Raw genomic sequence first — 72089 nt, forward strand, 5'->3', positions numbered from 1 at the left:
TTATTCGGTTACAAATCATCCGATCATTATGTTTTACAACATTGCAATAAGTGAGCAAATACGTTTTTAAAGTTTAAAAGACATACTCATAAATACATAATCAAGACACAACAGTGATTCACTATAGCAAAAATATATGCATAATTTATTTATAGAGCTTGAATTATACAAAAACAATACATATTACAAAAGGCTGTCACATACAAGTAATGCTCGAGGAGTGGGCTTTGTCACAGATATTGGCTATACAAGTTCAAAGTGGTTGGCATATGAAACATGTGTAAGGACTTTTTATCATCAAAATACAATAAAGCTACCTTTACAATTCAGTAGAAACGAAAGTTTGTATGAATATTGCACAACACTTCATGGAGAAATAACTCATTAAAAAATCATTGAACTTACAATATTTGCTTACATGTACATGTATTTCTTGATACTTTAGTTCCAATTCGGTATTAGCAACTTTATTTTCGTTTTAGTTCGCACATATTTTTAAACACTGCGTACCCACCTATTTTAATTGTATGTATACATGTATTTAACTCACGTTCATACAGTATCCTTTTATGTTTGATATATGTGGCATAAAAAATCATCGATCTGTGAACACACTCCTTTAAATGTCATTAACAAATTTCAGACCCTCACTGCAACAACTAACTAACTCTACCACAATTTTCTAAAAATATTCATTCACAGTTCTTAAATTAATTTGAAATTAACACAAGAAAAGGCCAATAACCATACAAAACACCATTAACAAACAGTAATAGAAAACACATATGCAGGACTGCGGTAGAAACAAACACAATTTCAGATTTGTATTGTATTGTATTGCCATGAAGAGGAAACACCTTCACACAGGCATCTTCTCCTTAATGCTAGTTCCTGTACAAAGAAAGAAGCAACAAGGGCTGTTTGTAAAACATGCATGCCCCCCTATATGGGCTATAAGTTGTAGTAGCAGCCATTGTGTGAATACTTTTTTGTCACTGTGAACAATGGTGGTGGTGGTGGTTGTGGTGGTGGTTGTAGTGGTGGTGTTGGTGGCGGTGGTGGTTGTCGTGGTGGTGACGGTGGTGGCGGTGGTGGTGGTGGCGGTGGTGGTGGTCGTGGTGGTGTTTGTGGTGGATACAATGCATTACAAAAATGCAGTTAGGCTTACATTTGGTAAAATTTAAATATATTACAAGGGAGGCAAATGCTGTAACAAAAAAGAACATGCATAAACGGTAGTTGTTTCCCTTTTTTGAACAATGCTAAATCCTTAAAATGCCTATTTCCAGTAACTGTGACCTTCACCTGTGACCTTTGACCTAGTGACCTCAAAATCAATAGGGGTCATATGCGAGTCATGATCAATGTACCTATGAAGTTTCATGATCCTAGGCCCAAGCGTTCTTGAGTTATCGTCTGACAACCACCTGGTGGACGGGCCGACCGACAGACAGACAGACAGACCGACATGAGCAAAGCAATATACCCCCTCTTTTTCGAAGGGGGGCATAAAAATACTATGATAACTACACAGAATGTTTACACATTTAACGTTTTAGAACATTTTTATTGTAAAAGAATATATTCTGTCATCATTGTTATTTGGTAAATTTGATGTTGATGTGTCTCATTAACTGTGAATTCGAGAATTGGTATGCTTCTGTTTTTTAATTTTATTAGTATTCTGCTTTAACAATGTTGGGTCAGGCTCTTAATTTCTGTCAGCGGAATGAAATATCAGCATCTTCCTGCATCATGTACACTCAGTGACCCTGTGATAATCCTCCTTGCATCCTCCTAGAATCCTCCTCATATGATTATCCGCCTTGCATCCTCCTACTGTGATTATCCTCGTTGCATCCTCCTACTATAATTATCCTCCTTGCATCCTCCTGTGATTATCCTCCTTGCATTCTCATTCTCTGATTATACTCCTTGCATCCCCCTCCTGTGATTATCCTCCTTGCATCCCCCTCCTGTGATTATCCTCCTTGCATCCTCCTCCGGAGATTATCCTCCTTGAATTCCCCTCCTGTGATTATCCTCCTTGCATCCCCCTCCTGCAATTATCCTCATTGCATCCCCCTCCTGTGATTATCCTCTTCCTGTGATTATCCTCTTCCTGTGATTATCCTCCTTGCATCCTCCTCCTGAGATTATCCTCTTCCTGTGATTATCCTCTTCCTGCAATTATCCTCCTTGCATCCTCCTCCTGAGATTATCCTCTTCCTGCAATTATCCTCCTTGCATCCTCCTCCTGAGATTATCCTCCTCCTGAGATTATCCTCTTCATGTGATTATCCTCTTCCTGTGATTATCCTCCTTGCATCCTCCTCCTGTGATTATCCTCTTCCTGTGATTATCCTCTTCCTGTGATTATCCTCCATGCATCCTCCTCCTGTGATTATCCTCTTCCTGTGATTATCCTCTTCCTGTGATTATCCTCCTTGCATCCTCCTCCTGTGATTATCCTCCTTGCATCCTCCTCCTGTTATTATCCTCCTTGCATTTTAACACACAATACATGTATGATTACAATATGATGATTACAACAGACTTGCATTTACATAACAGCAGCCACAATTACCTTAGGCTGGTTGTAATGAATTGCAAATCTGCTTATTACTCACTTCCACATTCACTGAAATTCAATCTGAACACACACAGAAGTGTTGTTTTCAATGCCGAGTGTGGTACATCATTTTAACAACTTCAGTATTATTAAAAGAAACATTGTAAATGTCTACTGTACAATGTTTTATACAAAATATACATGCTTTAGGCCTTAGGCTATGGGGAACGGTTTCCCATTCAGCCACTGGACCCTTTTGTTGTTGTCAATATTTGAGCCTGATTCAATAACAAACAAGAACATATAAATAAATTGATTATGTTTCTACTATAACCATATGTTTGCTACATAACAAGCTATTACATGCACCTACTTAATGAAAAGGTTTGTTTATGTCTATAACTGATGTTCTAGTTAAGAGTAAGGGTGTCACATTTACAGATTTTTCTAAACGTTTAAACGACATGAAATAAACGAAACGTTACCGTTTAAACGGTATCCCTACGTCCGTTTTAAAATCATCACGCATCAGTGCCATCACTTCTTCAAACTGAAAGTAGTACTTATTTCCGGATATTATATTTAATGCTTATCCCATTCGCACATGATGTCATACTAAAACCAACTGTTCTCATAGTTGTCTAACCCAGTGCTCCAGTTAGGATTTGAAAAGGGAAGGGGGGCTTTTTTGTGAAAAGGGCACTTTCGACGTGCAGTATATTGTCAAAAGGGCACTTTCGACGCACAGTATCTTGTTCGAGCGCGCGGATGTTTCTGGAATGCCTCCTATTGCATGTTAATTTATATGTTATAAATAATTGTATTATTCCCATTATTACTAAACCATTCAAATATAATGTCTACAATGAGGATTTAAATAATTACAATGAAATTAGAGATTTCTGAATTATCATATGTACAAAAAAAAAAAAAAAAAATATTATTATTTATTTTTTTTTTGAGAGGGGGGAGGGGCAGGGCGGGGGTTCGGGGGGGGGGCAGGGCGGAGGTTCGGGAGGGCAGGGCGCGGCGCCCTTCGATTTAGGCCTAGCTGGAGCACTGGTCTAACCAATGGGTTACAATTTGTCTACTTACATGCCGTAATATTTTGACACGAATGTGAATTATCTACCAACATTCCTTTAACAAGAGTAAACCAGTTTTAAATTTTTAACGTTCTACTTATAACACGATGCATATCAAAAGACGCATACTTAAATTTTAGTAAAATTTTCCTATACGGAGATTGTTCGCCATATCTCGAGAAATGAATGGCGATGAATAAACGTCGTGAATATTTCCTCGGGCCGACGCGCGTTGAATGCTCAAGAGGATTCTGGGCATTCTCATGCAACAAAAGCCAGGAATTTCATGATGATGCGCGTTAAATATTCAAGAGGTCTAGTCCATACATGGTGTATTGCTATGCTTACGGTATTGTGAATAAGGGCCATCTGGCGCACAGGATACAAATAGTTTTTAATACGAGTCTTTTTCAGCAGCAAGGGCCCTCTCTACACTTTGGGGGATTGGGGCCGGGGCCCTTAGAGGGGCGAATTTTGCATCGTTTTGGGCGAAAATGGGAATTTTAGAAGATCTTTTCACCAACCATTGAGCACTTAAAATTGCGATATTTTAATATGAGTTATATAAATAAACAATTTATCAAAGTTAGTAGCACCATATCAGCAGGCAACATAGGTATAACATTTAAAAAAAAATGGAGGGGGGATTTAAAGCTGAAATAGGGGAAAAAAGTATACTTCTTTCATGGGGGAAGCCACAGAATATTCGGCAGTAAAGAATGCCAAACGAGGGCCCTGGCAGCTGCTAAAAAGTTTTGAAACGTCACAACGTAATGAACTAAAACGAATTTTATTGATATAGACTGGCGTTTAAAGGTTAACTGTTTTTGTAAAGGTTTTTGAGCAAACCACGAAACGCGGCCGTTCAAACGTTTAAAGGTGACACCCTTAGTTAAGAGTAGTAATGTTTTGATTAAATAAATAAGTGGCGATAACAAAAAAAATAAACGATATATATGTTTCTCCTAACTCGTGTCATTTTTAATATGAATATATAAAGCATATTAAAGGCTGGTGACCTATAATACAAATAAAGCATGTGTTTTTTCTTACTCTTGTCATTTTGAATGCGAATAAATTAAGTATATTGACTTTCCCCAGACCCAACCTGCCACCCCCATTTATCCCAGGGGTTCCAGATTGTTAAATGTACAAATATTGGGAATGGTTTGACTTTTCAACAAGAAATATTGACGAAAATACACAGTTTGAAAAGAACCGGTGTTAATGTATTATATAAACACAAAGTATAAAACGCACTATGTGCCTATTGATGAAAGATTGAGGAACACTGGACAAGACCGTTTTCATCGAGAACACTCGAGTTGCCATGCCTGTTTATAATACCTATACGAGATTTTTTAACTGCATATTTTTGTCATTATTTGTTGTTGAAAAGTCAAACCAAACACAAAAGGTGTACATTTAACAATCTGGAAACCAAGGGGTAAGCTGAGGTGGGGGGTAGGGTCCTGGGGAAGGTTGGGTGGGGGAATTAATTATACTGCTGCTTTATCTGTGAATTATGCAATATTCTATCTTAATATCCGCAGTATTTTGATAAATTATTAATATTAATAGGATTTCGGTTATCTACACACCGATTTAAACACACTTAACGCTCATGGTTAAACAAACCCTAGTCATTTTTCATATTAATAATGTATTTTGACTGCTGGTGACCTACCAGTACTTCTTTTGCCAAAGCCTTTGCTGCTGTAGCCAACAGCATACCTCGTATTTGTTTGTATTTCGTGGTCACGAAGGCTTTTTAAGCATTCTTCAAGTGATCCAAAAAGCACGGTCACATCCTCTGTCATTTTGTAGTGGAACAGTTTTCGGTAACTCGCAAGACAGAGAACGATTTGTGGTACACACATAACTCTTGTCATCTATCGTTCTAACTCTTTACAAATAGGGTCTACGACAATGGACGCGAAAACGAAGGTAAAGAAAGCGAATTGGTCCAAAAACGAGTTTGAGACGCTCGTTTGCGAGTACGAGAATAAATATGACGTGCTCGAGGGTGTTCTGTCTATTTCACTCACTGGAATGGACAAACGGAAAGCATGGGAAAGCGTTATGGACGCGTAAGTGGTTTAAAGTCCCAGATTAATCATATCGTCACAAACATTCAAGAAACAAAACAAAATTTAGAAAATAAATTAGATATAAACTATTTAGTAACTGGTGATTGATCAATTTATTTGAAGCCCCTGTTTTGACATTAAACTGATACAACGTACAATTTAAGCATGTAGTGTCATTGCTAAATTAAAGATACTGTACAGTATTAAATCTGAATAGATGTATGAATTCTTCATTTTTAGAGCTTATAACTGGTGCTGGTGGTAAAAGTATAACATGTTACGAATTTTTGCTAGACTGAAATTGCATTTTTAGTGTCAACAGCACCAGCTTAATAAGCCGAACTGTGGATGAATGCAAGAAGAAGGTTAGCGACCTGAAGGTGAAGGCCCGTAAAAAAGAAAGAGCAGTATGAGCGGGGCACGGGTGGAGGACCCCCTTCAGAGGAATTGAGTCCTCTAGAAAAAAAGGTAATTTCCAAAGCGCTTATATATTCAGATTTATTTTTGTTATTTACTGAGTGTTAAATATAATTATTCTTTGTATGATAACCAGAAAATTACCTTTAAATTGTAGATGCTGGAACTCTTTCCTTTGGAATCGGTACATGGCCATGAAGATGGTTTTGATACCTTCAAGCCCAGTTCTTCAGGTATTCCATAATTCCATGAAATACCACAAGCACTGGCTGAGATTAAAGTTGTTTTGTATGCAATTGTATACATATAAAGATTAATGTTAATTGTTTAAAAGTGACATTTATATGTTATGCAATACAAATACATGGAAGTTGTTATTTATAATTGTGTTCGGTTTATGATCAATATATTGATTTATTTGCATGAGCACTGCATTTATGAAACTTAATTTATGAAATTTATATTATAGCATCAATGCATGGTCTGGGTAACTCATCCAAGTCTGCAGTAATTGGTAAGTCATATGATATATATTAATATTAATTTTTATTAACTTATTAACCAATATGTTGATGACACTATTCGGTATTTCATATATTGTCTTGTTTTGCATATACAACAGCCTACGAATAAATTTCAATAATTTATTTAAGTATATTTAATTTGCTGTCCAATACAAACTCTAATAATAAAAAGTATTGCATTATTATCATTTAATGCATACGCAAAATAGAAAAAGACATGAACACTTTAAAGCATGTCTTTCTGTTTTTATTTCCAGAATACAAGGTTGATGACAGCACGCCTGAGCTCAGTGGTAATTATTGTAGCTGTATATAAATAAGAAAAATCAAACTGGCAATATCAAAATAATCAAAAGCAAATTCGTTGAATTGATATCCCCCGCCTATATACTTCTGGACACCAAAGTGTTATATTTGACACTAAAAAAGCATTTTTTCAAGATACAAAGGGCCATAACTCTGTTTTTAACATATGGTATACAATGCCATTTGGCGTGCATAATCCTCTTATGCATATATATACTCATACCAAGTTTCAATGAAATCCGCCAAAGCACTTCCAAGATATGGCTCCGGACACAAAAGTGCCTATAGTAAAAAGCATTTTTTCAAGATACAAAGGGCCATAACTCTCTTTTTAACAGATGGTGTACAATGCCATTTGGCTTGCATCATCCTCTTATGCATATATATACTCATACCAAGTTTCAATGAAATCCGCCAAAGCACTTCCAAGATATGGCTCCAGACACAAAAGTGCCGGACAGACGGACAGCCGGACGGACGGACAACGCCAAAACAATATCCCTCCGCCTCTGGCGGGGGATAAAAAGGGTTTATTAGTTTAGTACAGTCTCATCATCATATATACAATCAAACATAAGCACAATAATAAAATGCTGCCACTCGGAAGTATCGAGTTATAACTTAAAAGAGACTTGAAAATTAAATCAACATATAAGTCATCATAATACCTCTCTTCCAAATACCATAAAGTTATATAGTCTCCACTAAAGTCTGGAAATCAGTTAACACAGCTTTGCACAATCTTAGAGTTATGAGACTTATTCGCATATATCACAGTACAGTGAAAGACTATATTACATATTACAAGTTTGATTGCCCCCACTGATCTCACTATATAATTTGCCATAAGAAATTAACCATAAAATACTGAAAGCGAACTTTAAGCACTATTGCGCAATGTTTAAAAAAAATGACATACAAAATCATATATCGCCTATGGTCAGACCATCTACGAACTGGTCAGTGGTGACACTCAAACACAGGGATATAACATGATTTATCAACTTTAAAAGATAATGTTAATTCATTTAAACAATAAAATTCTTAAGTATAAAAACAGTTTTCATTTTTGGTCGGAAATGACAAACACACCAATTTATTAATACTACATGAATGATGGTTTAGTACATAAGTATAATAGATAGTATAACAAACATTTAAACAGGAAATTGGTGAATACACTTAAAACTTTGAATTTAAGAGTGACTGAGTCAACTTGAAAGGTGTGTACTCATCTCCCACCTAGAACATTAGTTTACATTATAGCATTATATCCTTTCACAGTATTTCATTTTGATACAACATGAAAGCTGTCAACACTTGCAGATATTCAGTGTCAGCAAAGTCAGAAAGCTGCCAGTGTGAGTTCCACACCAAGTAAGTGTAATACAACATAAGTTTACAAAATTGAAATAAATAATATCCAATATGCTTATATGCCTTCCAGTGAACATTAAAAAAAAGTTTCACATCACTTTACAGGCAAAAAAGAGAAGACGCCACAGAAAAGGAAAATAGGTAATTTGAAAAATTGTTATTTAACAATATTTGTTATGCATGAGATTTCTGATAACAAAGGCACATGCGTCTACCTCTTTCAATCAATTACAGAAAGCTTGAGATTATTCCCTCCTCACTACCGTACTATACAATACAGTACTTTATAATAATTATTGAGGAAAAGTTTCGCAAAAAATGCAATATGGGTGTACTATTCAAGAAAGTGGGAATGAGAAAAGGTAGACAGATGCATGAATAGTCTGATTACTAAATTTCAATATAACAGGGTATATCTATAAAGTCCCTAAATATTTCTTACATGTACTATAATGCAGGGTTATACACTTAACATTTTTACCCATTAGCCCAACAAATTTTAGGAGCCTTGGCTACTGGACTCTTGTCAATTTATGTCGCTGTTATTGTTTGAATCGGTTATTCAGGTGATGTTACAGTTTACCAGGAAAGGCTGATGAACTTACAAGAGCAGCAGCTCGAACTAAAGCGAATGAAGATAGAGGAAATGCAGAAGATGCGAAAGGTTGAAGAGCAGAAGTTGGAAGAATTGAAGAAGATCCATACTTCTGTGGATGCCCTTTTGTCATTTGTTATGCTAAATCAGTGTTAAGTAGAGTATAAATCGTCAGGACTCCAGTACTTGTAATTAATGACTTGAAACCATTTCAACCTTGCACCACTCAAAATGTGCAGTTCCATGAGTTACAAATGCATGCCAAATATCAAGTTGCTATGATCAATACTGCAAAAATTATGACAAAACTTTAACTTAGGTTAAAGTTTGGGACAGTCACACACAATGACAGACAGACAGACAGGCCAAAAACATTATACCCCCTTTTTTTTAAAGGGGGCATACAATTATAATTACAAGTACATACTTAATTTTCCTTAATCAATAGTGAAACATGTAAATTTTCACTTGCTGAACATAATCACCAACATCAACCAAATAATTACAATTCCATGTGGGAATTAAAAGCCAGTCGAATGATACGCCCTAGTCAATCAGAACACAATGCAGGCGTATCATTCGACTGACTTTGAATTTTCAATGAAGCAGGTAATAAGAACATATCCTTTAAAACATTGCAATTATTCTCTGCCTGCATTGCTGATTGTTGCCCTCAGGATACAGAATCTGTGGATCTTCATCAATGTCCACTTCTTCTTCTTCATTGTCAAAAGGTATCATGAGGTCAAGGCACAAATTGTGGAGTTTGGCACATACCACAACCACCTCCATACACTTGCCAGGACGGAATGGAAGGACACCACCACTTCTATGCAGACACCTGAAATTGTTTTTTCATGGAACCACTAACATGGCAGACCATAATTTTTTCTAACTGACCCAACCGGTTTTTTTACTCTTCCGAGTAGAGATTAGAATGGAATAATTTACTGGTTTTTCAACATGTTTTTTAAACTTGACAGTTTTCTCATAATTAGAATTGTGCTAATTTGGAAATACACAGAAATATTCAATGCTTCAAAGACATTTGGAAGATTTTGTTATTGAAATATATAAATATATAGTTCTATGGTAATCAAATAAAGCAATACAATCCTGCAATTTTGACCGGCTACTCAAGCTAAAGATTTAAATACAGTCCTTACAATATTTCTTATTTGATAACAATAGTTATTGGCATGCATTACACGTACCCGTTTTATTATAAATTGCTTTAAAAAAAAAGAGTTAACAAATAGTGATACATGTACATAAATCAACATGAAAAAAACTGACATTAATTCTGCCAAGCTACACAATTTTAAGAAAAACATAATACTTATTTATAATATACTAAGTATGCAATTTGAACAAACACTCAAATTTACCTAAATCTAGCCTTCAAAAGTCCAAATGCTCTTTCAACACAAATTCGAGTTCGGCTGTGAGCCCCGTTGAATCCCAATTCTTGTGCTGTTTGTGGGTTGTTCTAAAACAAATGGAAAATTCATTTCAACCATTACAAATTGCAAAGTAGTTCATAAACAATCTGAATTAATCAATAAAAGGTACAACTCCGAAAAGACATAATCATCCTGAATACACTTAGGATGATAACACACATTTAGTTTGAATTTCATTAAATTCCATACTACAGCCGAGACAGACAAAATGCTCAATTTCAGTCATTTAAAGGTCCATAACTCTAGAAATGAACACCAAAAATCTATATTTAGCACCATAATATGCCACTAAACTGAAGATTTATTTTAAATTTCATGATCTTTCGTACAATAGTTATTTACAAATAGCTCATGGCAGAAAAAAATACTGAATTTCAATCAATTAAGAGGACAATACTCTTAAAATACGAAGTCGAGCCTACTGTAATGAACCACCGCATTATGATGATTCACATTAATTTTAGTTTAATTACATTCCATGCAATAATTGCTGAGAAAATAGCTCTGTACTGACAAAATTCCATTTATTTCAATTACTGATCAAAAGGTTATTTTATTGTCGATTATATTGTAGAGCATAAGCCGTCAGTATGCCCCTTTAATACAACAAGAAGATAACAAAAACCTACAATCCAGGAAAATACCTTGGGTGTTATCAGGTATTCTCTCAATGGTTAACCAGAATCTCCCAATAGCCATCCTGGCTTGTTGATAGCAAGGTGGTCCTTCAGTGAAGAGTTATCAAATACTGTGGCATCGTGTGTTGAACCAGGCCACTTTGCATTGACATTGGTAAACCTGTGCATATTTATGACAATGTATCAAATGCTTAAAAGTGCATTTCAATCCGCATGCTAACAGACTAAAATGGACTTTTAACAATACTTCAGTGTACAAAATATTCATTGAAAATTAGAAGTTTTGTTGAGCTAGAGTTCGAATCGTGTTGGGAATAATATTTTTAGGTGTTTTAAGTTATTGTAATAATTATTTCATCAATACAGTAGTGTTCCTCATTTTCTTATATTAGTAAAATTGGACTTTGTGCTATACTTAATGTTAGCATTTATATAGGTTAATACTGTCAATATGCCCCTTAAGTTAATAATGTACTTTATTGTTGATTATTTAAAAAACAAAAGAAAGACATAATTATTATAACTATATGAAAAAGGTTTATACAATTAGTAATGTAATTTTATTTAAATACAAACATCTATGTCGTTATTGAAACTGGTTCTAAGGGAACAAAACCAAACTAGAGCTTTGTCATAGACGTGATGAATACCTCCACATGACACATTGAAACAGAATATTTTGCATGTTGTCTTCACAAAAAAAGAGAAGATAATTAATGACATTTCTAAGGAATTAGTACAAAGTGTGACCTCCACCATGGAGATATCGATGTAATTCTTTCCCATGACAGAGTGACTGCCATATTTGTGGCGTTCTGAGAAAACTGGGCATAATGCATGTGCGTGAAGTGTCAGCCCAGATAAGCCTGTGCAGTCCCCACAGGCTAATCAGGGACGACACATTTCGCCTAAACTAGATTTTCGATAAGATTATATGTCTCTTACATCATTTAAACAATAAATTCATTTAAAGCGTAAATTGTTGTCCGTGATTAGGGATGACAATTTACGCACAAGCATTATGCTTAGAAAACAACACATATAGCCCCCCCTCTCCCTACCAATGGGGTACAACAAAATAAACAAACCTTAAGCTGCTATCCACAACAGCTTGAATGTTTACAGCATGGTATCCTTTTCGGCACACATACGTCTGAGGATTTTCAGATGGAGCTTGAATTGGGATCAGTGTTCCATCCACAGCGCCTATAACATTCGGGATTCCTGCTACACGATGGAACTTCTGTTTTGTTGCAGCAAGGTCATGCAAAGATGTTGGGAAGGTGATGTTGTTCAGGTTTCGGTTAATGGCACTTATAACCTGAAAGTTATAGAATGTCTCATATTATAATCTTTATTACAATCGACTGGTTTTTATTTTTTGATGAAGAAGATGGCCTCCACAAAGAATGTGCTTATGTTATTCATATATGCAAATAATTCCTTTTTTTCAATTAATTCAATGAATTCATTAGAACATATATCAGTTTACACAATAGTAAATAGCAGTAATAAATAGTCGCTTCATGAATGTTAGGGCATCTAATTTATTAATAAAGCTTTGGAGTTTATGCAAATAAGATGCTGGAAACGGACATAATTTGTGCATTTTTTGCCTTAAGGGTACAAACGCCATAAAACCATTTTTATCAGCAAAACGTTCATTAACCATTATATCGCTGTAGGTTGGAATATGTCAGTCTGGTTAGTGGCATACTTAAGCTAAGTTCGTTTTAGCAATGATGCGTTTCAACCGCAGAAGAATTAAACAGCTTTTAATTGAAAATTGTTTAATTAATTTAGGAGAATGTTTTCACAATAAAGTTTTCTTAACCCTTTGAGCGCTGGAACCGGGATTTGAAGGCCTTTGCAAACAGTTTGGATCCAGATGAGACGCCACAAAACGTGGCGTCTCATCAAGATCCAAACTGTTTGCTATTCTGAAAGTATTCTTTGAAAAAAAAATCGAAGAAAATGCTTATTTTAGAAATTTAGCAGACAACATTTTAGCAGACAACAAATTTCCCAGCATGCAAAGGGTTAAGACACACCTGTTAAATACACCGGCACACAGAGCTCCTGCTGACTCCATGCAGATGTCCAACCTCGCTATAAAAATCTCCTTGGGCAAGGTAGCGTAGTGTAACAAGGAGCTGAAAAAGAGACCCATGCAATCCAATAAAAAATATTAATAAAATTTGTCTCTCAAAATGACTAATGTGATATATAACCTTTATTAAATTTCCTGAACAATAGTTTACCCACGTTTGTTCAGAAATAAGTATTAAATGGGACTACACAAACACAAGTTTGTTTGTAAATAATATTAATAAATAGCACACACACACAAATGTCACTGTCAAAATCAGTTACTCTTAAAAAAAATTCAACTGAAGTTCTATAAACTCGTACCATAAGAAGCAGATGAATCAATGCATTTCGCGCATGTCCTACGGTATATTATGTTAAGACTTATATTTTTTAGATAGAGAAACAAACAAGAATAAAATTCCAAACTAAATTGTGGAGATGCCACATCAGCTTTTCGTTCACAACAATATGGCGTCCGTGTATTCAAGGGAAATAACAACGAAAACAGGTGTCGGTTATGTGGTACTAAATTGCACAAAAAGGATTATAATATATAATTATTATGGTATTCATGTTCGAAAAGACAAACAAACAACGTACACCGACCTTTGTTCTGACGTTCAGTGAGTGACTCCTGTCACTCATAGGCTCGCAATCGGCACGAATTAACTCCTCGAGGTAAATTATACCCTCCGTCGACAGACGATACCTCTCAACGATTTGCTTTTCGCTCAGATAGCTTAAGGTGTCGATTCGTGCTCGGAATATTCGAGGACGAATCTCGCGTAATGCGAACGCTTCAGCAACGGCAGCCATGACACTTCCGGATTTACGCCAATTTTTCTGATTTACGCGAAGTTCATATGTGACGTAAATGTACGCCAGAATTTACGCACAGCGTTAATTTACGCTGTTTAGTGAAACGCGTTTTTGAGAACAACATTTTCGTACGCAAATATTTACGGAAACTATTTGCGTACGCATCTTAGTGAAACGCACTCCTATTTTTTACTAAATACCTGCTAACAACATGAATATTTGTCAAGCCGATGTGTCTGTCATCGTGCAGTTATAACCCCACTTAGATTTGAGAGCGTCTCTCGACCATAAGAGTACAGCAAACGTTTCAAATATAGCCATTGTAGATGCAGTCATTTACCATACTATAAATGATGTAGAACCGCGAGGAAACGTCACAGGCGACAACAATGATTACTATTACACAACGACTAAGGTAGTAAAAACTGAGACGGATCCGGACAAAGTTTATAACAAGCTCAAACTCGAACGTCGTGGTGATTATAACCATGAACAAGGTCATTGTCAGATGCTTGACCTACCAACAAGCAATCACTATGACACGGCTTCGGTAAGCGGCAAAGAAAATACAACACTAGCAAGCGTAAATGATGATTACGAGCATGTTGGAGGTAAGGAACGTATTCTTGTCGCATCAACAAGCAACGACTACGACATGACTGACTCTGCAACGGCAGTCAGATCTAGATCTGCATCAGCAAACGTTCACGAAGGTGAATACACATACATTTCAAATAGGCCATGACGAACATAAGAAGTTTCCACTTCAAAATGCAGTGGCTATGACAATGAAGGTGCACAGTAGGTAATATATTCTTAATACGCATTTCCCATGTTTTTTAGGTTAGTATGTAATCACCCTACTCTGACATTGAGCATTTCCTTTAACTGTGTTATATATTAAGCTGGGTTGCTATTTTGAGCGAAATTGCATGACTCTCATCCGAATATATTCTTTATTATTTTTATATCTATGACAATTAAAATCAACGGCACGATGAAGTTGATATTTGTTTTAATTTCATTCACTTATTCGAGCCGTAAACAGTAATAATTATATCGTTATTGTTATCAACCAATCATGAGGTAGTTCAACGGCTATAACATTAACATGCATTGTCTTTTATTGCTATTTTAATTAAATTGTGATGCGTTTAGGTTGGGTGGTATTGTCATTAAAAGTTTTACCAGCAACTCAGTGGAACATTTTATGTTTAGAGTTTTTATAACTGGTTTAAACAACCATTGCTTTGCATCGACCCTTCCAATGCGGTGTTCCCAGTTTGATTCATGTATTCTTGTTTGTTTGTGTATTTGACTATATGTGAATCATATCGAGTATGTTTGGTTTGTGTCAGACATTATTTGCAGTTGGTCAATTGCTATAAATAAAGGATCATATGCTCTTATATGGTTTCTCTTCTAATGATGCAGCTCAATTGTAAGTATTCTTATTAAGATGAGTCCGTATTAAAGGAATATATATATGTCAGTCGTAGTCCTTTTTTCAGTCTGTTGCCTTGTAATGATGTCCGCAAATTATAATTGTATATAGTATCACACTATCTTATGCATTATATCCTTTTATCTACATTTATTTAAATTATCAATACTTGTCAATATATTGTATGTTAATAAATATACTAACTCCATTACTAACAACACGGTTTTTCAAACACGATTACCATGGTTTACGTTTCTTTTATCAGTCATTACACACTTACCTAACGACGCAATACTTAATATCGTATTATCGTAACTGAGCACCAATTACACATGTTAACACGATGATAAAAACACAACTGTTTTCGCCACAAGTAATTACGTGTTGTTCATCAACGGTCGCTCGAAATATGATTAAGTTCAAAATGATGGTTTAACGTCTTTATTTGAAAAAGGTGAACACACAATATTGTTGTCACATGAGGACAACAATTTGACTTTGTTATTGCCAGACGCACTTTGAACTTATCAAACCCGATACCTTAAAATCTCCACATCCATATATGTTATTTCTTTATAAAGGCATGGTGTAGTGTGTGCTCAAGAACCTACCAATATCATTTATGGCCGTTGAGTAAGAGATATATAATTTAAAAAAATACTTCAAACATTAATTGTATGTTTATCAAACTATTTCATGAGAGACAATACACATTTAACATCCAACAGCCTTTTTTTATCAATGTGGAATGTATAAATATACGTTAAACTATATATAAACATTTTAAAACGCGAAAACGACGTGACATTTCAAAACAGTAATTCAATTCGATAATACAACGATACGTACGGGATTTATCGACCGCGTCTGAAGTTATTGATCAGCCAAGAAAATCAATAAGGGTTTCATAAACCGACTGGAGCTGGTTTTTGTAAGCACTCTGTCAAAGAGAATTAAACTTAAATGTTTAAAATGTATCATTGACCCTTGACCTGTTTACCTAGATACGAGTCTCCTTTCACTCCTAACAACCAATGCGATGATTGTAGAACACATAAATTTATCTTGTTTCTTGGGAGGGGTGTTGAATTATTTACTAAACTTGGCATATGTTTTGTTATAAACTTAATGATTATTTATAGTTTACAAATAAATTGTTTACGCCATACCCGAGAAACTAGTTTACAGACAAATGAGACTAAAATATGTATTTAATATTACAATAGGTAACACTTTTACAATAATGTAACTTCTGTACAATGTTGAACAATGTAAATCTAATTCTAAAAAAGGGAAATTAATTAAAAAATATCATAATATAGAAGAGATTATCCCCTACACTGCGGGCGCTTGAAATATTTGAAGTCCAAAACAAGATGTTTACGTACTTGACAATTGAACTCGATGATAACTGTTCGACAAATAGTGCATCCTGATTAAGATTTTATGTGTGAAGTGTAGCTGACAAGATATGAATGTGTTGAATCATTTTGGAGTTCTTGCACTTTTTTTCGCACTGTGAAAAGTACGGTGTATTGCGTTTTATAAGTAAATGTTTTGTGTGATTCGTAAACCTGCATATTACTGATAAACTGCTTAGTTTGCGTCGTTCTTTGAAGCTATCAGCTTCGCTGTGAAGAAAATGTTCGACGCGTGGTAATAACACTCATTTACATTGATGATCATGCTTATCATCAAACGTTATTAATTGTTTCATTAACCACTTTGTTTTTTAATTTATAATTTAGCATGACCCCTTAATCACACGATTATTAGAGCAATTGTTTCGAAAAAAGTTATTTTAACATGAATTTAGAATAAACATCTTAGGTCTTCGTAAATCTGAAGCCATTTATATTGCCTATAAATCTGGCTTGCCAAAATGTATGTTTTTTACATTTCGATAGTATTCCGATTGATATCGATGAAAGCCGGAATGATGAGAGATTTCCGTGTGTCTACGTCTACGCAATATTTCTAAAGCACGTAATAACATTGTAAAAACACGATAGCAATAATTTAATCATTTTTTTCCTTCAAAGGTACGTGTTTGTTTTCTTAAAAACTCTCAATATTTCAAAACTGAATTATTCGTTATTTGTGAATGTAAAAAACACTGCCGAAATAATTTTGAAAGATATCAAGTGATTTATGGAAACAAGCTGACTCAGCATCATTAACCCATTGTTATAGTCTTCTATAAACGAATTCTTAGTCACCTTTGTTCGCGAAAGTATCAGTTTTGTTTGGTTAGTCGTTAATTTGTTTGATTCCATATAAGTATTGATATGCACCTCTGTTTGAATTAATTGTGTTCTCATCATATTTTTTGTTTTGAAGACAAGAGTCTTCATATTTTTGTTTCGTGTTAAATTAACTCATCCTGATATAGGCAACCCATGTTAAAGTTTACATACTCTTTTAGCAGCAAAGCAAACAAAATGTACACAAGAGTTGCCAGACGTTTGCGGACACTATATTTATTGTGCTAGATTTATTCATACGTATGAGTTCAACGGAACGAATTCGTATACGTTTAATGTTTATTATAGGCAACATTTTTATTAAAAATTACCTAGGAACGAATGCGAAAAAACACGTAGGAACGATGTTCGTGGTATCTGAACAATGTATCTCAGAAAAGTTAACTAAAGTAGGGACCAATGCCCTGAATCTCAAAATAGCGTGGGAACAAATGTTAGCCAGTGCCGAACATAGCATATTAACAAATATCCGCGAGGACCGATACCCGGGATTCTATTTTATTCATGGAAACCACAATACGCTACTGTAAGAGTCCACTGTCTTCTTTTGGGATAAACAAGTACAATATCTGATAAAATACTACTTGCATACAACGTATACGAACATAAACGAAACATTAATAATGGCTGAAAATCAAGGTGTACGTGACATTAGGTAACACAAAAATAAGTTTGGCTAAACATAATGTGTCCGAAACTTTTATATCAGGAAATAGTAATGACGTTAGTTTACTTAACGTCAGTTGCATTTATGTTTAATATCTATACATTCACTCTTAATTTTTTGTAGAAAAATTAACGACTTCATTTTGCATAACCCGTAAGCAGGCGATACCGCCTTCGAAGGCGGAGCTTCTAAAATCAGACCAATGTTTACAAGACGCTGACGCGTAGTAATACAGTGACCAGTACCTTGGCCGCACTACATTCGTAAATATAGTAACAAACATGAATACACATAACCCGTTTGTTTATTTTTGTTTCTTTGATGTTTCATTTGAAACAAAAGCAAAACTGAAGAAAAAGTAAATTGATAAACAACGACTTTTAATAAAACCTATAAATATATATAAAAAAAAACGCCAATTATATATTATATAATATATATACATAGCTGTATAAAAATATGTCATTTTCAAAACCGAAAGTAAATCGTTCGTTTGCGTCAAAATTGGTAGGCATAAGAATGGCGGAATTTAATGCAAACTACGGAAACGTCGATTAAGGATCGTTGTATGATTCTTTATCCGATTCAGATAATGAATATTTTGCAAAAAATGATCTTGGCGATTTATTAATAAACTCGCTTGAAAATAACATTGTAAAATTTGAAGAAACCAGCAAATCAGAGACAGTGGTACATGTACATGAACAGGACAATGAGTGAGTCAAAAATGAGACTGAATCTAATTATGACCTCAGCAAAAAAGGTTCAAGTGGCTGGCAGAGGTGGGTATTGATAGCTTAGAGACAAAGCACCAGGCTACAGCTACTAAGAAAAACACACAATGGGGCATTAAATTGTTTCAAGAAATAATATACCAAGTTGTAATAACTCTAAAATAAAAATCACACTAACCTGAATGCGTCCGTTTATTATCAATCGGTTTCACAAAGGAATTTGGTGATTATAATTATGCATCAATATAATAATCAAAATGTCTTCTCAATAGTTATACAAGACGACAAGTCAACATCATACAAGCGCATACAGTAGTACCTTTTAAAGTCTTTTTTTTTCATTAGCAGCTATTCAAACTAATATTTTACAGAATTTTCATAAAAAACGAGTTTTTTTATTAGAACTCATCTAATAAGTTGTTTACATTATTTAAATGTGTTCCTAAAAATAAAATGCCGTTCTACAGATAACAAAAATGTGCCCCTTTAATCTGACAGTAAAAAAATAACCCAAATTAAAGATAAAAATAACTTTTAAGACCTGTTGGGAATGCAACAACAGTGTGTGTTTACAATTAATAATTTTATATTTTTTTCTTTATATAAAATCACTATTAATTAAGTGTCTATTTTTCAGACTTGCATCAGGAGGTATATGGCGAGAACATAGATCTAGAGACAGTGGGAAAGGAAAATTTGCCTGAAAAACTGCGCAAGTTTTATTGCGAGGATACGCCTCAACCCAACGAAAAAAGAGAGCAGTCACTGCCAAAGAACCACAGCAATGAATACCACAGGACCACAGGAACACATTGGTCAATATCAGTAGCGCCATTAACAGGTATCTTTAGGATATCTGCAGAAACATTGATATAGTTCGAGATATTGTGTTTGTACGGAGCAACCGCACGCTTGATGGGTTTCTTAAAAGCAGGACAGAAGCTGGGCTGTCAAGTCCTACACAGCATAAAGAAATCCTGACAAAAGAAGACCAGAAGTATGAAAACTCTCCAGGTATACTATGAAAAGCAGCATGATACGTGATCGCAATGCATTTTGTTACTAGGGGCACATAATTCAACCATCAACTGATGAAAAATAGCCTTGACTTCAATAGGGATTCAGACTCGCAGTATATATTCTTAAACCAAGAAATCAAACAGAAAAACCGCCAAGGGGGGGGGCAAGCTCAACAAATCTCATGTCTGAAAAGCGAATCTATGCCACAGGTGAATGTTTGTGTCCAGTGAAGATTGTGAAATTATTTGTTGGAAAGTCCTAATCCAACCCTGCGCTTCAATCAATATGACAACAACGTCATTCTTCACCCAGAATCATCAAATATATGGTACACAGAGAAACCATTAGCAAAACGGTCTTTTGAAAACTTTATGAAGAATATCAGAACCAGTGCCAAGCGTTCCCATAATTACACTGGTCACTGCTTGCGAGCGACAGTGATCCAAACCATGATTGATGCTGGCTATGAAGCTCGTCACATCATGTTCATGATGAGTCACCGAAACGAGGCCTCTATTCGTTCATACAACCGTGGCTGCAATATTACACAGAAAAAGTCGATGAGCAACACCCTGTCAGCTCTAACAGAACCTACGTGTAAATCAGAAAAAAAACTGCTCGCCAAGTATCAGTCAGCCACATCTTCGAGCGAGCAAAGCGAAAGACCAGTCCTAAAAATGCAGATAAAGGACTTGCACAACAGGGATGAAATGTCTGCAAATGCTCAATTAGTGCAAAGCAATGAACAAAATATTTGCAGCATGGAACTCTTTAGGGGCGCATCATTGAGCAATTGCACTATAAACATTAGAATAAACACAATATGTTTTCCCTAGAACATGTTGACTATTTGATCTAGCAGTTGAATATTAAAACAATTAAATCTAAGACAAACTTAAATGAACAATTTAAGTTTTTGAACTTGACAGTTACTATCAAATTAAAATATACTTGTTCCTAGCAAGTTAAAAGTTGAATAAACTTGTTCTAATGTTTCAAAATTTAAAATGAGTTCCTTAAAAGTGTTTTATGTGTTCAATAAAAATATAACTATAATACATTTCAGATGAAATAATCTGGAAATCAAAGAAACATTTAAATAGTAAAACTTCAGAACTGCTTTTCTTCGCGCAGGAATACTGAACACAACTTAATGGGTGGGCAGTAGCTGTTCCCGAAACTAAGATTACAATAGGTCTTGTCTCTCTTAAAGCATACAATTCTGAGTTTTATGCTGGGATATGTTTTTATTGTTTCAAATCAAAGGAAAGTGAACACTTTTAAAACAAAACATCAATCGACTGGTATGATGTAACATTAAAATGGCGGAACGGACGCTATATTATCAGAAAAAAACGTTTTTAACTTAAAGATCCGATACACATGATACCGGGAAGTTCTGAAGCATGGGTAAATATTTGAATGCACGAGGACTGATGTTTGAAACATAGGATATTATATGCAGGTCTCGTCAACATTGTAAAAAATATATTTGAATTTAATTACTACACATCATAATATTGCGGTTTCATTCCAACCTAGTGACATATATTGTGTGATTATTTGCTCTGTAGAAATAATTAAGGTTTCCCTTCCTTCTACATTTGATTACATAATGGCAGTGGACAGTTACATGCATGAGTATATGCACTTAATAGAGATAAAGAATTGAACCAAAAGAAACGTTAGCTAATTTACTGATCACCTGAAATGTCTGAAATAATGTTTAACAATGTGTAATGGTTGAAGTAATATTTAAAACAAGTAGGACATGACTGGACCTGATCGCTTATTTGAGTAATGTTTTATAAAGGGATTGCCAGTAGGGTTAGAAGCGTGTGCTGAGTGGGGTTGGTTACGAACAACCTGTCACCTGTCGGGATCATTTCACAACTACCTAATGTAAAACATAATACATGATTACAATATTTGAACATAAGTATGACTAAAATGACAAAAACTTACTTAATATATGTGAGTATACAATTATTACTAAAGATGTTCGCGTGACATTTACAATATGTCACTAATGTTAAAAAAAACCTGTCATACCTGTTTCCTTTTTACCAGCTACAAAAGAAGGCTTTCATAATTATATTCACATTAAGAAGGTGTTTTTTTATATTTCATGTTCGAAAGTTTATTTACTAACAAACAATATAAAGAGCATGCACGAAACTGTTCTTTTAATAGCAATGCACCTTCTTTTCATAGACATGTCATGTTGTGACAGTCAATATACATTTCTTGGTTATAAAAATAAATTCAACATAATTCATACCCGTGTAAAAGGATCTGTTTTATTCTCGTACAGTTTTCGGGCTAGTTTACTATTCAGTGAGTACGTGTGCAGTGCTGTACCGGATGATACCAACAGGTCTCCCTGGTAATTGGCAATACCGGCACATTTATGTTGTAACTGAAGCTGTCTTTCTGTCACCAGCTGGCTGTTGTTGACTTTGATAAACTGCACCTCTGAAACTAAATTAACACAAACTGATTTGGTGTTATCTGACAAATTCCTTTTGGCTTTTCAGATACCATATAGCGACTAAGCAGCTGGTTCTGCTTTGTTAAGCAGCTTGACTTTATGATTATACGAGTTTGCAACCACGACCAGTCCACTATGGAGAACACAAATGCCATTGGCATAGTAAAACGACTCTTTCTTTGAATCACCTTGTACGGTTATATCATACTAAGACTTCCCTTTTAACCTTATTAATTGGTATGGATTTTCACCCGTTGTCAATGGCTTGCGGCTTTGTTCAATCCTCTCAAAAACTAACAGCTCGGGCAGGTAAAGCACAATTTCAATATAAGGCTGAAAAGTTATTGAAGAATTAACTGAAACAACGTTCTCCTTCCGATATTTTCAAACTGCTGTATTTTATCCTGACGTGTAATGCTGGCTATAAAAGATAGTTTATGTTTGCTTTGATCGCTAATGGCCTGGATAGAGCCTTTAATTTGTTTCTATTCATCTTGAAAAGTGGCACATTTGTCGACATCACTTTAAAAAGGGGCTTGCAGTTTGGTGTCTTTCATTGCCTGTAGTGTCTTCTTTATAAGCATGTCTTAGGTTGGAACTATTTATACCTTCGGTCCTTGTATCTTTGTTAACTGGTTATTTAATTAACTTTGCAGAGATCAAATGCTAGCCTCATGGTTGTATTGAAGCTTATTCATATCAGCCTGAGTAGTTTGGATAGTAAATGAAACTTGTTTGAGGTCTGTGGTTGAATTGTTTACCAAGTTTGATGTAAACAATACCTGGTTTGCATGGCCTGTAAAATAACGTGTTGTTTTTATAACAAAAAATAATTCATAACTTATGCAAAACAATTAGTTTATTACAGCTTCACCAATCAATTTTGTATCATATAATTTATTTTGTCCACATTGTGTTCCACTTAAGTTTTTTCAATACACCATTTGCAGAGCATTTTACAAATATATATAGTCAAAATCGATATTGGCGCAACATTTTGACCCCTAAACATTTCAATTTACCGCTGAAAATGTAGAACATTGTCATTTGACATCTTGTTTTCAAAATCTATCGAAATTCCTGATAAGACTTAAATATATTACCCGTTTAATATTAAGATGATAACTGTAGACTGCCTGCAATAATTCCACAACCATGGACGTGTCTTAAAATAACATTTTACACATCCATATTATTCATATTATTAACTTACCTTATTAAATTATATTTTTGGAAAAGTTTTCAAGTTCAGTTCACATTAGTGAAATCATACACGTTTTCTCTTAAATGCTCTTATGTGCAAATTTGGTTTCAATACCTGTGATGTAGGAAAGCACATTGAATGCAGCACAGTGGTTATGGTCTTTGAAACATATTGCCAGGTTTTCTTCTTTTTGAACATCACATTTAACAAGAAACTTGTCCACCTTCTTGGCAACTGGCCGTTTCTTCATATCACCTCTTCAATGAGGATACTTGTTGGAAAACGTCACACACGATTCACAATAGCAGATTCTTGCAGATTTCTGTCTTCGCGGTCCGAACACATTTATGTGTCTGAAACCCAGTCTTTTTGAATGGTAGACTGCAAAAAGTTCACCATTGTGTTGCCAGCTGAAGCTTTTGATCTCAAGATATTTGATTTAACTCAAATAATATGGTTTCTTTGCCCATTTATAACTAAACAAAACTTAAACACAAATCTTCATATAGTCCAAAGTATATACACACGTAATGTCCAGCTAAATTGAATCACATTTAAGTAAATTTGAAGTGTGTTTGCAAGTTATTTCTCCAGTAAACAAAGTAACTCTTGTAACCATGTCGCATGTATTTAAGTGTAAATCATAGTTACACACAGTCATTTAACAACTTTCTTACATGTACATTCACAGATGACGTATCTCATCTCATTGAATGTGTTCAATCGATAAACGCGTTTAACTTCAAAACATAAGTATACACAAAAGAATCATTAATCTATGAACTACTTGTATTTTTTAAAAGGCAAATATTGCGGTTAAAGCTAGTGTTTGAATGTTCATTATTAAATCAACAAGAAACACATGTTTACAATATTATTACAAAAAAAGAAAAAAGGAATAATAGAAGTGGAAGTGCATATCGTTTGAACGTTTTTGTTATAAACGTTGATTTAAAGCTGTCAACTTATTTGTTATAAATATTGGATTAACGATGTCATTAAAGTGATATTATGGGCATTGTGCACTGTTGAATTGAGCTGAAAATAATTAACAGGTCAAAATACCCGTCAAAAGAATTAGTTAAAATGTGGTTACTGGCCAATTATCTGCAACTCATCTTGCTACCAGTTGTTTATGAAAATATATTTTATATTACATATTCTTACGTGACCCACCCAGTCCTGTAAGCCGAAATGATCCGTAAAACAAAATTGTGTCTTTGTGTCGTATGAACGAATCTGCAATAAAACCAAATTTAGGTTCACATCGTACATGCATGATCAGTTGTCAAACGAAAGTACGGTTGATATTCACATGCATTATTTTTCTCTTTCCGGGATATTGTTTTAGTATGTTGATGCTGCATTAACAAATAAAAGTGTATATGAAGTGAAAACACCAAACACCTATAAACTGCTAGATACCCATAATATCACTTTAAAGTAAGCGTTTCAAAAACCTGTGTTTTCCCGGTTGAAATGTTTACACGTTAATTTACATAAACTGTATTCATACGCGTCTTAAATAAAGTATGGCGTACCGTTTTAGTCATTGTTTTTTCAGTTTTGTTAAAGCAAAAAAATACAAGTTTTAACTGTTTTCGTCAGTTTTGTATTTAATAAAAGGAATATTACGCAAGTCAATTGTTCCAAGAGTGTGTATCAGTCTCGTGGCTTGTGCTATTTTGCATCACACTCTCCTGCAAAAGGCTGTCTATACAATTTTCAAAATATTACTTCTGAATAAGTTTTAGATCAAATTGAAAAATTCCGATTATTGATTATTTGATTAAAGGTAAAATAAGACTCAAATAAAACAGTTGCACGTGTTTTAATACTAAATTATGTATTGATTTAATGCATACAAATTTAATATGACTCTGTGACAGCGAAATTATTACAATCCAAACATTTTGTAGAAGTCATGACACAGAATGTGTAAGCCTATTACTACTTTCTTAATTTACAACTTGCATATATGGGATATAAAAAAAACTGCAACGGCAACACTGAACATCTGCGAATCCTCCTGAAACTCACTACACCACTTATATAATCTCAACAAATAAACCTGTAATTGCATAGCACCATTTTTTGTTAAAATGCATATTGCCATACATTAAATAAAATGCGTGTGCCAAACCAGTATACAATTTAACTAGGTGTATTGACTTTTATCTTCAAAGGGCATTACATTAACTTGAACTCTTATATGTATTTTGAACATTCTTTATGATTGTTACGAAACAGAAAGATCATGCCCCGTTAGCTGTATAGAATGCATTAAAGCACATACAATACATTTGTGTTTCTAAAAAAAACTCTTTGAACCTCATTCCAAACATTCTATTCAATAAATGATGAAAACAAATTCTCAGGCAACATCAAGTGTCTACATGCGATGGATCGATGAGGAAATAAAATATAATAATTTGTGAAAATGACATAAATTCAAACAATATAATACTCACCGCATATACACTAACATCCACCATCGAAATTGTGCGTTTTCACTGATAATGAAGTTATTTTGCTCCTGATAACAGACGCAATTAGTAACTTCCCTAAATAAACGTCCTTTTAGTGATGATAGGAACTATCTCAAATGATGTTTACGCGTTGAAATTTTTGTCCATCTCCTAAATACGGTACATACAAGCAATCCGCTATCAAAGCAAATTAAATCGGAGATGCAGAATGTCTAATAAATATGTCTGTTTTATGTGCTTTCAATGTATTGGGGACTTACCCTATTATTGTAGTCAGAATGCATATAGGTACACAATGGAATTTAACATATATTACTTAGGAGGAGTGATTCAGAATTGCCAGCAAAAAAGACGATGTGCGTGTAATGGCAAACAGCCCGAGTAGATAATGCTTCACGCGGGAACGTCATTAGACACATGCAACTGAACCGTCCACACTAAGTTCGTACTGGAGAAAGGGCAGATTAAACGAAAAAAAAAATTCCCGCAGAGCGAATATTATAAAGCACTAGGAGATAAATGAAGATTGTACAATCAAAGATGCACAAGGAATGTCAGAAAGAATGACTAACAAATTAAATAACGCTTTTTGTTATTCTGAAGTCCGACAAGTTGTTGTGCAACATGACCAGATGAATGATACATCACGGACAGACAAGCGACACTGACTTAACGTGAAGTCATATTACCTTTTTAGGTATGAAGCGGTTTTCATGACAAAATTGTAATGCGCATTATTACAAGCTTGTAATGCTTGTTTATTATATTTAATGAACAATTACTATCCAATCACTGTTGAAATGTTGTAAATGTACTTTTCTTTCTGTAATTTCCAGTCCGCTTTTCAAGTTTTTTGTTATGATATTGTCTGTTTTATATCGGCAATTTGCAATATTGCAACTTCTAATCGCCTAATTCTTAACTGTACACCGCAATGCCCTAAACCGCAATACGCTAAACTGAAATCGATAACGAAACTAAACTTGATATCAGCTCTACTTAATGACGTAATCAAACGATAAATTTGCGTTCAGCAAGCTTTTAAATGTTTCACACAGTTTCTTAAAAAAAGTTGCGGTTGTTAATTTTCGTATATTATATCAATGCTTAATCAAAATGAAATTATTGCAATTCGAATGCATGGATTTAAATATTGAGTGACCTGTGCAAAACGTGGAGGTAGACATTTTTCTTATGGACAGATAGTCACACAGTCTAAAATATTACCTCAGACTTTATAAAGGAATTAAGATATCGTTTTACCCAACATTCTTATCTCAAAACAATGACATCCAGTTTGAAGAAAAATACCCAAAGATCACTTTTAATTTATCTTATATTCTACCACGGCACGTGACTTTTTTCTATCTACAAGGAAGGAAAATTATCGTTGGTTATTCTGCAACAAACTAAGGACGAAGACAAATGTTTTGAAAATAGTTCTGGAAATTCCAAAAATTATTTCAGTAAAATGCACTGGCGCTAACGCGAGATTCGAAAAAAGAAATACATTTCCGAGTTTTGCAGTTCTCTTTGACCAAAATATCACAAAAAATCATGCTTCGTTCATTTAATGTATTTTTAAGATGGTTATTTCCCTTTCATTTTAATTAATAAGCAAAATATTTGTTTATGTTTACAAATACGTATGACGTCATTTTGATTGTCGGCGCATAGTTTATGAATAAAGTCGACGTCATTTGATTTTTATTGCTGTGGTGAAGTCACGTCTTCACGAAAAAGTGGAGGAAGTTATGTCAATATAATTTTCATTTATAAGCTTTAAATCGCGGATAACTTATAAATAAAATCGTGTTAGATTCGAAATAATCAATTGTATGCGTTTGTTGCGGTAATAACCAATGGTTTGTCGTTCCGATGCTTGTTATCAAACCACTCGAGCTACACCCTCGTGGTTTAATTACTACGAATCGGAACCCCAAACCGTTGGTTAATACCGCAATAACCAACGCTTACACGTCGATTATTTCTTAAATATAAATTAGTGCAAACATCTTTTTGAATGAAATATATGCAAGAAAAAAAGGAAAACAACATCAATCATCATAGCCACTTCCTTACCACCAGTGTTGACATTTTAAACTAGAGACACTCGGTGGTAAAACTGTTTTGCCCACCCACTTTAAACAGGTCATACACTATAAGATTGTCATGCCAAAAAGATATTTATTTGCTTACACCAAAAAATAAAACAATAGCAGGCAAAGAAATTGTTTTCAGACTAGAAATGTGTCTTTATGCAGGGGCGTAGCAAGCTTTTTTTGAGCTGTAGGCCCAGATATGATACATAAAACCGGGGGTCCTCCCCCTGATTTTTTTTAATTCCTATAACACCTGTGATGATATTTAAAGCAAATCTAGACAACAAATAAGATAAGAAAATATAAGGCTTTGGCGTGTTTTTCTTTGATATTTTACTGTTTTATCCCAATGTCAGAGACCTAAATTTTGCTTTTGTTCGGCATCAAGGGACCGAACCGACGCGGATTCAGTCAATGGATCGGGATACGGGGGCAAGTGCTCCATTTTAAATTTCCGCGGTCATAAACATCATTTGGAATGTTTCTTAAAAATTCAACTATAATCGATTACAACTTACTGTAGTGTTGAAAGGAAGACGAGTAGATCTACACGTAGATCTATGTAAACTTGTTACAGCAAGACACGTGAAAGGAAGCGAGCTAGAATCTATGCACATAGAAAGTAGTAGAGTTGATAATTGGAAGATATGTCCTTTGAACACGACCAGAATCCATTGTCTGAGAAGTATGTCAATATGAAATGCAGATTTCTAAAACCTCATCCCTCAGGGTCAACATTTGAACGCGTTTTTTGAAGTTGAAGCATTTGTTTTTATGTTTCAAAAAAAGTAGGCCCGGGGCAGCTGTGCCTAATAGCAGCTACGCCCCTGATAGGGCACCATTTCCTCACTGATTGGAAATTGACATAACTTCTAACGGACATGCGGACATGGGCAACTCGTGAGATCTGTTTTTGCTTGTCTTCGAATGTAGGAGCTTGAAAATCAGATTCCCAAAGTGCACGATTCGGAAGGCGGACATAATGTATCAATGTTTCCTATGAATTTTGCGTTTACTATCGATTCCTTACCTATCATATTAATGCAAGCTTTATATTAATGCATTACCTTATGCCTGCTAGTGTTAATGGAAGTAACCACTAATCAACAGAATTTGTTTCTCTGAAACAATGTTTAAAACAACAGGCAATGTCAAAAAATGCCATTATTTTCAACAAACAAAATAAAACTCGGTCAGTTACAAAATTGAGAATAATCTCAATTATCATTTAATTTTAGTATGTTACAATATTTATATAGCTTGAAATGTCTCAATAGGACACGGGTGCCCTGCTGATTTCTGCTCATCAGAAATTTAGAGGACAGATGCGCAGATTGACGAGGGTAACAATTAATGCCCCTCAACTGGCAAAGCACTGGCAAAGCATACACATAATTGAAAGTCACCAGATCACATGCTCATTTAAAATAAAAATTATTATGAGTAAAATTACTGAATTTTGTGGTAAATTGTTGTAAAATTGAATTATAGACATTTTTTCACTGCATTTGAGAAAAAGACGTTTTGCCATTGGGAATATGACCGAATAATGTCTTCTAAATGAGCTGAAAAAAGCCCAGCTGTCTGGCTAGCGCTGTGGTTGCCACACTGGCTACTCCAGATTGATTCCTGCATGCGAGTTTGGTTGGTGGTCAGAACACCTGACGGGTGTGTTTTTCCCCGGATACTCCAGTCCTTACCCACAGCACACGACCCCATCAAAATAAAAAATGTATATAAATAGCTGGAACTGCAGCTATTATTCAAAATTCATCGCGCACTGCCACCAGTATACACATGCTACTAAGTCAATTGATGTGCACGTGTATTTTTATAATCACATGGTTGTTCGCTTTGAAAGCGTGTGCTCATGAAAGTTTCCGCTCGTCAATACGAGGCAAGTAACTCCATGCTACAACTGAAAAACTTGAAGGGCGACAATTTACGTCGATACCGTTTCAGTTACAGTTAGCTATGACAAGTATAAGTTTAGTTTCGTATTCGAATTGCAGTTTTGTGGGTATTGCTGCTTATCGTTTATCATCAAGCATTAGCGGTTTACAACAATGCCCAAAACTATACGGACAGTATTATAATATTAAGAAACAAGTTTGTTTATATTTGGTTTAGTTTCGTGTTCGAATTGCAGTCAAGCGTTAAACGTATTGCGGTTTGTCGTTTAGCATTAAGCATTAGGCACTTAGCGGCTTACAACATTGCGCATTACAATTTTGACATGAATCCCGCTCCATAATAAACAAACAATGTATAAAGTTTCATGTAGATACGCAGAAAACTGAGAGAAAAGTTCGCGTTTCAAAGTACACGTTTCCAACGATGTAAGTATCCAAATTTGCCTAATGTCAAGGTGTAATAACTTTGCGAAGAATAGCCTAACATACATGAAAACTACTTCTTGCATTTTTTATATAGTACAACTACAAATTGTTCATGTTTCATGTTGATAAGCAGACCACCGAAGAAAAGTTTACCACACAAAGTGCAGATGAACAATTAGGTTAAGTGTCCACAATATGAAAAATGTTACGGACCATACGGATATCGCAACCCACAAGAAAAGAACGTCTTGCATTTTACATTGTATACATGACATATATTTGCATTGTTATGGTGATGCACATTAAACTGAGAATCGAGTTTACGAAAAAAGTGAACGTGTACGTGTTGCACTTTTATATAGTATGAAGGAATTATCGAAAAAAAATTCATGTAAATAATCAGAAGACTGAGAGACTAGTTTGCGACCAACTGTTCTTATACGCGGCGTGACAGATAGTCTGAAAGGGGTTATTCAGGTTATCCCCCCCAACCCCCCACATTCATTAGGCTTAGGTTTTATCATTATCCATACTGTATTACCTTTCCTAAGGATCAGTAAATTACTATAAGTACAAACTATTGTTCAATTGCTGAAGAAATTTTTTTATTTTTTTTTATTATTATTCATAAAGTGTATTGTTTTCAAGACTCATTTTGATCTAGTATCATACTATTAAGTATCACACTTACGCAAAATAAACGTTGAGTTACAAAACCAAACAATACGCGCGAAGTCAACGATATTAGAATAATTTACGTTTGAAACTTTACATATAGACTGATTCTTATATAACGTCTTCGACCTTAGCCTGTTGATTCTGTAACTCGTAGATTATTATTTTCAAAACCGAACAAACATTTCAAATCGTGCAATTGGAGTTTAAATAAAACAAACATTTCCCGTCCGTACAGTTCTTGGAAATTCGCTAATGACCACTCACTCATGATTAACATCAATAATTTGGTCTTCTTATTAAAACAGCATCGACCATACAAATGAACGCAGTAAGTAAACACATTAAATAATGAGGATAACTTATAGGTCCAAGGAAAGAAAGTCTACAAAAAATAAACGCAACGTATAATTACATATCGTGGCAATAGCTTTGTACTTGAAAAACAAACCGAGTCAGTGATAGAACACATCGATAATTACAACAATTCAGAGGATCTTGAGAAAGACATTTTTGATGAGAACATTTACCATTCTATTGATGAACCGGCGTCGGAACCGCGTGGAAATGTCAAAGTCGACTGTACTGATTATGATTGCACCACTGACGGAGCCGCAACTACTCGTGGTATAACCAATGACAATGTATATAATAAACTGAAGCTGGAGCGCCAGGGTAACTATGAACATATTCAGGGATCATGTCAGATTAATAACATCACGACACACAACGATTACGTTACTTCTGCAACTCTTAAGGCGATAAGTCTTCTTGGAAACGACGACTATGACCATGTGGGTGGCATTGGGCATGCTCCTGCCCTCTCGTCAAGCGATGGGGATTACAGCTCAGCAGTGAGCGCGGCGCATTCAAGAGGCTCTGCCGAAGCATTTGACAAGCGTGATGTCAGTCAAGGGCCTAATCCGTTCGTCAAAGTTTAAGTAGTCAATGACACCAGAGATATGTTGACTTCTTAGAAATTAAACGCACACGGGTTCGTCATGTTACTGCAGGAGTTATTAACACGTACATTTTAACGGATTGGTGATGTAAGATAGTACCATAGTACCTTTGTAATTTATTTGATATGTATCCATAAATATTATATTATCACGAGTGTAAATAGTGCAAGATTGAAATGTGAGTAAATTATGTTCCTTGCAAGTAAAACTATGCAAATACACAGACGAAATTTACAGAGGTTCAAATATTTCTAAAGTCACTCAGAAAACAGACTTTCTATGAACAAATAGCGTAATTAATATTTTGGCGATGGTAAGACTAGATTTACATACATACTATTATTTGGAATCCCACTGTAGAGCAAACACATTACTTGTGTAAATTTCCCAGCATTATGGGGTTATACGGAAAATGGAATAGATTAGCCGTATGCTGAATTACATGTGAGTTGTTAAATGTTTGCTGTGTTTGAAAAAGTAAATTTTGCTATTAAATGTCCATGCACATAACAATTCAATATCTGAATGCAATAAGACATTGTACGTATGCATTATCCATGCTTGTTTATATATGTGTATACTTGTGTATAAACATAACCTGACGTAAGTTACAATCAATACAGTTTTGTGTTCTGTCTTAGCAGTAATCGCAAATCAATTTAATACTAGAAATGATAGTATCGTTATATCAAGACTTAAACCACTTTAATGACAATGAATACAGATCTTAACATATGACCTTTAAACTTGTTTTCACTCTTTGTCAATTTATGTCTTACACTTGAAAAAAATTATTCTGATTTGAATCGTTTCATAAGAGACCGGTATGATGCATGCGACACTATTTATTTGTATTGCTTCTATCAAGTTCATGAAACACAAATTTATGCCGGACGGTATGTTCTTTACCAATTGTTTCGGAAGAATTTAATACATTATTTTTTCAACTATGACTTGAAGTTTGTCCTAGTTACACGACTCTTCGTTCATACATGTCATTTCTGCAAAATTACATAAAATCCAAACATATGTGATTTTCCTACACGTACGCCAACCCTCTTAAGCGTCCCCAAATTACGGCCATATATTTTACATGCGTATACAAACAATTCATAGGGAATATTTATACACATGTTTAAGAACTGCTATTCTTATGTGTACATTTTGAAATGAAATTGTGTGCGTCATTTATTGTGTACAGTATTTTGTATTTGAAAATATTGATTTCTCAGTATCAACTAGAACGCACTGTAAACCTTTACAAGTGTTGGTTCGAATTTAGTTTCAGGATCTAAAGTCTATATTTACTGATGTCGATACATATATTACCGAGACAAACTTCGGACGTCAAGTGGTAGGGTTCATATTCTATTCACTTTTCTTACTGCCATTTTAAAAGGCAGCTTGTTTTCAACAACGGGACGAAATGGACGTGTTCACGGTTTGTAAAAATGACAATTATCTTGAAACATTCAATAGAATCAAAACCATGTATGTATTCCCGAAAGAAATGCCATGTTGGACTTAGAACCATGTTTGAAAGGAACGTTCTGTTAGAGAAAATCATCAAACGAAGTTGGCTAAGTACTTGAGAAGCTGTTACTTCCATCATCTGTAGTTAACCTAATAGTACATGCAATTATGATTAATTATGCTTTTCAAAATGTTTTAGTTTTATTAATAATTCTCGATTTCACGTTATTCATGTTTTCCGTGTTGTCTATTGTGTTAAGTTTCCTTTTAAGTCAATAACTTTGGGTTACATATGAGTTTTTTAGCTCCATAAAACCGCTAATGTATAAATTACCCTCACAATATACCAACTTCTTTCCTTGGTGTTGATCCAATGTAGTCATGTGTTTTTGTGCTTAGGCGTGTTGTCTAGTCTATTTGTTTGCGTCTCCCCGTTCGGCTATTGGCTCCATGTTGAAAATAAAGGGCCTCATGGTAAATTACCTTTCTTTCCTTCGGTTTCAGCTGAGGTGTATGGTTGTTATGTTTATATACTAAATATAATGTATACTGATCTAGTTTACCTACCATCAACATGTGTCTTAAAAGGGAACCATAAGCACATTCATTACATTATAAGTACATAAATATAGAAGAGATCATGCCCGAAAGTGCGCACGTGTAAGATATATTGAATTTGAAAACCAATAGGGTTAGCGGGCACAAACAACTTTTTAACACCACACTACATACATAAATGGTGCTGGTACTTCATCTATTAAGGACTAACACCATTTATTTATGTAATGTGGTGTTAAAAAGTTGTATGTTTCCGTTAACCCTATCGACTCAAGTATTTACGCCGAACCTAAACCTCTTTTCCCATCCCAGGTTGAGTTTTTAATCTATTGTGCTTATTTCGATTATATTTGCTCTGTTAACTATTAAGTTTAGGATCTTTTTTCTGCATTCGATAATTCGCTTAATAAACTGTAAATTAACAAACATTTACTGAATAAATCATGTTAAATAAATATTTGAAATATTGAGTACGTCTTTGCAATTGTATTAAAGTTGGAATACAATAACTACAAAGTGAATCATATAAAGTTACTATGCCCTACTTACATCTGCTTGTTTTAGATGTCTTTCGATAAAACAAACTTATTTCGCCTAACGGACATTGAGATACTTGAATTATATTATCGATCAACAGATTTAACTTCCTTTAAGGCAATCAAATTAGTTGATACAAGTCGACACGCTTCATCCTGATGATGATTAATAATTTATACGTTGTTTATTGTTGATTGAACAGTTTTGGAGTGTTCGTATTTTATCTTACAAGTACGACTAAGTTGTTTTGTGTCATAATGTCGCGTGATTCGTTAAACTATTGTATACAAATACTAAGTAGGTGCTTTCTAAGTAACGTTTTGTTTCTCAAGAAACATAATTCAATAAGTTATGAAAGAATAAATATAACAAAAACAATACATACAAGAAATAAATAAAGTTAGTTGGTTTTTAACATTTTATTTACAGAAATATTAGTATTACATGGCCATCAGGAAATTACTATATTTATGTGTATTGCTGTTGAATTGTACTCGAAAGCAAATTATGGCTAATTGACTTATATACGATCAAAAAAACAATAGATTATATTATATCAAATATACCTTTGCATCAAGAAAAGCATATAATTGATAATACATCGTGTTGTGGTATGCACATTATAGATGTTTCCATCTGAATTAAGGCATATAATTTATATTGCTGCACTAAGAATATAAACAAACATACTATTATCTTTTTTTTTTCTTATTTTTTCAATATTGATACATAAATAAGCATTGCAAAGGAACAAACACATGTAACTTTGCCTATCCACAACTTAACATAATTGTAACGAATCTTTCTTAAATAAGATGTGTGGACCTCACCTTATTTTCCACTAGCATAATTTCATTGATGGTTCACATACGTTAACAACAATGGTGCAAAGGGAACTTCTGGGAAAAGAACAGATAACCACGATTCCGAATGCAGTTATTTTGCAGTTCCTCACAATTCTGACCAATCTGAACATGTTTATTATAGGCTACTTATAGTTAAACATGGTTTCTATGTCTCGCCTTGTCGTTGCACACTATGCACATTTCAAGAACGTCTGTATACAAATTGTAATACAGACCACCATTGTGGCTATAGTCATGCAATTAGACAAGAGTGTGCTTGCCAAACAGACATCTAATGACCATGACAAACTATCCGGCGCAAGACGTAACAGGTTTCGAGTACAAATGCGCAAAAAAGCGAACTAAAGTCATATAATTATAATGCAATTGTATATTAAAAACATTAATTTGCAATTCAGTAGTATTGAACCAGATTAGGACCATAATTTTATCTAAACACATGTTAGGCGAATATTTCGACATAATGTTTGAAACGTATAACAGTTTCCGTATGTTGAATTATATTGTTTGATATTAAATCACTACCAAATAATAAATCGCTCTCGCGTGCTCTAAAACAGCTGTTAAACATAGCTTACATTATACTACCGAAGTATTTGAATAATACAATGTGCAAATGTTAACTCGTTGGTTAATCTGTATCTAAATCTTAACTAGGATACATGCGTAATCGACCGTCTTACAACGATATTTGTGATGGATTTTATGTCCTCATTAAGTGTGCGCGAACTTCGGGATCGTAACAACCGCAAAGTCGTGTGGTTAAACAGACATGTAAGGATCAATACTTATGTTCAAATGTGCATGTTCATATATTTGAATTGTTTTATAGCGAAACACCATCCTGTAGCTTAAACTGTTGAGTTGATACAAGGATTGTAATTAACATCAGTGTTATGTCTCAGCAAATTTGAAGATACTCAAAGCTTAATTGAATGCAACTATGCTTTAATGCTTCCCTACTAGGGAGCAACGTGTTGACCTACGTAATAGATAGTCCATATCATTTGTGTTGACTTACGTTCTAAATAGTCCATATCTTTTTTGTTGTCTTACGTAATAGATAGTCCATGTCGTTTGTGTACGTGTTGAATTACGTACTAAATAGTCCATATCGTTTGTGTTGACTTACGTACTAGATAGTCAATATCGTTTGTTTACGTTTTACCTCGGGTCATTTAATGGAGGTTTACTACTTTAACTCATGAGACGTTTCGGGTGTGACATATATTAATAAAAGACCCAAAGATGCTACTAAAACGGAACAATCCTGCTATTTACCTGACTAACATGTCTTTTGGAATTTCGAGAGAGAATTGCGATGTTATGCTAGTTACCTGACTAACATTTCTTCCGGGATTTGGAGAGAGAATTGCGATGTCCTGCTAGTTACCTGACTAACATGTCATCTGGGATTTGGAAAGAGACATGCGATAAAATCGATACAAATGCACGACACATACATTTTTTATTTACCCAACATTCTATATTTGTTAATGTACATAATAACTGATTCAGATAGTCTTGATCCTTATCAAAAAGAGCTCTCAAAGTCATCGTACACATTTTTGTTTACGAAGTGCTTTTTAATAATTATTGACGACTACTGCACTTTAATTGTCATGTGACCAAGTTAACGAACTTATGAAGTCATATTCGAACTTGTTCAAATGCGTATTTTGTCATACGAAATATCAGGTATGTGAACATCTTAAGACGTGACACCAACCGAAATGATTGTGTTAGACGAGCTATTAATTGGTAAAACAAGAATCAGCCCAATGAAGTTGTTAAAGCTTTTCCTGTTATTACCATACGCTTCTACATTTATTGTCTAAGATATGATCACGGAATGAAACAAGACGCAAATTAAACCAAGACGCGTGATAGCCAAGACAAATAGTCGCAAGCAGATTTATAATATCCTATATATCTTAGTAATAAGTAAGAGAAATAATCCACGAATATTCATCTCTGCTCTTGCTCTTTTTTACTTATTCGACATTTAAAGGTCTATCTAGCTTTCACTCGCAAGGGCAAAAATACAACAATACTGAACTTGCGTATGACTCGGAGTTCTTTAGAACGCTCCCTTAGTGGGGATCGAGCCCGGAATAGTATCAGGCGGCAACAATATTAACTTTTAGTTTCCGGTGTCTAACTGTTTGTGTTCGGCATGTAACCTCAGTATTACAAAATGTATTGCACACTATTGGAAATATATATAAAGGCAAATATGTTTATATGTAATACATACATTTGTTGCGATAAGCTAAGATCGTGTGTATTTTTGTATTTAATTAAAATTCATGCTGCTATTGCATATGTACGTTTATGACGATGAGATGTATATATGCTTGAGTCGAAAATAAACTAGTATGTTCTGTTATGTTCGGTATGTTCATCGCTTTTGTTCTAGTTCCGTTGATTGCCTGTCGCACATCGTGTTGAACGTTCACGTTGCAAAGACTATTATATTTATATTTGTTCAAAGTCATTAAATGCATACAATGGTTACAGTTCAGTTGAGTGATTGTTTACGTAAATAATACACAAACTGTTGTGCGTATATGTTGAATAGAATGTTGAACATAAATATTAAACAGGCTGTTATACGTTAAGTTTTTAAGAGAGTCAAATATTTTAGGTGCACAGTCTGTTGAACGTATATGCTGAACAGTCTTCCAAACGTATGTGTTTCACAAACTGCTCAAAGAATATGTTCCACAAACTGTGAAAAGTATATGTTTCACAGTGGTAACGCATATGTTTTGCAGTGTTAAAAGTAAATGTTTCACAGACTATTAAACGTGTGTGATGTTCAGAGACTTAAACGTACATAATATGAACAGAATATACAGTTATGCATATACGCAACCAATCCTGAAGGAGGAAGAAATATATGTGCTTATGCACAGTTTCGCACATCATCCTTTTGAAACTATGGATTTCACAGAAATATATCCTTATGATGATAGTTAATACATTTACAGACAATTGCTTTGTTAATCTTATAGCAATTATTGTATTTTGCGGAAAGTACGGATTAAACTTACTATTTATATTAAGAATTCTTAGTATTCTGATAACGGAACATTTGTTAATGAGTTGCAACTAGATTTATTTTCATAATTATACTTGTATTCTTAAGTATATGAATACTTTTTAAATGACAACACGCATTTCATTGGGGGAATTCATACTGTATTAAATAGCTTAACCATTGGGTGTATTGTTCTGAGTAATGTAAAGCATGTTATAACTTCTATGCGAGTTGGAGATACATACGTGTATGATGCTGTGATGTTATGATCTTAAGTTAATGAGTATTGTCAAAACCGGAAACACTTTGACATATTAAGTTGTACATTAACAAATGCATCTTGACTTTCTTCCTATTCAGGACTGTGTGATAGTGACAATATGTGTTTGTTTGGAATATTAGGAGTGCTCATCGTTTTAAATAAGTCAACACACGGTTAGTTTAGAGAGTATAAATGGCCGTAGTGTACTATGTTTACAACATCAAGCGTTTTATAATAAGTGTTAGGTTAAAGGGGCATTATTCACCGTATAAGAAACATAGCCAATTTGTTTCTTTGAAATAATCATATAAATATAGTGTGCTCTCTAGAAAAAAGTGTGATAAAAAAAGACAACATTATGTTTTTTAGCAATTTTCTTATTTGCTTGTGCACCAGTTTTTGTCACAGTACATGATATAAAAGTTTACTATACTGTATACATTGATACATTTATATAAAAGTAGTTGTTTTATCTTTGCAAATAACATGATTCTTTATGTAAACATGTAACACTAGTGCGGATTGTTTCATATACAAATGCTCCCTTAACCTCTTCGAGTTTTTTTTTCAACATCAGCTGAGAATTACAGGGTAAGTAAAGACTCAACGGAATGGCTTCAAGCAACATGTAACATGGCTGCGCCACAACTTTCTTACAAGAACGTCTTCTTTGAAGTGAAGGAAACCAGTGGCAAACTACAGACCACAGATGTTTGGATAGGCTATGTAACAGCTAAAGTTCCATTTTACTTCCATGGTAACTGTTTGTATCTGATTTAATATATTTGATTTAAAAGTTATATGTGTAAATGCATGGAAAGAAGCATGCATACAATTAAATGTATTCCTTTAACAAAATCGGTATACACAAATGTTGCTTGCCAAACGAGACTTGTCAAGTTACTTAACCTGAGTGAGATGTTTTCGAACAATATGTTCGCGTTACAGGTTGCGCCGTCGTTCAGAATGAGACACCATACACAGTAACTAGTATCGGTTATTGCAAAAGTGTGTGTGTCAATTCAACACTATTTGGAGTACAGACAAGTTATGGCCAAGATATAGTTAACCCGGCGGTAAGTGTTTACACGAATATATGAAAACAATTTAAATAGACAAACACATACACATTATACATTATTCGATAAGAACAATTTTCATGCCATATTGAATAGTATAAACCTAATATATAATTGTTGAGTCCGAGTCACCAATTGTCAAATTCAATGTACAAATAACGATACGTATGAACAATATGGTATATAATAAACACTATTTATGTTGACAGTCATTATGCATTTATAAAGTATAGTAATACGTGACACAAGTGTGTGGTGATTGTATAAGGAATATAATGTCCATAAAAATGATTCGAGAGTTGTTGTACTGGAGAAAAACAGCTACAAATGGATACGGGAAGAAACCCCTTGCCATCTTTGACAAAGAGTTGCCGCTAAAATTCGTTCATCACAGAGATAAATACCCTTTTTGCGTAACTCATTATATGGGACATTCATAATCATCAAATACTGTTCTTGGACAACGACAATAACGCGAAAAACCTTATACTAGTCACTGCCGAACGTTTTTAGTAAAACAAAAAGTCATTGGTGGGTTAAAATAATTAGTAACATCTGCTAACCTACAACTGCCGCCGGCGCGCAATAATGGCGAACAATGCTAACTTCATTGTGATTCCTTGAAGGCAAAAGACAACATTCCTCATTGCATTGTCCAAACAAGACATTAACGATTGTCGGGGCCTCACGTCTGTATAAAAGAAGTGTCATGTTGCCCTTCTTTTGTGCAGGTATCAAAGAACTGCCGCTGCGTCACTAGATCTATGGATGCAATCTCATTTGGAAAATGTGATGGCACACGATGTGAAGAAGGCTGTTATGCTGTCTTCTCTCAGATCACAGGTCAGTTAGGTTTATTTTTCAGCATCTTTTGTTGAATGTATTTACATTATATAATGTTAATTTAATGTAACGAACATTACGACTTAAAATAATCATATAGTTGAACATTTTACCTAAATTAATATTACCTACATTAATTTATGCCAAACAGTAGTTGCATATGTGTATCATATTATATGAATCATATAGCAATTTGGATAGTTAGGTGTATTTGTGGGCGATTCTTCATGAATGCATATTTATGACGGGCTATAGCGTATGCTTTCTTTACACATTTCATTTGGCTTAACGAGACATAGCTCGTGATAATTTATTACAAATTTAGACGAAACTATTTTATACACAGCAATTGGCTACATAAAAGACACGGGAAGTGATGGAGATTGCCTTGCTTACTACAACGCGGCATTCAGTTGGCAACCCTGTACAAAGTCAGACTCTATCAAGCCATTGTGTATTACCAGCATAGCTACAGGTATGCACACAAAGGTGACAATTTAAAACAAATATACAGTTAAGGTTCTTCAACCACATACCAATAATTCAGCTTGTACATTTATATTAAACCGTTAAAACAATAAACCTTAACTCAAATTGCATGCCTGATAAAGATTGGTCTGAACTGCTAAAAATCATTCATGTTTGGGAAACCATTAGGATATTGTTTCTTGGACATTACCTTACCAACCCCAAATCCCGCCTAACATTGAATTTGTATATTTGATACTTTAAATCGACTTCTCAGCTCCCACTGATAACTTTCAAATAACTGTGTCTTGTTTTGTTGGTGGTGTATTTAAATTGTCTGGGTATGTTATAACCAGTATCATTGAATGCGTTGCATAACACGCTATCACTACTCAATAATATAACCATTTAAGTTGACTACGTATGCTTATGTTTTTTGTCAGATACATCTGCAAAAGCAGTAATAGGGGACCACCGGGCAGACACATGGAGCAAAGGGAATGCGGTTTGTTTGGACGCCGACCGGTTTCCAGCGACCCTCGCAAGTGTGAACAATACCAATGTATATACTAATGAAAAAGAGCAATGCTACTGGACGGGAATTATCAGAGCAAACACCTTGCTCAGAAGAGACTCCATTAGTAAGAACCTTTTATATAAAGCGGACATATATGATCTTACAAAAAATCAAAATAACGTTGAACAATTGCAACTAATCAACAAAATTTAATATCTGGGTATACTCTCCTTCTTACAGTCAAACACTTATGTATCGGTTACATGTTTACTGTTCTTTACAGAAGACATGTATGCTTGTTTAATCTTCAACAAGCGCCTCAAGTTTATCACAAACTATCTCTACTACTATCATTTAATTATATCGGACAACCGAAAATAATGCATAGAGTCTGCCGTTTACTGCAAATTTTAGAAAAAAAGGACGTATTGTGAACAATATGCTTACTTCAAATTTACAAAGAAGATTAAACAATTCAGCTTCTCCATATGTTTTATTTTATGAAAAAAAGAAAATGAATAAAGTTAAACTTCGCAAATAATATGGGGGAGGGGCATACGCCTTTTCCACCCCTGTCTATATAGGCTTATGGTATGTTCCCAATGTAATTTCAATTATTGTTTGATAATGGGCGAACTGTCATCAGTTAGATTTTGTTCACACTTGAAGACATACGTAAAGTTTTAATTTGAAATAGTTAATTTGTTAATTTTCACACAATGAAATAAATATAAGTATATATAAGTAAATGACAATACTATACTGACACATACAACTATCTTATGGAGCTTCTACTTTCTGGAAAAATTAAGAAGCATGAATAGGTTTCCTTTGAATATAATATAATACAACATTATATATTATACAGCAATATATAATGACTTCTATGGCCATGCATAAACACGATGTTTGAGCATATTTTAATCTTTTTTTGTATGTTTAAGACATAACCTACCATAGTGATGTATCATACGGATTCTTGGATGGATACACCGGGAAATTAAATTTCACAAGTGATGGAATCAAACAAGCTCTATGCGCATCAGGTAATATATGGTTAAAATTAATCAGTGTCTAGGCTAATAGATGGTTGTTGTGTATTTGCAATATATTTAAATCAAAGACATTGTTTGTGGATTGTAATAAAATACATATAACTAGGTTTGAATTAATTATGTGTATATATAATGTTGTGAAAATAACGTAGTGTTTTATGATCTTAAATATTATATAATTTTGATTAGTTAACACGAGTTTTATTTGAATATGTACATATATCGAGTAGTTTTATTTTAAGTTTTATAAAATGCTATATCATATAAGTACAATTAACTCAACATAAATATCATCTTTATCCATTTTAATAGAAGGTCCAACAGGTGATACAACATCAACTGAAAGTTATACGACTATTAGAGGTGTCACCAAATCTACTGAAGGTCAAACAACCATGAGATACGTCACAAAATCAACAGAAGGTCAAGTTATTATAGATGATACAAAAGGGACAACAGTCCGATCTAGAGGTAGGTCACACATGTTTTCAAGATTGTGTGGCACAGTTTGATAAGACAGAAATTTACAATGTACAATTTTTTAAATTCTGTTTAGACATCATACTCCTGAATTACTTTCTATCGACAAAATCGTTTCTGTCAACCAGAATGTCCAATTTCAACGTATAAAATTAATATATGACGTATTTGTAGTATTGACACTTACTTAAATTGTTGAAATATATGTAACATAGATATGTACGCTGTCCCAGCGCAAGAGAAATCAAAGGTTTGTCTTTCACAGAATTTCATTTGTTGTTTTGCATTAAATAACACACACACACACACACACACACACACACACACACACACACACACACACACACACACACACACACACACACACACACACACACACACACACACACACACACACACACACACACACACACACACACACACACACACACACACACACACACACACACACACACACACACACACACACACACACACACACACACACACATATTTATGTATATAACGTTAAAATTTTTATGTAAAAGCCGAAGAAGATGCGAAGACATCGTCTATTGTTACATGGATTTCAACAACACTTGGCTCATGTTTGGTTATACTGGTTGTTATCATCGCTTGTTTGTGCTTCAAGAGGAAACAAGGTTAGTCACATTTCGTTCTTGTTTATATGCAGATCTTTTACTAAAAATATGTTATAAAACATGCTGCCAAAACTTATGATTCCATTTAACAGACTATTGTTTTTTACAAAGAGACGTTTTCATAACAACGAATCCTTATAAGTAATATACATAATTATTTTCAAATTATGTATGTTTTTTTCGTTTGGTCTTGTAACGAAACATGTTTTTATTCTAAATACAGGGAACCACACTCGAACTACCTTTCAACAGTAAGTATATACGTAGCATACGTTTAATAAATATTCCGTTTTTGGTAACATTTAGATTTTGTATTAAATAGGCCTGACAATACAATGGTTTAATTGAATTGAAAGCAACGTTAGAACTATCAATGTGAAGATCATACCATATTGTTTCTTCTCAGGAACGAACTTGTACAGCCATCGAATGCACCGCATGGTTAGTTATTTACTATGTTTTATTCTAAATATGTTGTAAACCGTTACTCAGACGGCATGCCATAAATAGATAATACAATCACATTATTTGTTTCTCTATATTTTGCAGTAATATGCAGTTTATTTGCTTACAAAATCATAAACAAATGTTTTCACAATGTTTTTAAACAAACCGAACGCATAACCACGTATGACGTGTGGTTACCCTTACAAGGCATTTAAAAACATTGTGGTAGATTTTATTCTCTTTGCAGAGGGTCATGACAACGTTCATTATGACGTCATTTCCGACGATATAAGAGAGCGTGAGGCAACATCGTACACCTCACTCCAGGTTTGTTAAGATGCTTCTAGTTGGCTTGCTTTGATATGTAATGATGTACCCATGTTACAAATACAGTTAAGTCCAGTACTTGTCTTCTTCAATAGGTGACATGCTATGTCACATACTGCTGAAATTGACGTTCGACGTAGGACAGTAGTAAACGCGAACACAGGCCTTACTTTTAGTACAAAATTAACATTTTAAGTTATGAAATTGATTGTAGCAAGCATATTAACCAGGTTTGACCATCACGTCACCTTAGTAATGATCCATGCATTCGTTCGTTATTTAAACCAGTGTTTCACATAATCAGGGTTCTTGACTACATTATGTTTAACTCGCTGCTTTTACTGTTAAATTAATCATAATAATGATGCATTGTTTTTAAATAAATACTTTAAAGGCACTTTTAAACATACAATAATACAGGTGTAGAAAATTGTAATATTTGCATGACTTAGAATCCGTTTTCAGTACAAACGGATTTCAGTGTCAAAGCATAGCATCAAGTCGTTATCATGTTATTTCATGTTGTTGTTTTGTCTTTCATTTATGTTTTGTACAAATAATTTAATAATTCGCTATTAATAAACGTAGGATAACACAAGATTAATTCTAGTGGTGTCTTTTTAGTTTTATTACTCCTTTGATTCTTTTTTTATTATTCAACAGATGACAACAAATCATATGTACACTGCATTGACCGTTAGGCTAGAGAATAATGATTACGCAGATGTCGAAGTTCCGGACAGCGACGGTCAAGGGCAGACACATACCGATTCCGAAGCCAAAGTTAATTATTTTGTTGTTAATTAAGGTACACATTCAATCAAGGCTTCGAAAAAGGCTTAGATATGTTTAGGTTTAAGCTTGAACTATAATAGAATGAGAAGTTGAATTGCTCAACACCAAATTAAGGAAATATCAAAACATAGTATAAGGTTATTTAATTCAAATCAATATTTTATAAAAACGCGTGCATAAGTATTTTAATACAGTTCAACTTCCATGGAAGTGTTAAGTGTAGTGTGTGTGGAACCAGCAGCTCAGATAGCACATTTGTTTAAGCGCCTCTGTAGCATCCCGGCGGTAAGCAGATCGAAACCGCACAGGAATAGTCAATGTCTAGATATCATGCAATAACACAATGACTACCTATTGTTAGCGTTTTAACACTGTGTCTACCTTTCATTTAAGATTTTGTGTTTACATTATTTCTTTGCGATTTCTTTCTATTCAAAAATTGAATCATTCATATGTAAATTGTAATCAATAATATTAATTTCATCTTTTTAAAATAAAATACTTAAATGGTATATACAAGCTATTGTGTGTTAAAGCATATTTTGTATCTTTATTCTTTCCAAACGTTTATGTAGAACGTAATGACGTGTGTAACATATATTGGGGTAGTTAAATTAAGTTGTTTCATCGCATGCAATGATCTTTTTCTTCGTTTTCAAATATGATGAACTTCTAATGTACTAATAAGTCAGCATAACAAAACCACGTGACATGTTTTCATTGCTAGTTCTGTATCAATATAACGTTGTTTTTCGTGTTAGGTTGGAACAAACTACGCTTGAACGATCAAACTTTCCAGGATTGAATCCATTGCAGCTCAATCCCCACGACAGCGAACCATCCTCTTAAAATTAAAAAAAAGGAACCGGAAATTTATCACATAACTGAAATACGTCACTAAGGTATTGCCTTAACGATACCGCATATTAATAGTCATGATATTTAAGCTACCTACTCTGACGTCAAATGTATACATTGGAATAAAACTGAACATGAACATAGTGTACTCGAATTTAATTTCGTAACAACGTAAACAAAAAAAATATTAAAAATGTTTAAACGCATCGTGCGTAATCACTATGTAAATATGTAAATAATGTAAATTTAAAACACTTATACCGTATAATAATATACTTAAATACTTATATTTAAAATGTAGAGCTTTATAAATCTTCACAATTGTAATTGTCTATTTTTGTTGTTATTGTTGTTCTTTTTTCTTGTGAATCCCCTACAAAAATTCTCCTTAATAAGTGTACATATTAAACTAATTTAGTACGTGTTATGTAAATATTAAACATATATTTATATTTCATTTTTTTCCATTCTGATTTTGTGTATTGTATTGTACCCGCAATGTTTCTCCTAAAACAATAAAAAAAACGTAAAATAGAATAAAACTTATGAAACACGCGAAATACGATAATGCCATGTGATTTACTCACTTGACCTATAAATTCTCATTTTGTTCACACGAAATATTTATATCCTCAATATTTGTTATATATAACAATTCTTAATCATTATTCGACTGTAATATAATGTTCGTGTTATATGTATATTATAATCGTGTTTATATATAGCATTTGCCCTGACATTAGATCCATCTTTGATGTTTTCCATAACAAATGAAACGTTCAGAGTTAGTTCATATTATAATTAAGATCATATGAAGATTTGACCAAGATCATATAATGTAGTGCCTAAAAGATTGGAAAAATAGGTTTTCGCCATGCATATAAACCTTGGCTTGTTTTTTAAACTTTCTAAAAAACTACAATAAAGATGGAATCTTAAGACTATTTTACCAATTTGTTTTGTTTAAAAAAACTAGATTGAACGCCATTAATTTCAAGTTTTCAGCACCGTTTTGCATGTATTCATAAAACATTGTAAACGAAGAATAGGTAAGGGTTTTGAATTTTTTTAAATATTATTAGTGTTCATATTATAGAAAAACGCAACGAGACATGTATTTTATGCTTCTTCTTTAATTGAAGTTCCGTTTAATTAGTAAACCATCCTAATTGTTGGTAGTTTCTATTATTGTACATTGTAATGCAAGAGCTCGTTTATTTTGTTATTTTTTGTTTGTTAAATACTATTACTTTTTTCACCTGCAGTTGCAAATTAGATTGTTTTCTTTAAATTTTTAAATAATTAACTTCAAACCTTTAAGACCTTAAATGATTATTTGAATACTTTCCGTATTACATGCAGTTGTTCACAGATTCCCACAATGAAATAATGTTATTTATGATAACGAATGAAATGACATGGAGGTCGCCGTGGTGTAATGCCTAGCGACCTGGTAGTCATGGGTTCGATCCCGACTGTGGAAGCGATTTTTTAAATTTCCCCAAAACCAAGTACTGGTTCTAGGCACAGAAAATTGACTGGAGAGACTTTCAATAAGCCTGAGCCTTTCGATGTAATCGAGCAAAAATAAATAGGTTAAAACTAAATGACACTTCAATATCACAATATACACACAATTAGTGAATTGATTGTATTATTGTTTTATTATGGTTTAATTTGTATTATTGACAAATCTTAATATCATTGAATCGGTATTAATTTGTGTATCCATTGATTAGCTAACAAGAATCATGTTATTCATTGTCTTATAAATCATGTCACAAGGATTGTTTTTTTTTAATTTTATTCTTGAAATTGTTGTCTTGATTTTGCAAATTGTAATTTGCAACACAGTTCTAGTTAAATCCCTATAATACTTTATTTTTTTTAATTTCTGGCGAATTTCACTTGCCGAAAGCCAGTAGTTTCATCAACAAATGCTAACATAGACCAAAACATGTATAATATAAGAAGTTTGGCAACCTCGGGCTTTTATTTAATTTCAAATACATGTTGTTTGATCTGTATCGCTTCTCGGAATTATGGAAGAATTACTAATAATTTTGTTGAAATTGTGGCATTCCTAAGAATTTTTTTTGAAGAAAAGTATTTATTCCCCTTAACTCTTTTAATTCAAGTCCGTCGTCACAGTAACGCTTTAGAGTATTTTTCCAACACAAAAAGCACGCGATAAAAATTAATAATAACACATGACTTTATATTAAATAATCTACCACAAATGCATTTTTACATCCAACATGCTTATAGAATTACCCAGTTGTCTGTTGTTGTATAATTTAATGAACGTATATCTGCGAATATGACTATTTAATTTGAGGGATACCATCATTCACAATGTTTTTAGATTATTTTGTTTTTTAATGTATTTGCTGTTGTTTTTTATTTCATAGTACTTTTTAGCGCATTATTGTTAGAATTAAAGTAATATGATACATACATGAACCAAAAAAATACTTGTAAATACAAAAATCTGTGGAGGACAAATTTAGTTGTAAACAATAAGTGACGTAGTGAACAGGACACGTGCTATGCTTATTATTGTATCATTGTTCATTGTGGTAGAAACGTCCCTTTGATGAACACATGTTACATGTATATCTTAGTTACATATAGTTCATTTTCTTGTTTATAGTTTAAGTTTAGATCTTTGAAAGTTGTAGATACATGCTTATGCTTATCTCATGTTAATATATTTCACATGTTTGTGCTAAAATAACAAGTTTAAAAGTTTTTTTAAAGCACTTTTTTATCAAGCATGTCGGGTGGCGAATACATGTCAAGAATAACTTCTAGTGTCATTGTTGAATATTTCAACTAATCAAATACTTATATTGACTAATCATATTAACCCAAAGTGTAATACACCGTGCGAATGCGCCATGGCCTCAACTAGCATAATGTGTAATTAAGAACAATAAAATATCGAAAATATTTCGACTTATTCAACCAATGACCTGTAACTTTAAGCATGGTGCAGACGATATACGAAGCAGTCCGCCTCCCGCAGCTGACATATTTGTACCACATGAATTCTTCCCTTATATCCATATATATATTCTTAATATGTGCGTTTTGATCCGAACTAGTAAACTTGGTGTTGTCTTATCTTTCTCATGGTAAGGATAAAATACGGACAATAGATATTGTTTTAGGTTTTAGTGTATGTTCTAATTTTTGAATGAATTTCTTAAACAAAATCAACGTATAAAATTATAAAATTATTAGGTATTTTCACATGTCTATATTAAAATAAAGCTTATCTCATTTGAACAAGTGGCTCAGCTTCATTAAATTACTTTATTCGTTTATACAATTCCATGTGTTACGTTACTTGCATCACAGACCAACTACTCTATTTGTTTTGATTCCTAAATAACAACAATTATATATTGTTTGATTCCTAAAGAACAATAATTCTAATTGGTTTGAATCCTAAAGATCAGCAACTTTATTTGGTTAGATTTCTTATGTTTTGGTCGTCAGTACAATGATACGCAATCACATGTCACAATCTACACTAAAATATATTCAACGAAATTATAAATGATTTCTATAAACAGTGTAATTCATTAAATTTGCATTGAATTTTATTTTTAAAATGTCATTTTTTAACACCACAGGAAGTGTTTGTATGCAAGTACGTACACTAAAATACATGTACTTTATTTGCCATGTAGTTTCTATTTGAACCTCCAAATATGCATAGAGAACAGAGAACATTGAGCCGTCTGCATTTTCGTTCAGACATGGAAGAGTTCTATCACAATAACACACTTCTTACATATACAAACATATTACTAAATTTGATTGAATTAAAACAATATGATAAACTCAATATAAGGCCTAATATGTTACTGAGTCAACCAACACATGCGTCCGAAATTATTTGGTGCCGACCCTAAACTATTTTTCTTTTGGTGTTCAAAGTCGAGTTTTTAATCTGTTTTGCACTTAAGATAATTTTCGCAAAATGTACTTAATAGCAGATATTTTAGGGAAAAAATACAAGGATGATTTGTGTCATTGAATAACGCTAAACAAGTGGAAATAAACTGGTGTAAGCTAGAAAGGCAATACAAACACAAGTTTTTGTTCCCCTACCGCCATACGTTTTGGAGAAGTTAGTTTAAAAAGACAATTGTGTTGATCTTTATACTCTTGAAGCATTATGGAGTAACCCAAATATTTATGCATTAGCGTGTTTCTTTTTGCAGGTTTATACATTATCAGTGGAGTCTTAAACTAATCTCACTTGGCTGCGGTATATAGCGACGTTTCAATACGGAATACTTTTAATGTATTTAAATTCGTTTAAAAATTGTTTTCTGGTTGCTAAAATGAATCACAATTTAGTTGTTTAAACCGCTTGAATAGTCTTCAGTATTTGTCCATTCCTCGCTTAACATGAATTGTAAGAATATTTTAAAATAAGATTCCCAATCGGTCTACAATTATTCTCAGTGTTATATTAGTATTGCTCCAATGTTCATTTTCTGGCATTTCCCAATTCGATAAAAAAAAAACGTGTGGACATTTGCCATCTGGGGACGGAATTATGTCATAACTCAAGACCGTTGAAAACGTTATTTAGTTTGTATGGAAATGAGTTTGGCTAAAATACGATATAAAGTAGCTGTACCTGTGCAACGATGAATTGCAAGTGCAAAAGATACTGAAATAAATTAGAATCAGATTCAACAAGAGGTATATTTCAGCATCATATTAATGTTAAATACGTATCTAAGTGGTAACGGGTAAAATACATGTACGTATCTAATTGGTAAAGGGTTGAAAACGTATCTAAGTGGTAACGGGTTAAAAACGTATCTAAGTGGTAAAGGGTTATATACATATCTCAGTGGTTAAGGGTTAAATATGAGTCGCGATCTGGGAGAACGACCTCAATGCAGTCCGGACAGGGTTATTATGGACGACACATTCCGCCTTAACTAGATTAAAGGTAAGAAGAGACTTCCTTTAGACAAAAAAAAATCAGTATAAGGTGGACGTGTCGTCCCTGATAAGACTAGGCTAATACGGAGTGACACTGTACGCACATGCTTTAAGAGTGGTTTTCACAGAGTTAGGCTCATATAAAAACAACTTACTATATCAGCACTTGAATCATTGACGTGAGCAACTCACCTTCAACAGGGTTTCACATTTGTTCACATGTGTTCTCAAATTAGTTCCCAATAACAAATATAAATTATGGCCAGCAGCTCTTGTAAAGTTGAATTTTAACGAGGTAGTATCTTGCTTCCATAGTGATTTACAAATGATATTAACTGAAAACTCATATTCCAACATGTAAATGCAAAAGTATGCGCCTCGAAGGACTTTGACAACATTATAATAGCAACGAATAGTAACCGACAAGTCATGTTCACACAAAACAAAGGTTTATTCTGTATTGAAAATGCCTAGGCCATATTGGAAACGTGTAGGTAAACACTTAATGAATCTTAAACAATTATCATTACTGCAGAAATTTAAATCGTTCCAAAAATATCCAATTACATTTTATAAATGAAGCAGTATTTATTTTACCTGATGCCACATTCACAAATTTCCATATCTTTATGTTAAATTGAATGTGGGATCATATGTATAACAAAGTGTATCACTATTTCAGTTCAGAAAAAGACAGGAAGAACTTCTATGGAAACAAATAGCATATATTCAATAGAAAATACTATGCATGCAACATATAAGCGTGTATGTTTGCGCAAACCGTTTGAGTTAAAATTTATATAGATTCGATAACAATTCAAAGTATTAGAAACGAGGAAAAAACAACATTATAAAGCATATAAAATGTGTCACCTATGTACAGCTATGTAACCCCCAGATGACCGTTAACATTGCCAGTACCGCCCTGGTGTGTTATTGTCATGGTCGTTTGCTTATTCAAAGTGGACATGTCGTATGCATTTTCCATATTTGAATTGCTCTCGCGTCTCTGATTGGATGGGACTATTGCCACGTGACTGTAAGCCTTCACCACCGCCACCTGGCGTTTGGATTTATCCGTCGCTTTGGAATTTGAAATCGTGTCGTATTCGCGTTCTATAATGGACGACCGAGACCGTGCCGTTCTAGGACGAGCCGTTATTGCATCCGTTTCGGATAAGCCGTCGGAGAGGTTTGACCTGCGGTCTTTGTTCGGTTTCTTGTAAGGTACACCCGCAATAATTCTGATTTAATCCTACAGCTATATGATTTTAAAGAAAGAAACTCTAGGTGTCATGTAAACGTGTGCTTTACATGACTACCAGTCTTTACAGTGCCACTTCATGTACATAGCGGACTACGTTCTGGACGTTTCACTTCTGATAAATGTCAAAGGAATGTCAAAGGCAGTTAGGACATTAACACGATCAATCTCGTTCAACTGAATCGCAAACCAATTTCATGTGTGCCTGCATTTCAATACATTCAAGCATTGAATTAATATATTTCTAACCAATTTATCGTATAATAATAATAATAGCCGCAAAATAATAATCAGTTACTTTTGATGTTTAACTAAAGGCAAAACGAATCAACAAGCTGTGCGCCTTTTCCTTCTGATATTACGTAACTAGATTGCATTAGTCATTCAGTTCATGGACGCGAGAGTCTTGACATTTTGAAGCGCAGTTACATTAAAATATAACGCATGTGTGTGTTTAAGATACATTATTATAATCAAGTGTAAGAATGTATGGCTAAAATGAAACAGATATATTCAGTACCAAGGTGCGGAAGGGCAACATAAGCTTCGAAATGCGAAAGGAGGGGATACCGTTTGATTCTGCAGCAGAAAATGACGGTGACCACAAACGCCGTTACCACGTAACACACACGTTGATAAGCTCTATGAGGATTTTCTCTTCCATCACTGGTTTATCTGGAGAAAACACCCACTGAATGCCCATCATTACAGTTTTGATCTTATGCAATTTCACACAAATACATGATAGGCCTAAATAAAAAGGGGTATGATTAACCATATTCAGCATTAAATTGAACATACACATAAAGCATTGCACAAACACTAAACGGTATGCAAACAAATTACACTGCATTATGTCCTTAGGTTCTGCGGTAATTAGTATGCACCAAAAGTTAATATGAACTGTTATTCTGGTAGATGGGGATGGGTTGAGGGGCGTTGGGTGGGGTTTTACATCCTAATTAGGCGATCTGACTACCATTGACACGACTTTAGTGTCGCTGGTGGAATAGTGCAAATCAGATGATTTGTTTGCTGCGCTAGTGGTTAAATCAACGACACCGTTAGTTTCTGATGTCACTAGTGACGTCACAAACTCTGTGATACCCGCTGATGATGTCACGGGTGTTGTCGGTGACTTCGGATCGTAGTTTGCCACCTTCGAATCTTGTCCGCTGGATTGTATAGTGTCGTGAACAGTTGCTGAAAGGGTGAACAAACACAGTAGACATCATTATCGCTGATCGTTCTATTCAATAATTCAAAAAATGTGTCGTTGTTACATTGCGCATTGAAAACCAAAACGTGATTCCCGATCCTGAATACCACATTAAAATAGTCATAACATGAAATGCTTATAAATCTCTAAATAGTGTTATTATCAAAGTCTTTGTTTCAGGTATCGGTTTTTAACATATGAATTAACAACATAATATTATTGCCTTTCTAATGTATGGTAATTGCTATTTAATACGCTCTAAAACTGCAAAGTTTTGTTGAGTTGACTAAACATACAATAAATCGAAATGTAATCTTCGTCAATACCACAAAAAGGATTTGTAACATATTATCCGCTATAGAACTGCAGAATGTTCTGTATTGACTATAATTACAATACATCGAAATTTGATGTTGAAGCAATTTTTGTAAACGTCAATACCACCACAAGGATCCTCTTTATCAACAAAAAAACACAACAAAATGATTATCATCCGTATCCGTATTATCTTATCATCGTATTCTCATTCTTCGTCTTCATTGTCAGCAAAATTATAAGCATCAAAAGCAGAATAAAACAGCAGCAGCAGCATTAGCTGCAGCAGCATTAGCATCACCATCATCATAATTAACAATGACTTGCATACGCATCTTTAAAATAATTAGCACAACAGGCATGGCCTTCTTAATGTCTACAGTCATTAAAGAATATGCACTATTGGGTATTCCGCTAGCTCGTAATACACTATGTTGGTTGAGCACAAAACAATGCACTATGAGGCATTCCGCTAGCTCGTAACTCGCCATGTTGGTTAAGCACAAAACAATGCACTATGAGATTTTCCGCTAGCTTGTTACTCGCCATGTTGGATAAGCACAAAACAATGCACTATGATGTCTTCCGCCAACCGTTACTCGCAATGTTGGTTGAACACAAAACAATTCACTATGAGGTCTTCCGCTAGCTCGTAACTCGCCATGGTGGTTGAGCACAAAACAGTACACTATGAAGTATCCCGCTAGTTCGTAACTCGCCATGTTGATTGAGCACAAAGCAATGCACTATAAGGTATTCCTCTAGCTCGTTTCTCGCTTATGTGGTTGAGCAAAAAACAATGCACTATGGGGTCTTCCGCTAGCTCGTAACTGGCCATGATGGTTGAGCACAAAACAATGCAATATGTTAACTTGTGACCTAGCTTTGGGACGCACGTGACCCAGGTTCGAACTCGGTCAAGATTAAGTCATGATAAACATTCCAACTAAAGTTCATTCAGAGTGATTCATAAATATTTCCTTAAATAAAGTGTTCATAACATTGGACCAGATGACATAGTTTTGGGACGAGAGTGACCTTTATTCAAACTCGGCCTTGATAATGTCTAAAAAACATTATGATAAAGTTGCATCACGATTGAGTCTTACATGTGAGCTCTAGAAAGGTAAAACGGGTTTTGAAAGATTCGACCTAGAGACCTTGTTTTGGAAGAACGTAACACAGAAACAAACTCTGCCTAAAAACGTTCAAACATTATTTCTAAGTTAAGGCTTTATTAGCTTAAAAGTGAATCATATTCATATTTTTGATTGAGGAGTTTGTTATTCCTTCTCACCCCCCCACACACAATAGATGGTGTCTCAATTATTTTTTTTACAAAGTGCCATCATTGAGTCATACACGTTTCCTCTAGAGTGGTTACAATGTTTTCCTAAGATTTGACCTTGTTTTAAAAGCACGTGACCCGGATTAAAACTCGGTCTTGATGGTGCCAAGATAATCATTTTGACAAAGTTTCAACAAGATTGGATGAAAAATGACAACGGGTGATTACAATACAACACGCGTGTCAATAGGTCTGTTGATGCGTCTTGTGTGTAGTGTTGGGCCTTGAGTGGTTGTCACCTTCGCTTTCAGTCTAAACCGCTGGCTAGCCCTGAGCGAAAATGAAGCCGAGTGCGTAAGTCTTCACGGCCAGTACAAGTCCTATGTAGTACCTTCTATTGGCGACACACGTCAACTGAGCACCTCGCGGCCTCAGGCTGAACTTCAGGGACTCGGAGGTGGTCTGCCCCCAGACATGCGGCATGCCAGGCCCAACGCTGTGTGGAAATGCCTTGATGCCCATGAACAGACCCCCAGCCAAACGGTAAAATGGCCCCTGTGTTCCCAGTGTTATAAGGTTCCCTGCCTACTGGGTTAAGTAGGAAACCACTGCCTTGTGGTTTGTCGTTGGATCGGCAAAGGCTAAGGGTGAGGTCACCCCAACAGAAAACCCAGGGAGTTGAAATCAGAGACGTTGGGTCATTGGCACTCCCTTAAAGGGACTGTCAACCGCGAGTGACGAAAAAAGAAAAGTTATAAAATAACGTAAGTGTTTACAATTATTACGGACAAAAGCCCGCGAAGCGGGCGTTGACCGTTCATACATATGTAAATTTAGACATAAAATTACATAAGAATACCACATAGGGATGCGTCTCAAAAAAATTTGCCGCGCGACATATATTTTCGCGATGCTATTAATGACCTGGAATAAATCAAAACACTTTGATATATGCTAAATCACAGGTAAATTCATACCTCAGGAAAAATTATATCATCGACATCATAATTGTGTAGCGAATCGAAATAAATATTCTCGCATTATTTGTTTTCCTTCGCAACCGTTCCAGAATTAAGTCATTACTTAATTATCTCCCCTGAATACTCATCTTCAGTGGGTGTAAGCCGAAGACTGGTTCACTACTTATAGTTACAGTCTTTACCAAACACAATTTACATCAACATTACCCGTCTTAAATATATTGCCGAATCTCAGATTTCTGTCGAATGTATTTGCTTTGATCTTTTCGATATCGTATTGTTATTATTATCCTGACAAATCACAAACGCTTGTTAAAAAATATTTGTTTTAAACATTATAGTTTGCATCTCTATTCTTCAAGTATTCTCGAGGCATTCAATAACGACACCCTACTGTTTATTTGTCAGAATTCGTGACGCATTTTCCATTCGCTCTCAGAAAGAAGTTTTACGTGTAATCATGAGCGCTCTTCTGGTAAGTTGTCGTTGTAATCCATCAGGAACACATTTATTCACAAAATTTAAAAATATTCCGATCTAACTGTTTAGTCTTTTAGCTTTAATTTTTAGCGTATTTACACCTTGTCTGCTCGCGCTTTACCGATATCCCGAAAGGTTACATATCACTATAATAAGTTAAGGCCTAAAACCACAAAATCCGATACCGTTGGATTTTCGTACCAAATCTTACGTAAAAAATCTTCCATATTCGAAATCAACAAAAAACAAGACATGTATAAATTGTCTGCATTATTGATCAAGTTTTAAGATATTTGTTGGTTTTCCGTTTTAAGAAGCTGTTCTGCCAAGGCAAGAGCTGGGCGTCCCACAAGCCATTCTATCCAGAAAAACTGACATTTTTGGTTAACAGAAATCAACAAAGGAGGGATTCCTGAACAATGTCCAAGCTATAAACACAGTTATTATCTGTGGTGATCTTTATTGGTTTTGTTGGTTTACTTGGATGAAACATGTGTGAACTTTATAGAACTTTGAAAAGTCTATATATGTCTATCTATAAACAAAAATCAGCTATGGTCTAATAAGATTAGATGTGCAAACACTGTCAAAGGGTTGTTAAATTAACAATTTGAAGGGCAATTATGCTAAAAAAATATGAAAGTTCCAATGCAAATTTAGTCTGTATATCGACATGTGTCTGCCAATAAATGTCAAACTAGTAATACAAAACTGACCACAAGTATGTTAAAGCACTAAGTACCTGTTGTGATCATGTTTAGTAAGTGTAATTCTAAACAGTAGCAAATAGCTTGTTTAGTAAATGCATAGTGCAATTAATATGATTTCCTTTCTACTGTGCAATTAATAAATTGGCTGTTACTTTATAATCCATGATAAATGTTGTATGGCTTGTACAAAACCAGCATTGTTAAATTTGTAAAAGGTAATAAAATAACACCACTTTGTATTTTCATATACGTTAATATTCTTGTACTGTTGTAGGTTGATGACAGTGTTTTAGTATTACTTATTTTGTAACTATTATTTTATGTGCAAATAAATCATAGTGTTTTGTATCTCCACACAATACCACATACCTTTTATATATGTTCTGTGTTAACTATGCGTTATTTGAATGTTTAAATAAAAAATATGGATGATATAACATGATGCATTCTATATTTGCATTCAAATTGTAACTATAGAGATAAGTGTATGCAGTTTAGACTGTGATATAAGAATTGCTAAAAAATGGCTTGTTTTTTAATGGCGACAAAATTTAAACTATTTAACAATAGTTTGCGAAAAAAATAAGAAACCTGCAAGATACCTTTATTTATTAAATTTTTTAATTGCGAAACAAGGATGTTGTTATGCTGTTACACATAATTATACATTGATAATAAATAAGAATACAATTTGTAAATCAAAATTGATTTGACACATCACATAATTTTGATTATGTTAAATCAGTGTACTGTATGCTAAATGCAACTGCTTTAGCAAGCTTTCAAGTGGAATTGAGACATTTGATGAAACAAACTGTTTCGTGGGTAGAACCAGTACTTAGACTGAGGTGTCTATATGACGTACCATGACGTCGAAAGTCTACAAGACCTACTAGGTAGAACGAGAAATGTACTTTGACGTACAATTTTCACCTACCCTTGAGTGTTAGCCAATCAGAAGACACCTTACATCTGTTGCTTTTAGAGATATTTGACATTGAACATTATTATTATGTTTACCAAATGATGCGACTATCGACCGCTTACTCGTAGATATTGTGCGTATTTCTTTTATGCCTAATGATAAAATATGACATTTCTGCAGTGTAATAACAGCAGTGAAAATAACACAATTTTATTTAATGCTTTCCGGTGGTTTATAGAGAAATATCAGTGAATTAAAACCGATAATTTCACTGTTTCAAACAATGAAAATTATCAGTAAAAATTATCGATAATTTTCATTGTTTACTGTGAAATGACGTCATTTTTTGACTAAATGACGTCATTATCCCAGCGAAATTTTTAAGTTGAACTCTTTAGCAATGTATAATAAACTATGAAAAAAAAGCATTAAATAAAAAGAAAATCTGTTGGATTCGGTGGAATATCGATTTTAATTCCCTCGTGATCATATTTTTTTTTATTTTCACTCATGGCTGTGTCGTCGGCAACTGTCAATATTTTTGCAATAATACATGCCATATTAAGTTCACCTTATAAATATATGTACAGCACATTCGTTTCACAGAAATCGCAGATTAACACGTCAGCATATTTCACAAGTCACTAAATCACTAATTGTTGGCTACATTTATTATTATAATTTAAACACGAATGACCCATCAATTCATGACAACACATGATGTCATTCATTCTTATATAATATGCTCTTAACATCGCTTTAATTTCCTTAATTTCAATTGTTGTGCGTTTGCTTTAATGTTCAAGAGATGAACACAATCAACCCACCACCTATTATTGCAATGTCGTTCTATTTCGAATTAATTGTTGTTGTTTTTTTTCCTTGAAATAACTTTTGTATCCGGGCATAGTTGAATATACTCCGCGACCTGGGACAACGGGGCTAAATGTTCTTTGCAGACTGGCATCCGTGAAACGGTGTATATGATCCTATACCTGGGAAAACGGGGCTAAGGGTTCTTTGTAGACTGGTGTTCGGACAAAAGTATATATGAGCTGGGAAAACGGGGCTTAGTGCATTTGCTTACAGTGGTCCGCACAGGATGATCGGGGACGATAATTTACGCCCGTACTGAATTCGGTTTAGAAGAGACCAAATATAAACGAAATATGACATTCGAGCGGAAAGTGTCGTTCTAGATAAGCCCGTGCGGACTGCACAAGCTAATCTGGGACGACACTTTTCGCACATGCATGAAGCCCGGTTTCTCCAAAGCGATGCTCAAGCGGATTCGCAGTTAAGGGGATTAAGTTCCTAAGCGGTCATTTGAATATTTAAATGGCATATTATACTCATCAGAGTAATTAAGTTTAATATAAGAAGTTCGATGTGTGTGGGCTAAGGAGGCATTATTTGCTCGACAGTTGACTTAAAAATGTACCGTGCTCTGTGAAAAAGGGGTTTAATGTCTGTGCGTAAAGTGTGGCCTCAGATTAACCTGTGCAGCCCGCACAGGCTTATCAGGGACGACACTTTCCAATTAAACAAGATTTTTGCTGAGAGGAGACCATTTTTAAACGAAAAATCATAAAAGCGGAAAGTGTCGTCTCGAAATAGCTTGTGCGGACCGCACAGGCTAATCTGGAACGACAGTTTACGCACATGCATTAAGCCCCCTTTTCACAGTTCATATACGAATACAATGCTGAAAATGCAATTCAATTCGTAAGTGAATGATAGTCATACAGAAATCACACCGATGATTTAGCACATAATTATAACAGATTCGGTCTATAGATATATTTCACCCGACTCCGTAAATAGACTAACGTTAACCTATGGACACCGCCGAAACATAAATTAGCAATACCCAATAATGCGAACGAATGGTTAATAACGTGTTAAAACATGCCATTCAACATGTAATTGCAATCAAATGTAGTATTTCTCGTATACTTGAGTATAACAAATGTATGTTTCCTAAACTGTGACCCAAAAATCAGGTGAAAGTTTGTAAAAAAAGTTCAAAATGCTATTGTGCAGATATAACAAGCATTAACTGTCTTCTGCAACCTAGATTCTTGTGTTATAACCTTAAATAAAGATTGGGGTACTTTGCTAGTCTGTATCGTTAAAAAATGTGACTTGCATAATTTATCCCATATATTGTTAATTTCACTACATGTTGCAAGAAGTATGTTCCTTTCATGCATTTTTTTATAACTCTTATTATGTAATGCGAGTACTTGGCTACTAAGCAATACTGTAAATGTTGCATTGTGACTTGCATAAATCAGACGTATATTTAAAATTATTATACCTCACTTTTATTTACAATGCTAAACTCCCATAGGCCATCGTGACATAGAAATACTGTCAGACCCAGCGGGAATAAATTTACTGGCCAAAATATACTGTATCCCGCTGCCATAGCAATCACGTGCCACCAGCGGGAAAAAATTAACTGACAAAAAATACTGTATCCCGCTGCCTTAGCAATCACGTGCGGAATGTTCGAAAATTATACTGTCCCATTCGCGCATGCGCAGTACGCAGTTTTGCGTGTGCGTTGTATTTGGATAATTAAAATATCGATTGCATCTGAAACTGTGCGGTAGAATAGATTAATGCCATTATTTAAGCTTTGACAGGAGTCAAAAAGAAAATCAATTTAGTATAAACGACACGCTTACCTCAAAGGCAACTTTAATCCAATGCTAATGACAATAAAGTTTCAACGATATACACTTCCAGTGTCTGTTCTTAAGGTGTTATGCATGACAAACACACAATCCGAAATACGTTTTGGATTCGTTCGATGCTTTAAACAAATATTTTACTGTTAAAAAAACCCACCACGTCCATATTCACGCCCGGTATGCGAATACTTCGTTTACGGATGGCACTTCACGAACAGAGAACAACAAACGCCACGCGCTAGAGGTAAGTTCCTCTGTTTTATTTAAAGTTATATCCTAAAGATTAGTTTTTAAGACAAGACACATGGTCGAGTTGATAAATGGTGTATCCTTTTGTATTGGGAATACACAATTTCACGGAAGAATGGAACAGTTTTGCCCAAAAAATAGAAAATTTGATCGGAAAACAGCATAAACTGGATGAACAGTAAACATTTTAACAAAATAAAACTACTTAGAATTATTGCAAGAAATTTTTTGCTATTCCAGCATGTAGAGTAATTACTGTGCTTCAAATACTGAAATTTTGATAGCATTCAATGAAATATAAACAAAGATAGTACATTTTGTAATAGGTGGCATACATAAAGTTGCAGCCACTTTGTTTACCGATAAAGGGCACTTCAGATTACGGAGACTTTCAACAAAGCGGGCACTCTAATAACTGAGTTTTATCTTCTACCTCAAATGCATTTATTTATATTATGGCTATTCATACGAAACATTTTTAAAATATATTTTTCAAAAATCACATGACTATTAATTTATACTATGTTTATTATAATTGCAATTTTCAAATAAGATAATATTTATTATTAAATAAATGTGTACGGATAATGCGAATCAACACAATCGTGTTTAATTTTACTTATAGCAGGGCTCTAGATAACGGTAGTGAAGGGGTCTTTATGACGCAAATACACATTTGTTCTTCATAAAATCCTATGTCGGTTGTACTTATTTGAATCGCATCATCAAGACGATACTTATGCGTAGCAACAAAATTAAAAAGAGAATGGTAAAACTCCCTGTATTTTGAGCCCTGCTTATAGGGAGCACTTCCCATTACGCAACGCTAACGTTTGCTCGAAGTGCGATTCACCTGACCCTAAATCACTGTATTGGTTGAGTTTTAAGAATCACGGTTAAAATTAAATCGTAAAATCAACTGATTCTGGAAAAAAAGGAATGCGTACATAAAATGTTTAAATGTCATATTATGGAGTCAGTACTTAGTATACCCACACAAACGAAGTTTAGGGTGCTATATTGGATAGAACTTCATATGCAGCATGTGTTGTGTTTATATTAAAAAAAGACGGATATGCATAATTTTTACACCACTATCGTGTGATTAAATCAACCCCGCCCGGTCTTTTATTGCTATTTTCGTTTATTGGCATTGAGCCAAAAAGTTCCAATAGAATTTCGAACCTGCATCGCTGCTGATATTAATCTCTGAGAGGCAGTTTAAGCAGAGTGATTATTCATGACATGCTATCTAAAATAAAAGAAAATAGCCTTAGTACCTTCATTTGGACATAAAGATAAATCTTTAGATCAACCGCTTAGAACGTAATTTAAAATATATGGTCATATAGATTTTACTCATTAGACATATCCAATTTGTTTAACATTTATCTTTCACATTTATACCAAATCATAATCATATTTCAAAGGGATAAGAACATGCTTCGGTTAATCGTTTTTTATTTGCGTACTAAGTACATACATTTTTATTTATTGCCTGCTTACTTTAACAGTATTCCACAGCGAATTCTGCATTTTTGATTAAAAAAATACGAGTGTGTTATATCTGGAAAAAAGTGTCTAGATGTCAGGAAACGAAGTGCCATTGTTTTTTAGATGATCGGTAAACGAAGTGCAGATGAAAAATGTGCATGCGACTCTTAAAACATTTGAATTTTCTCAAATACATTAGTAAACTAAAATGTAACATGTTGTAACATTACTGGATATATTGATCTTTTATTTCGAATAGTAAGCACGTTCTTGATTTATTTCCAAGTATGTTTATTTTGTTTAAATATGTACTGATCATTCAATTCATGCTGATTATCGATGAAATTTTATCGTTTTTTTTTTAAATAATTCACCGTTTTTCCGCGAATTTCTTTCTTCGCAATACGAAGTGCTATACCATTAATCACCCAAACAATGTTCTGTGTCTAAAAACCAAATAAACAGAACATAAATACAAAAGAACTGAAGAACTCACCTCTCGCGCGTGGCGTTTGTTGTTCTCTGTAAGTGAAGTGCCATCCGTAAACGAAGTATTCGCATACCCGGCGTGATATTGTTGTCCCAAAATGTTTCGTCACCGAAATGACGTCACACAAGTACGTCATAAATTGCGTAATCAAGTGATGTAAATAAAATACGGAAAGCTGGTTCTGTAATATATTTTCAAAGAAATAATTGACGACTAAGAAAATTGATGGGATAAATTGATTAGATCTACTAGGTCGGTGCCGAATAAAGCGAAGTTCATTTTGCTCTGCCCGTAAATCTGAACCACTCAACATATTAATGGTTGTTCATTGCTGAAATTAAATTCAATTATTGAATATTAAAATTGTTCATGGTTCATATAAATTGTTCATGTTTGAATAGTTTATTCGGTATAATACAATAAATATTACATGTCTGACAGGGTGACAGTAAATTTGTCAACTTTCGGAAAAATTCTGTCAACCTTGGCTTCGCCTCGGTTGACAGTATTTCCTCAAGTTGACAAATTTACTGTCACCCTGTCAGCCATGTAATATTTATATACTGTAAATGGTATTCATGTATTGCGTTTATAACAGTCCTTTTTATTATGCAGTTATTTGCACTAGTCTACCATGCAAAACTGTAAATCATGCATTAGTATCTTCTATATATATAATTTGTTGATGTATTGGTGTGAAGAGGTATGTCCTCGATCCCCAAAACCTATTGACGAGGATAATAAATTGTATAGAACGAAAAAAAAACAACAACAAATAACAAGCATAAACGGAAAATACCGCTAAAAGTTAATACCCAAACAACGTTATGATTAAAAATAGAATTACATCGCTACTGATAGGCCGTTGCTTCTAATCGGAATCATCTTTGTATTGTGTAATATCATGTGTTATTTATAAACCGCAAAAGTTTTATTAATGTATGAAGTTGACGTCTTGTCGACACTGCTTGTTTTTATGTTTACATTAATGAAACTGATGGCCGAAGCATACTTTGTATTTAATACATAAAAATAAGCAAGAGTAACGTGTTTGTAAAGTGTGTTTTATTCAGATAACAACATTACAATGAAATTACCAAAACTACCTGTTTTTCTACCGTACTTAAATGATTTCTATATAACATTACGTATCGTAGCCTTCTCAAGTCAGACGGTGTTAACTTGTGAGATTTGGTTTACCCTCACTATGAGCAGAGGGGGAAATCACGTGACAATCAAGATGGCGACGCCCATGCCGAGACAGGTATTTTCGCCGTTTTATATACTATTACTTGTATTATCTGTATAATTGCCACTCCATATCAGCAAGAAAGTGATCAGCGTTTACATCTTATTAATATTCGCTCTTTTTCTCGACCTTACTCGCGGCTCATTTTCTTAGCGGGTTCTGTATTTATGTGACCCGCTAAGACGTTTCGCAGCGAGGAGAGTCGAGATATAGGGCGAATATTATTACGATATGAACGCTAATCGCTTTCTTCACGATTTTTAAGGGACATTGTCCGTAGGAGAGTCCGACAAGGATTCCCTCACATTTCACTTGCGTCTAAAATCTCCACTATAATCAAAACAAGTGCACCAACATAACTAGGTGCATAAGTTCAAATGCCTCTACGTTTGAAAAATTATTTACTCTGTCAGTTTTACTTTCTGTTTTTGTATTTATGTTTTCCATAACTAAATACCATAATTACAACCAGAAATATCTTTAAAATGATATATAGGGCGTTGATTTGTATGTGTGTTGGTGAACGAAAGTTGTATCAATGAGATAAAAAAAGGCATTTTTTACGTTCAGTCTTTAGTTTCATTAGACGACAGTCAATAACGGGGTGTTGCGAAAGATTTCGTGGCTTATATCGCATTTGTATATTCTTTTTATCATATATGTATGCAAAAAGAATGGAAATTAAATATATAAAAAAAGTTAAACCGCCAAACACGAATCATCCATGCATATTTAAAATACTTACACGCGCGTTATTCTAACAGACCTGTGTTAGTGCAGTGCCGGACATTGTTATTTGATTCGATTATTGATAGAGCCCATACTGATCACGATCATGATAAATATATTGCTCACTTTGGTGAAATAATCTTTATCAAACCAATCTAAAATAGTATTTATACTATTAATGTTGATAGTACATAAATAATATTTTGTTGACATGCACTGTGTGCATGATAATTATATAAACTGTATACCTTATTTTAAAGTTATGACTGGTCAAAATATAATTCCAGTTAACTCGGTAGCGTTGAAATGTCGATTCCGGGACATACTGACCGCGAACTGTCCTTCATACCTAGCGGGATGGAATGTCGTGCATTTTAAATGAGGTCACGATTCAACTCCTTGATCTACGTAGTGTTTGAAACTTAATTTTTTAACATGTCTAGAGGCCAATTTTGAAATAAAGAAAGAAAATATTATGTTTAAACTACTATCCGGATTGGTAACAACATATATAAAATTACAATTGCACAGAATGCAATATGGTAGCCATTTATAAATTACTAAATATGAGAACATAGCCTTTGAAGTATAAAAGTTCAAGTGCTGACAATGTTAAATCAAAGCGCTGAAGACAATGATGTTGTTCGCTATTGCATAAACTTAGACGCAACTCAGTTTCAAAATTAAGTTATATTTTGTTTCTTCGCAAGTTTGAAATGAACACAACCCATTCAAATTTATAAAGAGTGTGTCTTAAAGCAAAGGTCGAGATGTGTGTGCACTGTTTATCCTCAAATATATGTTTTAGAGATAACTTAGACAAAATAACAACAATATGTCTCTTTTTTCGAAATGGGTAGCTGCACTGGTAACCATCTTTATAATTTTGGTTGCCTTGCTAAAGATTAACAAGCCTAGAATCATGTACAAGTTGTGGTATGTGTATCTAATACTTTATATATTTTCTTTAAATTATTGAGCAACAATTTTGCCTACATGACAGACTTTTATTGCATCATGTCTTGTTGTGAGCCGGAATTGAATCATTTCCTAGGCCTAATTGATCCCCAGTCGTCAATTTGTATTTTATGTTTAATTGGATTGAGTTGTTCAAGCTTTGAAAACGCTATTTGCCCTGCTTTTTAGCCCAACTGTAAACAACTTTTGAAATTAAGTTTCCTGGGCTGAAATCTACTGGCCCCAGGCTAACAGTCAACCACTAAACCTGTAAGTTATTCGTGATGTAAGATCTGACAGTGTATTGAACTCATTCAGTTTGCAAGTCTGAAAACATTAAAGGGACCTGTTCACGTTTTATTAAATTGACAAAATTAAACGATTTTATAATTTGGAGAGTTCTGTTGTAGTCTTTATATATTATAATATTACGAGGATTGCTTATAAAGTATAAAATACATCTCTCAGTGTATGAGCACGGATGGCCGAGTGGTCTTAACGATAGACTTTTATTCCAGTGATCAGTTGTTCGAGCCCAGTTGAGGGTAACTTTTTTTTGGTTTCTTTAATTTTATTCTTTTATTCTTTTTTTCATGGAGCTTTTAAGATCCGATGTTAATATTTATCAATATTCAGCATGTAATGACAATCTGTGAAAAGGTTCTTTTAGATGTTTATTAAACAATGCCACAAGGTAAACATTTAGAACTCATTGGTTGTTACTTTCATTTAGAAGATTTTTTATTTGCCTTGTCAGCGTGGTTACTTCGAATTATCACTTTTATCTTTTTTTTCAAATCATTCATAGAAAATATAACTTAAGCTTTATTTTGGGAAAACATGGCTAAATGCATTTGCATTAATTGTCATCCCAGTACCAGATATTTTCTTTAAACGAAAAACACCATAAAATCAGAAAGTGTCGTCCTTGATTAGCTTGTGCGCATTGCACAGGCTTATCAGTGTGCACATGCTTATCTGGGAACCAATTATTTGACATGCATTAAGCCCCATTTTCCCTGAAAGCACCCAATATGAACAGATTTCAATGAAAAACTGGCCAATGTCGTCGCACAACCTGTTAAACACTATTGATTACACCCACCCACACACACACTGTTTGCAGTGTACCAGTGGTGAAGCATAAACAGGCAGATGCGGTGGTTATTGTTCTTAGCGTAGTTAAGAGCAGACTGACTTACAACGCATACCAATAACTTTAGTTGTCCACAAACACATAAAGGGTCACACACAAACTGTATTGATTTCTAGAATTGAGTGTGAAGCTGGTGTATCCCTTCAGCCTTGCTACTGTAGACAAAATAGTTTTGCGCAGTTTACATCGTTGCAAAACGCAGTGCTAAATTCCATTCATATAAATTCACGCTATACTACGCAAAATAGATAGTCAATTGAATTACCTGTTAATGTTAATGGGATAAAGTTTTGTAGATTCCACGCTTTCTATTTCGTGCAGTTTTGTTATTTTTTCATTAATACAAAAATTCATTTATTCATTTGAGCCTATTTTCCGGAAATGTTCTTAGGATATTTTTCGGCAATTACAAAGGTCAATTATAAATAAAATAAATGAATAAAAACACTCAGGCGCGCAGGTTCACACGCGGATATCTTTGTGAAGATTCATCACTTTATACTTTACTCTGCATGTTAACATACAAACGGTCATTTCCAAATCCGTATGCGCCCTGTTCCCACTTTCCACACCCATCCAGCAAAGTCATTTCTTTAATAAACTTGAAGAAAAAAATATGCACTTTAGTGTGGTGGACTTTGCAAATGCTTTAAGTGCCACAACCTTTGCGATGTTTCTGTCTTCTCTTGATGAATCATCACCAATCGTGATAAATCTACTATCTGCTGCATATTCCATAAGATATACACATCGGCTATCTCCGGAACCCTCCGAAAGAGAGGTATACGTCTATTAACTCCTGAATCATCTGTAAGATAGATTGATTTATGTCGTCTGCTGATATAGAGTGAACTTACCAAGTCATAACGCAGACAATTTTTCTTCAGGAAACGCACTTGAGAAATATCATCAACATCACGACAGCTTATTATTTAAAGGGAAATAAATAAAGTGTACTTTTAAAGTAAATTGAATAATATTCGAGCGACTGTACTTGTTTACATATTAACAATTTAAAGGGATCTTTTCACGTTTTGCAAATTTGACAACATTTAAAAAAAATCAGATTCGCAAATTGTCGTTGTAGGTATGGTATTTGTAAGGAATCAGTAATACTGAACATTTACCGTGCTCTAACATATCCATTATATGCATCTTTTGACGATTTAAAAAACTGAACATTATAAAACGTTTCAGCGCGAAACGATTTCATAATTTGGAGATTTTTGTTGTTGTCGTTAAAATATGACACTACGATAATTGCTTATTATATAGTATAACATACAACAAATATATAATGAGCACAGATTGGTCTAAGCGATAGACTTTTACTCCAGGGGTCAATGGTTTGAGCCCAGTTGAGGGTTACTTTTATTCTTGTTTTTTTACAGCTTTTTAGATCCAATGTTTACATTTATCAATATAAAGCATTTAATGACAAAATTCAATACACGCCGAAATCTTTGAAAAGTCCCTGTTAACAATTTTCGTCACGTGTTGTAAAGACAAAATATAAACTGCTTATGTTTAAGATATTAACCTCTTAATTTACCATACCACGTGTCGAGGACAAAACAGAAAATAAACGCACGAAGATGTTTTTATATCTTTACCCACAAAAACTGAGGGAATGTTTGGAAGACAAAATTGTGTGTCTGTGAATTTGTTTGTTTGGTTTGTTTGTTGGTTGGGTTTTGTTTAAATAGCATGAGTTTTTGTTGTCACGTTTCTTGAAATCCCAATTTCCTAAAGATATCATAATACTGGCTTGTCGAGATTGTTTTTAAATTAAAAGAAAAAAATCGTAATAACAACAAATGAATGAACCGTACATGAAACTAGACATTGAAATGTGCCGATACGTTGTCTACATTTGATGTCATAGTATATGTAAAACGACGTGTTTAAATAACAAAAGCGCGCGAAGTTCGAAACAAACACGAACACTTCACAGTCACGTCAGTAACAAATGGAATACAATTAATGCAACAATACGTAACGTTGTAGGCCCTCTCGTCAATATTGTGGACAAATAAAGTCATTAGTTTAAGTCGTACATCCGCGCACATACACATTCAATACAATTAAATTGTTAAATGCACTTCCATTGTTCTCATATTGAAATCAAAGCTCAATCAGAAGGGGGTTATCACGTAATAGTCAAGATGGGGACCTCGAGACAGGTACTTTTCGCCGTTTATAACTTTTTTATAACACTGGGAAGTGAGCGATTAAACAAACGTAAAAAAATAAATAAATTAAAAGGCGAATACTACTTGTCTCGGCATGGACATTGCCATCTTGACTATCACGTGATTACGCTCTCAGACTTTGCAAATTCGCGTGACGTCACTCGTCACTGGACTATAGACCATTCAAACTAGCATGCACACATTCTATGTCACGTGGCATGTTAACGAGACAGATAAGAGTTCAAACATTAAAGTAGCGCGTAAATTCTCAACTTTTCTTAATATACCCTCCTCAAAGCGGGCACTTGTCGTATATTTCAATTGCTCATCGAGTTCATATGTAGGTTGTATTGTACAACATAAAAATGGTTATTTTAAGAATATTTTTTACAGACTTTGAATATGAAAGAGCTTACTTAAATATTAAACACAAAAAGGACCACCGCATATGATTGGGTTTTGTTTTGCTTAGCTTTAACTTTGAGTTAAATAGTCTGTGGGCGTCACAATATAAAACGCATATAAAATATAATAAAGTGATATGGTACCAGGCATTATAACTTTCGCGATGGCAACCTCACCGCTAGCGATGTGAGAACCGAAATAGAAACTTTCTTAATGGCATTTTAACCGGAAATGGTGTGGGAAACCGAAATGAACTGTCCCTATAGTAACCTCAGCGTAATTGATGTGAGAAACGGAAGTGGCACTGCGCATGTGCTGCAGGAATCGGAGTGCGTAACCGATGACGGATATGGCATCTGTACATACGGCAGTCCCATCGATCTGTGAGATAGAGACGCCATTTGCATGATCAATTCCTCACTTTTAAATCAAACTTAAATTCCTAATTTATTTCCAAAATTAGAAATCAGCGACTTTACTCGCCTACAAAAAAGGTTTATTGTGTTAAACCAAGAAACAGCATCAGGACGAATATAGTTATTAAGAGCTTTAATGCATGTGCGGTAAGTGTCGTCCCAGATTAGCCTGTTCAGTCCGCACAGGCTTATCAGGTACTGCACTATCCGCTTTTATAATATTTTTATGTTTAGAGAAAGTCTTTGAATAGCAAATTTCCAGGTGAGGCGAAAAGTGTCGTCACTGATTAGCCTATGCGTACTGCACATGCTAATCTGGGACGGCACTTTCCTAAATTCAATAAATACCATTTACACAGAGCGAGCTCCAATAATTTATACAGTATATTACCTCAGAGTGTGGTCGTTCTGGGCCTTCTCGATCCGCTTGTCTTTTGCCCGCCGTTTCTGGAACCAGAATTTTATCTGACTCTCCGTCAGCTGCAGCGTTGCCGCCAACTTGAACCGTCGGTGTCGGCTGACGTAGTCGGTGCGCGCGTACTCGAGCTTTAGCTTCAGCGCCTGGTCGGATGTGAACGTCGTCCTCTAACGTCGCGGGCGGTTCTTGCGTCACGTCAACGTTGAACTGATCGAATAATTACCACGTTATGTGTAATGTTTTCCGGTATATGAGTGGAGAATACCAGTGAATGATAGATGAACTGTAGAAACTGTGTGCAGAAATATGTCGACGTCGAATAGACATGAACATAATCATAAGAGCCTTGTTCTTGGAAAACTGGACATAATTCAATGCATCAATCGTGATAGATCGACAATCTCCGGAGTTCTCCGTAAGATATGCATAACTGGACTATTTACATCAGTCGTGATACATCTCCGGAATTCTCCGTAAGAAGGATTAATTTCAATCGTGAAACATCGACTGTCTCCGGAATTCTCCGTAAGATAAGCAATAAATCGTCTGCAGCTAGAGTGTAATTCAAAGTGTCGACTCAGATTAGCATGTGCACAGCAGAGGATTATCACGGATGACAATTTCATATTGTATGGAATTTTTCATTTAAATAAAGTCACTTTTCAATAAAGTCTAGTTTAGGCGAGAAGAGTCGTCCCTGATTAGCCTTTGCATTGTGCCCAGTTCTTATTGAACGAGACTCAATCATATATATAATATAATTTTCGATGTTTGAAATTTATTGAATGAGTCGAAAATTACTTTCCCTTCAGTATGAATTTGCCGCTAGAGGCGCTCTAGAAGCACGAGGTTTTCGTGCATGG

At 34.3% G+C, this 72089-nt stretch overlaps 3 protein-coding genes, 1 long non-coding RNA gene and 1 pseudogene across 4 annotated transcripts in view; 2 read left to right on the plus strand and 3 right to left on the minus strand.

The window, feature by feature from the left end:
• The first annotated feature begins 6325 nt into the window (after nucleotides 1-6325).
• On the plus strand, nucleotides 6326-9122 carry LOC127861147 (uncharacterized). The gene is made up of 6 exons (XM_052399515.1): nucleotides 6326-6397; nucleotides 6634-6678; nucleotides 6946-6981; nucleotides 8321-8371; nucleotides 8477-8512; nucleotides 8938-9122. The coding sequence occupies exons 2-6, from the start codon at nucleotides 6639-6641 to the stop codon at nucleotides 9120-9122; spliced, it is 348 nt and encodes a 115-aa protein (XP_052255475.1). The 5' UTR covers nucleotides 6326-6397; nucleotides 6634-6638.
• LOC127859688 (putative nuclease HARBI1) lies at nucleotides 6795-24051 on the minus strand (annotated as a pseudogene).
• A 14996-nt stretch (nucleotides 24052-39047) lies between these two features.
• LOC127861280 (uncharacterized) lies at nucleotides 39048-49569 on the plus strand. The gene is made up of 14 exons (XM_052399728.1): nucleotides 39048-39280; nucleotides 39685-39864; nucleotides 40056-40183; nucleotides 40918-41029; nucleotides 41376-41504; nucleotides 41941-42138; nucleotides 42959-43060; nucleotides 43382-43540; nucleotides 44077-44190; nucleotides 44414-44441; nucleotides 44597-44631; nucleotides 44885-44964; nucleotides 45628-45772; nucleotides 46521-49569. Exons 1-13 carry the CDS (start codon nucleotides 39226-39228, stop codon nucleotides 45769-45771), a joined length of 1464 nt encoding a protein of 487 aa, XP_052255688.1. The 5' UTR covers nucleotides 39048-39225; the 3' UTR covers nucleotide 45772; nucleotides 46521-49569.
• Nucleotides 49570-52023: 2454 nt separating this feature from the next.
• Nucleotides 52024-63790, minus strand: LOC127860521 (uncharacterized). The gene is made up of 2 exons (XR_008039828.1): nucleotides 63711-63790; nucleotides 52024-54058 (listed from the first exon to the last, which is right to left on the minus strand). It is a non-coding gene; the product is annotated as an uncharacterized LOC127860521 (long non-coding RNA).
• Nucleotides 63791-71195: 7405 nt separating this feature from the next.
• LOC127859689 (homeobox protein rough-like) overlaps nucleotides 71196-72089 on the minus strand; it is a 6480-nt gene continuing 5586 nt past the window's right edge. Inside the window, exon 3 of the mRNA XM_052397194.1 lies at nucleotides 71196-71393. Coding sequence (XP_052253154.1) covers nucleotides 71196-71393 — 198 coding nt within the window. The remainder of the gene's footprint in view (nucleotides 71394-72089) is intronic.

This window comes from Dreissena polymorpha, chromosome 15 (genome assembly GCF_020536995.1).
Source record: "Dreissena polymorpha isolate Duluth1 chromosome 15, UMN_Dpol_1.0, whole genome shotgun sequence".
Taxonomy (NCBI): Eukaryota; Metazoa; Mollusca; class Bivalvia; order Myida; family Dreissenidae; genus Dreissena; species Dreissena polymorpha.

Excerpts from the sequence above, each read along its gene's own strand:
- LOC127861147 (XM_052399515.1), top strand. The coding sequence starts at position 6,639 with ATGCATGGTCTGGGTAACTCATCCAAGTCTGCAGTAATTG. Across the intron at positions 6,679-6,945 it reads ATCCAAGTCTGCAGTAATTG|AATACAAGGTTGATGACAGC; the intron begins GTAAGTCATATG and ends TTTTATTTCCAG. Across the intron at positions 8,372-8,476 it reads CAGTGTGAGTTCCACACCAA|GCAAAAAAGAGAAGACGCCA; the intron begins GTAAGTGTAATA and ends ATCACTTTACAG.
- LOC127861280 (XM_052399728.1), top strand. The coding sequence starts at position 39,226 with ATGTGTTTGTTTGGAATATTAGGAGTGCTCATCGTTTTAAATAAGTCA. Across the intron at positions 39,281-39,684 it reads TTTAAATAAGTCAACACACG|CTGAGAATTACAGGGTAAGT; the intron begins GTTAGTTTAGAG and ends TTTCAACATCAG. Across the intron at positions 39,865-40,055 it reads AGTTCCATTTTACTTCCATG|GTTGCGCCGTCGTTCAGAAT; the intron begins GTAACTGTTTGT and ends TTCGCGTTACAG.